We start from the raw sequence: 72,089 nt of genomic DNA, 5'->3' as shown, positions 1-72,089 counted from the left end.
GGGGGGGGCAGTGTGTGTATGGGCCTGCTTACCTGTACAATGTGATGTTTTTCTCCCTCCTTCTTCATCAAGCAGGATCCTCTTCTCACCCTCCCCCATCCATGCTGTCAGTGTGCTCCGTGTGAGAGGGAAGCAGGGGGTGTGATGTCACTTCCTGCCCCACCTCCCATCCTCACACTGAGCACTGAGCAGGGAGAGAGAGACCTGGCAGTGAGAGCTGGTATAATGCTGCCAGGTCTCTCACGGAGTGGAGTGGGGGGGATTGATGGGTAGCAGCAGGGGCGTATTAGCCGCGAGGCAAACAAGGCATTTGCCTTGGGCGGCATTTTCCAGGGGGCGGCAAAAAAAGCCGCCCCCCAAATGCCCAAGGCAAATGTCTTGTTAGCCTTGCGGCTAACAGACATGCCGGCGGGCTGCTGGGCGATCGGGCGGCACTGCCTGGCGGGCGGGCGGGCGGCCGGCGAGGGAGCACTTCCCCTGAGCTGTCTGCTCAGCTCCCTCGCCGGCCGCAGAGTGAGGCTGGGAGGCGGAGCCGGAATATGACGTCATATTCCGGCTCCCAGCCTCACTCTGAGGCGCGCGAGGGAGCTGAGCAAACAGCTCAGGGGAAGTGCTCCCTCGCCGGCCGCCCGCCAGCCAGGCAGTGCCGCCCGATCGCCCAGCAGCCACTGGACCACCAGGGAGGAAGAGACACCCCCCCCCTCCCCAGCATTCCCAAAGGTAAGGAGGCTGGGGGGGGGGGGGTGTGTTAAATAAAAAAAAAAAAAGTGTTACAAATACATTTTAAAAAAAAATGTGTTAAAAATAAATTTAAAAAAATGTGTCAACATTTTTTTTTAAAATTAAAAAAAAAAAATGTGTTAAAAATACATTTTAAAAAAATGTGTTAAAAAATGTAAAAAAAAAAATGTGTTAATGTGTCTGTTAGTGTGTGTGTCTGTGTCTGTTAGTGTGTGTGTCTGTTAGTGTGTGTGTGTGTGTGTGTGTGTGTTAGTGTTTGTGTCTGTTAGTGTTTGTGTCTGTTAGTGTGTGTGTGTGTCTGTTAGTGTGTGTGTGTCTGTTAGTGTGTGTGTGTATGTTAGTGAGTGTGTGTGTCTGCTAGTTTGTGTCTGCTAGTGAATGAGTGTGTGTATGTTAGTGTGTGTGTCTGTGTCTGTTAGTGTGTGTGTGTCAGTGTGTGTGTCTGTTAGTGTGTGTGTGTGTCTGTTAGTGTCTGTGTCTGTTAGTGTGTGTGTGTGTCTGTTAGTGTGTGTTTGCCTTTGAGTGTGTGTATGTTAGTGAGTGTGTGTCTGCTAGTGAGTGAGTGTGTGTCTGTTAGTGTGTGTCTGTTAGTGAGTGTGTTTGTCTGTTACTGAGTGTGAGTGTGTCTGTTAGTGTGTGTGTGTTTCTGTTAGCGAGTGTGTGTTTCTGTTAGCTAGTGTATGTGTATCTGTCAGTGAATGTGTGTGTGTGTATTTAGAATGCGGGGCGGGGGAAAGGTTGGGTGGGGGTGGCGCGGGGGGAGGGGGGGCGCCTGAGTTTTGTCCTGCCTAGGGCAGCACAAAACCAGGATACACCACTGGGTAGCAGGGGCCCTTGGAGTCATTATGGGCCCCTGCAACCTTCTTACAGCACATTTTGCATAACTTACTTCTGCTGTGGAGATCTTTGATCTCCACAGCAGAAGCATGACTGTGCTGCCGGGCCCCCTGACTGACTCGGGCCCTCGGTCCATGACCGATCTGCCCGACCTGTCAGTCCGCCCCTGCCCTCCACCCCAACACAGTGGCAGAACTAATGTAGACAGGGCCCTGGTGCAAGACATTGTTTTGAGCCTCCCCTCTAGCGCAAGAGCAGAGAAAAGATAGATCCTCATCTGTTGTACAATTCCCACAATGCTATGCCAGCTGACCATGACCATTCTTGCAGGGCTGTATTTGTGAGAAGTGTTTGTGCATTTGAATGTGAGCATGTTGTTGTATACAGTATGTGTGTGCATGTAGGGTGTAGTATTGGTGTTTAAGTGTAGGGATGTGTTTCTATATACTTTTTGAGTTTGAATTCAGGGGTGTTTTGGATGTAATGTTTGCAGGGGTGTGGTTGCATGCAGATATACATACACATTAGCACACTGATACATGCAAACATCTGGACACATGCACACACTGACAAAGACTGGCGTATACACACACAGCCACATACATAAATACACATGCACACACAGAGATAAAGACACTGGCACATCCACACACAGAGATACACACTTACACACACTGACACAGATATATACACAAATACATATGTATTTGTATGCAGTGTTGGCGTAGGAATGCTGAGATGTATGCATTGTCACACAGATGCACTCTCACACAAAAAGTGATACACACAGGAACACAGATACACATGCAGTGGTGTATTTGTGTGCATTGTTAATGTTGGAATGCAGGGTTGTATTTGTGTGCAATGTTAGATGGGATGTATGCATTGCCACACGCAGAGATACACACTTACACATACTGACACTCTTACACACACAGGTACATATACACTCTGACACAAAGGTACATGTTCACTGACACAAACACAGCCAGATAAACACACACTGACACACAGCCCGATACACACTTACACACAATGTGTCAGATACACACACACAATCAGATACAAACACTGACACAAACACAGCAGATACACACACACAGTGAGATACACACACACACACACAGTGAGATATACACACACAGTCAGACACATACACACAGTCAGATACACACACACACACTCAGATACACACACACTCAGATACACATACACACATACAGTCAGATACACATAAACACACACAGTCAGATACACACACACACAGTGAGATATACACACAGCCAGATACACATACACACATACAGTCAGATACACATACATACACACACACACACAGTGAGATACACACACAAACACACATAGTCAGATATACACACAGTGAGATACACACACACACACACAGTCAGATGTACACACACACACAGTCAGATGTACACACAGTGAGATATACACACTCAGATACACACACACACACAGACTCAGATATACACACACACACACAGAGTCAGATACACACATACAGTCAGATAAACATACATACACACAGTCAGATATACACACAGTGAGATACACACAGTCAGATACGCGCACACACACACAGTCAGATGTACACACAGTGAGATATACACACAGACAGTGAGATACACACACACACACTCAGATACACACACAGACTCAGATATACACACACACACACAGTCAGATACACACATACAGTCAGATAAACATACATACATACATAGAGTCAGATACACACACAATGAGATATACACACAGTGAGATATACACACACAGTGAGATATACACACAGTGAGATATACACACACAGTCAGATACACACATACACAGTCAGATATACACACACCGTGAGATACACAGTCAGATACACACAGTCAGATACACACACACACACTCAGATACACACACACACAGAGTCAGATACACACATACAGTCAGATAAACATACATACACAGAGTCAGATACACACACAGTCAGATATACACACAGTGAGATATACACACACAGTGAGATACACACACACACAGTCAGATATACACACACAGTGAGATACACACAGTCAGATACACACACACACACAGTCAGATACACACACACACACACACACATACACACACACACATACACAGTCAGATACACACATACAGTCAGATAAACATACATACACAGAGTCAGATACACACACAGTCAGATATACACACAGTGAGATACACACACAGTCAGATACACACACACACAGTCAGATACACACACACACACACACACACACAGTCAGTCATATGAATTCACATAGTTTAGCCTCCCTCCTTACCTTTACAGAAGTGTAGCTTCCCTGTAGTCCAGTGGGAGCTGGATGGCTGAGACTGATGGAAGTCTTCTTCTTGGTCTGTACCTCCTCCTTCTCTCCATGTATGTCTCCTCCTCCCCAGCGGCACTCTGTTAAATGGGAGGAAGTGACCTCACAACACTTCCTCCCAGCAGGCTGGAAGACAGGGGCTCGGTCAGGAGCTCTCTTAAAGGGCAGGGGGCCCCTGATTACATCACCTGCTGCAGCCCACTGGGATATTTCTCAGTATCCTGGTGGGCTGTTCAGACCTGGCTGCGGGCAGGGGGCCCACAAGCAGCTGCTTTGGGCCCCCCAGGAGCAACTGGGCCCGGGGCAGCTGCCCTGTTTGCCCCTTGTTAAAGACGGCCCTGCTGCCTTTCAAACTCCTTTTTTATATTTCTCTGAGATAACTTTTTACAGTGTGTAGGGTTGGGGGGTGGGGGGGGATTTGGGAAGGAAAGATCTTCTGAAGAAGCCTATCAGGCGAAACGCGTTAAGTGGGACTATATTTTATATTTATATTTTATTATCTATCAATTTGTTTGTTTATATTAAAGTATACTTTTAAAGTTACTTTTTATATTTACAATTTTTATTTCCTGGTATCCTGTATATCCTTGGTGGGGATTATACCACCTAAGCTGTTTACACTAGAGCAGGTCACATGCTCTAGAAAGTGTAAGTACAATACTATTTATTATCTATTATATTATTGGTACTTACTTCACCATATTGCTGCTATCTTTCTTTTATACCTACTACGCACATTGCACCTTGAGAACATCTGCGGCAACTACTACAAATCCAAAGACGGGGATTGTACTGTCCAAGCGCTTCACAGCAGAGCTCTGTTATAGCTCATCTCCATGTGAGTGGACTGTACATAGTTACCAACTACTTATCTTTAAGATAAAATTTACTGTATTGCACTATTATTTTTTTATCTTAATTTCTTTTTGAGGTTTCGATTAATTGGAATATCCAAGGACACATGTATGTATTTTTTGCATATCTAAATTAATTGGCGCGGTATACGCCCTCTTTCGTTCGGATGATTTAGCCTTCCATCAGGAATGCCAACTTTGGAGACAGTGATTTAAACACTGGGTTACCCCAACAAAGTACTAAAAAGAGCGTACCATTCAGAGATATAGACCCTCTAGTCTCAGATCTACCAGCAATTCATCCATAATGAGATGCATAGGAACCTTTGACAGGGCTTGGCCCACTATACCTAATATCTTGACAAAGAAATGGCCCATACTGTTGCACAATCCCATACTTAAACAGAATTTAACAGATTTTAACTTAATGCCCGTAGACCTCGACATTTACAAAATGTACTTGTACATAGCCACCTATAGACTGTATGCTCGTTTGAGCAGGGCCCTCTTCAACCTATCGTTCCTGTAAGTTTTCTTGTAATTGTCCTATTTACAGTCTGCGGTTGTCTAAGATTGAGATTAAATGTGTACCTAAGGATAAATCTATTGTATAATTTAAACTCGCTATCTCATGTTCGGCACCAATAGTTAAATGTCTATAGTTATAGAATTTAAAATAGACTGAGCCGATAGGCGGAGAAACACAAACTTATCTAGCGATCACTAGTTGAGAAACATGATATTACATAAAGATATAATATTAACCTGAGTAGTATCTTATATATACGGTTCTAGTAATTGTAAATCATTGAGTTACAAATGTTTAACCGTCATCGGCAAATAAGCAAGTTCTTTGCTAAAATAGATATGTATATATGTGGTAGTCTGGTAGACAATGTTGGTAATAAGGATATGTTGATACCATCGGGGATTATTATATACCGCATGCTGGATACGTAAATATCGATAATAGTGGAGTATCAGAGTAAGGTATACATTCCTGAAGGAAGATATTAATAGGTGATAAATATTTATAAATTGAGTTTGTAATTAGATTATGAATATTTAAATAAGATATACTTAGAGCAAACATTTTTACAAACTTTTAATGGATTACAATTTTATATAATATTGATCAGAATTGAATTAATAGAAAATCAAAATATATAAAATAAAAAGTGATGTGTCTGGCTACTGGAGTAGGAATGATGACATTTGTGATAGAACCAACATGTTGGAGTATCCTGCGTCGAAACTGCTGAAGGGTTTTACCAATATATTGAGCTCCACAACTGCATGTTATAAGATATATGATGCGAGTGGTTCTACAATGTATTAGTGCATTTGTATGTATCTTAGATTGCGTGGATGTTACTGTAGTTGAGGGAGTAATGTACTGGTATGCCTTACAATGCCCACATCTAAATGTACCTTTGGTCGTGGTGAGCCAGTTGGATTTTGAAAGGATGCTTGCCAAATTATTATTACTATTGTTATTATTATCATCACCATTTATATAGCGCCAAAACAGATTCCGTATCGCTTTATAATATTATTAGAGGGGGGATTTAAGTATATATAGGACAATGTTTTCAGCAGTTTCTCTATTAGAAAGCATAACCTTGTGACTGGATTTTTAACCCAAGAGTGCTATTATTTCAATGGACTTAATTTAAATTTTCTCTATTTTATCTATACCGTTAAGATCACTATGGGTCTGTATATTTTAGATACAAGCTATTACTCTTTAACAGCTAGGATTTGTGTTTCGATTTTTAGATACCAAGTTACTGTATGCATTTATTACATGGTATGAGATTCTAACATCGGTGAGGTCATGCTTTCCTCCATGGAGTATCTTTATATATTATATATCCTAAAATAAGTAGGGATGATTTTGTGACATAATATTATTACATTTTGTCTTACAGAAAAGATATATTGTCTCTCTAGAGATTTTGATATGTTTGCAAATATTTATATTATGTTATTAGTATTGGCATTATTACCACGTGGGTCAGTTATTGCTTTAGGAGTATGTATTTTCTATTTGGATTTCAGGGATTTAGCTATTTCACACCTGGCGTGTATTAGGATGGTGTTGGCCCTAATCACTTTTGATAGATTTCCTTTGAAGTTAGAAGATTAGAAGGCAGGGTAACTGAGGAATAGCTGAGGCTAACTATGGTCTTGACATTTATGGTCTTGAGAAACTGGCAGGTTGAGCACAAAACACGTAGACTTGGAGAATAGCACATTGGAGTTTTCTATGCTGCAGTTTGTTTATATTTTATTACTTTAAAAGAATAAAGGAATGGATTTTAAAAGGAAAGCAGAGGTTGAATGTGTCTGGTGATGCTGTACCTTCTATCTCATTCTTAAGTGTATTTCTGTGATTTGGCTAATCACTCGGCTATCAAAGTAAGAGGACACTGTTATATCTGCAAGCAGTGGTTTTATTTTATGGAACAGGAATATTAACACACCACAAGGAGTGATATTGTCTATTTAAAGTTTTGTGTTACAAGTAAATCATAAACCTACTGAAACCTCTGTCTTAAAGGGGAAGTTTTTAATGTTTTATTCAACAGTGTTAGTTTCATAGAAGTTACAGCTCCATTTACATTACACTTGTATCATTACTCTCAGTCAAAATCTAATTGTAGAACTGAGAATAGATTCTGGTATAATGATTGGATTTGCTAGGATGCATTGTTTTTATCGTTAGATTGTAAAGACATGTATGTTTTCACCTCTTTCATTCATTTGCTGAGATAGAAGATAAGGGTGAATGAGGCGCGTAAAGAAGCGAAAAAAATAAATAAACACAAGACACTGCAGAACATTTCTCCTTTACCATGTACATCGTAACATTTTTTGCATATGATGTTAAGGAATGCTTATTACAACTTTACTAATTATTCTATGTCCATGGGATTTCCACCATTGCCTTATTGTTATACCGGATTGATTGTTATGAAACTCCTTTAGTAGAAATTATAAAGTGTCAGGTCACTTGTATTTATGTAAACGCACACACCAACAATCTGAAATGTTTACCTATTTGTAAAGAATGTGTTAATAAACAACACGTTATTGCATTAATAAGACCAGTGAGTGTTCTTCTTGGATGATATTATTGTGGCCGTATCTGTGTGCACCATGGCAAGGACCTTGGGAGACATCTGGGGTTTACACATATCCAAATTTAAAAAACAAACAAAAAAACACTCATTGAATCAAGCCTCTTTAAATGCAATGAACAAACTTTATTAGTAATGTCACATTTACATTGTCAGTTTATCTGTACTTGGAAACCAGAACAGCAGAAACTGCAGCGAGGAACTTGTCCCAGGCGGATTGGGCAGTGGGAGTGAATTCAGCTCCAAAGTGAGCAGACAGAGTGACTTGGATGGAGTGAGACAGCAGCTACAAGAGAAACAAAATGAGTGTTATACTTTGCTAAGTATGATCAAGTTACAAAACATCAGTAATATCTATTTCAAATCTGGGCTTGTAGAAGGTAATATTAGTTATACATTACTGGAGGTTTTAGGACATTAACACCAAACTGCTTTATTAAATATATTTAATTTATTTACCCTTGTAGTAGGCCAAGGCACAGAACACTTAAAAAATACTATTGAGCATAGACATGTATAGAACATTTCTGTGTACACAGTGTTACCAATATTATTTAAAAATGTTGGTTTAAAATAATTATATTAAAAACAAATATATATATATATATATACTATATAGATATACACACACATGTATACAGAGAGAATCTTGACTTTTGACTTTAAAAGCATAAGCTAACCCAAGTGCACTTTTAAGTGCCCATAGATACTTAAACATGGGCAAGAGATCCCAATTTGGCCGTGCATCTGTGTGTAGCTGGGCATATTTGGCAAACTCCTTGCACACACTATGCTAACAGGGGGAATAATCTCTGCAAGCGTTGCTACATTATTGAACATTACCAATGCAAATAGGATTGTTGAAAAATGCCCAAAAAGGCCAAAATGTTTTAACTAATATTTGCCAAGAAATATAATAAATGTAATGACCATCTAACCAGAGAAGAAAAAGAGGCAGAATCAGGATCCTGTTCTTTGTACTATATGTTTCATGGTATGTCAGCTTGTAAATAACCCAATGTCATTATACAGTGGAGTGAAAAATAACAATAAGTTCTTACCCTGAAGTTGCCAGGGTCAACTCTCAGTTGGTAAGCGTGGAGGTCACTGAGGGTAGACAGAGCACCGCTAAGATCATCCAAGTGTCCGGCAGCACTTCCAATGGCGTTCAAAACCTTTCCACCATGACTGCGGAGATCCTGGGAACCATGGCTCAGGTTAAAATGGCTGAAGTAGGTCTTGGTCTGAGGGTAGCTCAGAAACAGCCTGTTCAAAACAGAAACATGTATATGAATCACATATATTCATGAGTAAACTTGTTACGGCTCTTTTTTCTATCAGAGCTACAATTGCAATTCCAACTCAGATGTTGTGCATACATTGTGTAGTTCCTTGTAAATTCATCACAATTTCTTAGTCTTTAAAACATTTAATTGACATTAAAAAATGGATTAAAACAACAATGTCAGATAAAAGATATCCAACACATCAGTTAATTTTAGCATTATTCTAAAAAAAAAAATCATTAATTGTTGAACATTTTTCTGGGAACGGCACATTTATGGTAAAAAAAAATCTCACCTGGAACTATAATTAACCTGGGAACAAAAAAAAAAAAATCCAATTTGACTATTTTGGCCTAGAATTCTTAATTCCCTGTCCCAGCAATTTATGTAGTAATGTTACCACATGTTAAAGGTTGTACAAGCATGTTGCTTTACTGAGCACATTTTCTACAAAAGCAAAGAATGGCTAAATGTTTTTTTAGGGTTACTTACTAAAGTACAAATTCAAGTTAAATTAAAGTGTAATTTCATATTTAAGGCCACAGGAGCAAAACCAAAAGCATAACTGGCTTAGATAATGTATCCAGTTCAGCTAGTTTGACCTTAAATTTGAAATTCACTTAGATGTTTTACTTCACTAAATAATTCTTTATGTTTATTATAACTTGGCATTACTGATTGGATATTTTGCATATATATATATATATATATTCCTTACAAATTAACATCTAACATCATTGTTTTAAGGCCACAGGTATACTCTCCAGAAACCAGAAATTGTGAAGAAATAACAAGAATTTGTGTTAGTATATCAGTACTATCGGTATCAACAATATTAATAACATTGCATAAATGTTGCTATCTTACAATAAATCATTATAAAATAGACTGTCGTCAGCCTTACCTTTCCAAAGCCTCTGCTCCAATCTCATTAGCATGACCTCTTTATGTAAATAATAACAAGCACTTGTACGATAGGCAAATATCATTACTTTACAAATTGAAAATTTATATAAATCACGTTATTATTCAGAAAAGTTTATAAATGCATTTTTTTTCACAATAAATCCATATAACAAAGACTCAGACGTCTCAGCCTTACCTTTCCAAAGCCTCTGCTCCAAGCTCATCAGTGTTGCCAGCTACCTTTCCCCAGATGGAGACAATTGCAGCCTTTTCAGCATCTGAGAAAGTCATGTTGGATTGGAGGATTAGACACTCTGCAAGTGAGTTTAAAAGTCCCTACTGAACGGTCACTTTCTTGGCATTTTTAAAGAGAATGGGAGTCAGGAAAACAAGTGATAGCAGGTTCTCATTGGCTGATTTTTCAGTTGCGCCCAAATTCTTGTTTGTGACAACAAAAGCTATATGTCATGGATTCTATACTGCTGATAGGAAGATTTTCTCATTATCTCACAATACAGTATGTAGTGTATGATCCCTATCTTGCCCATGACTGTGCAAAGTCTTCTATACTGATAATTTGCCTGATCAGTGCTGTGAGTATTTGTTAAAGGTTAATTTCATTCAGAAAAAACTTACTTTCAGTAAAACTGAAACGTGTCATAATTTGTTACTAGAATGCAGTTTCACCTAAAATACATAATTTGTGTAAAATGAAATTCATTTTGGAACTACGTATTTGAAATAAATTAAAATGTCATGCATTTTGTATTATATAATTTCATATTTTTAATTTTAAACCAGGTATTTAAATGGAGTATAAAAATTCAACTCTGTTCAATACCACAGAGCAAAGTCTGGACACATAACATTTGCCTGAAAAGGTAAGAATGTACAGGACTGAATACAATATTGAGAAAACAAAATAAAAAATGTCATGTGTATATCTGTATGTGTTAGTATGTGTCTGTGTATCTGCATGTATGTTAGTGTGTCTGTGTATCCGTATCAGTGTGTTTGTGTATCTGTAAGTGTGTGCGTGTGTGTATCTTTACGCATGTTACTGTGTGTCTGTGTATCTGTATATCTGTATGTGTGTTAGTGTGTCTGTAAATTTGTATGTCAATGTGTGTATCTGTGTATCTGTATATGCGTTGGTGAGTGTGTATGTATCTGCGAGTCTGCACCTGTGTATCTGTACAAGTAAATATACCCCTGCATTCAAATATAAACACTACATACAGACACACCCCTACATTCAAAGGCAAACAGTACACACAAATACACCCCTACATTCACACACACATACTTAAAACATGCTTACAGTCAAACATACAAACACTGCTCGGGGCTAAGTTCAACCCTGCAAGGATGGGAAAATGGTAGATACCCATCTGGCAAAGTATTATAGTAGTTGTATGAAAGATGGGGATCTACCTTTTTTTCCATCCTTATGATAGGTGGACTGAAAAAAAATATTGCACCAGCACCCACTCTAATTTAGGTCATAAACGTGAATAAAATAACTTTTTAATGGTAGGAAAGGGAAGCTGGGGACCTAAAAACTACCCCACTACAGCCCCTGTCCCCCACAACCACCCAACATTACAGTCTCTATTTGCAATTAGAACCCCTATACCCCCTCTACAGGGCCTTTCCACCCATTAGAGCCCTTGTTGCTCATTAGAGCCCTTATATTCCCACTACAGCCCCAGTCCCACACACTACAACTCCTGCCCCCTAGTAGTGATGTCGCGAACATAAAATTTTCGGTTCGCGAACGGCGAACGCGAACTTCCGCAAATGTTCGCGAACCGGGCGAACCGCCATAGACTTCAATGGGCAGGCGAATTTTAAAACCCACAGGGAATCTTTCTGGCCACAATAGTGATGAAAAAGTTGTTTCAAGGGGACTAACACCTGGACTGTGGCATGCCGGAGGGGGATCCATGGCAAAACTCCCATGGAAAATTACACAGTTGATGCAGAGTCTGGTTTTAATCCATAAAGGGCATAAATCACCTAACTTTCCTAAATCACAATGGATATGGATTGACACCTGACATATTGACACCTTGACATATGGATTGACACCTGTCCTCAGAGACCCTGATACACACTGACACAGAGCAGAATAGGGACTGTTCCCCCTACATAGGGTCACTTGGCAGATATCGATTGACACCTGTCCTCAGGGACCCTGATACACACTGACACAGAGCAGAATAGGGACTGTTCCCCCTACATAGGGTCACTTGGCAGATATGTATTGACACCTGTCCTCAGAGACCATGATACACACTGACACAGAGCAGAATAGGGACTGTTCCCCCTACATAGGGTCACTTGGCAGATATGGATTGACACCTGTCCTCAGGGACCCTGATACACACTGACACAGAGCAGAATAGGGACTGTTCCTCCTACATAGGGTCACTTGGCAGATATGGATTGACACCTGTCCTCAGGGACCCTGATACACACTGACACAGACCAGAATAGGGACTGTTCCTCCTACATAGGGTCACTTGGCATATATGGATTGACACCTGTCCTCAGGGACCCTGATACACACTGACACAGAGCAGAATAGGACTGTTCCTCCTACATAGGGTCACTTGGCAGATATGGATTGACACCTGTCCTCAGAGACCCTGATACACACTGACACAGAGCAGAATAGGGAATATTCACTAAATGCCAAACATTGTTATATTGTTTTGGGTTTTTAATTGCACACGATTGTGACACCAGAAATGAGTGGCACTGTGCACTGGCAGAGGTTGGCAGAGTACACGCTGTAGGCCTGACACCCGCTTGCAGACAACTAACTGCTATTCAATCTATAACAGTGAAAAAAGTTTTGGGTTTTTTAAATGCACGCTATTGTGACACCAGATATGAGTGGCACTGTGCACTGGCAGAGGTTGGCAGAGTACACGCTGTAGGCCTGACACCCGCTTGCAGACAACTAACTGCTATTCAATCTATAACAGTGAAAAATGTTTTTGGGTTTTTAAATGCAATCTATTGCGACACCAGATAAGAGTGGCACTGTGCACTGGCAGAGGTTGGCAGAGTACACGCTGTAGGCCTTACACACACTTATGAAGGACACTGACTGCTATTATATTACAGTCAAAAAAGTTTTTGGGTTTTTAAATGCATGCTATTGTGACACCAGATAAGAGTGGCAATGTCCACTGGCAGAGGTTGGCAGAGTAGACGCTGTAGGCCTGACTCACACGCTTGAAGACAACTAACTGCTATTCAATCTATAACAGTGAAAAAAGGTTTTTTGTTTTTAAATGCATGCTATTGTGACACCAGATATGAGTGGCACTGTGCACTGGCAGAGGTTGGCAGAGTACACGCTGTAGGCCTGACACAGGCTTGCAGACAACTAACTGCTATTCAATCTATAACAGTGAAAAATGTTTTTGGGTTTTTAAATGCAATCTATTGCGACACCAGATAAGAGTGGCACTGTGCACTGGCAGAGGTTGGCAGAGTACACGCTGTAGGCCTTACACACACTTATGAAGGACACTGACTGCTATTATATTACAGTCAAAAAAGTTTTTTGGTTTTTAAATGCATGCTATTGTGACACCAGATAAGAGTGGCAATGTCCACTGGCAGAGGTTGGCAGAGTAGACGCTGTAGGCCTGACTCACCCGCTTGAAGACAACTAACTGCTATTCAATCTATAACAGTGTCAATTTTTTTTTTCGTTTTAAATGCACGCTATTGTGACACCAGATATGAGTGGCACTGTGCACTGGCAGAGGTTGGCAGAGTACACGCTGTAGGCCTGACACACCCGCTTGAAGACAACTAACTGCTATTCAATCTATAACAGTGAAAAAAGTTTTGGGGTTTTTTAATGCACGCTATTGTGACACCAGATATGAGTGGCACTGTGCACTGGCAGAGGTTGGCAGAGTACACGCTGTAGGCCTGACACACCCGCTTGCAGACAACTAACTGCTATTCAATCTATAACAGTGAAAAAGGGTTTGGGGTTTTTAAATGCACGCAATTGTGACTGCAAAAATTGTGTATGCGCAAACCAAAAACATACACTAGTACGTCAAGCTTTATTAGAGATTGGCCATAATAAAAAAAGAGGGTAAGGGTTGCACTCAGCCCAAAAAAAAAATGGGTGCTCACTGAGCTAGGGTCAGCACTTCCCACACGCATGTAGTTTAAAGAAAAAATGCTTAGGCACTCATGGTTTTTACATTTGAAGCAGAGTTTAATGGAATATTCAAGTGCACAGCAATGTTCCGACCTGTACCCAGGTTCAACTTACCTCACTCTCCCTGCAGTCTGTGGAGTCGGCCGGCCTTTCCTGATGATGTCAGGAGGAGGGGGCGTGACTTACACTGCTCTTCTCCCAGGACCGCTGGGGAGTCTAGGAAAAGAGCAATGTAAGTCACGTCTCCTCCTCCTGACATCAGAAGAGGCTGGCCGGCTTCCCAGGCCTCCAGCTCCTGTTCCACCCCTTCATGACCAAAGGTAAGGAACACACTTTTTTTGTTTTGTTTTTTGTACTTTTTTAAAGCAGCCCCTTTCTCCATATTCTGCCCCCCCTATAACCCCTGTGCACCCCTCTACAGCACTTATGCCTTGCACCCCAGCCCCTGTGACCCCCACAACCACAGCTCCTGTGCCACCCACAACCATAGCCCCTGTGCCCCCCTTTACAGCACCTATGCCTTGCACCACAGCCCCTGTGCCACCCTATAGCCTGCGTGCACCCTTCTACAGTACCTGTGCTCCTACCACGGCCCCTGCCCCCCTCTCAGCCCCTGTGCCCCCATCACAACCTCTAACTTCTCTACTACACACTCCTCCAACTACATCCTTTATTCCCCACGTCCAGCCCTAACCCCACTTTTACACCCCATACCTCCACTACAGCCCCTATTTCCTTACTACAGTCCTTATCTCCCACTACGATCCTTACCTCCCACTACAGTCCCATATCATCCCCACTACAGCCCCTCTTTCCCAATTGCAGCCATCAACCTACTTCAGCCCCTATCCCCCCACTACATTTCCCAACCCCCCAATTACAGCCCACACCATCTACTACAGCCCCTGTTACCCTCCTACACCCCCTAACTTTTCAACTACCTGCAGCCACGACAACCCACTATCAGTGCCCTTCCAGAGATTAGGTTCTGGATCCGCCCCTGTTCTGTATGCCTGTATCTGTATGACTGGCAATGTACGTCTTTGTATGCCTGTGTCTGTATGTATATATGACAGTGTGTAGTGTGTGAAGGTCTCTGTATTACCGTGTCTGAATGTCTGTGTGTCTTTGTATGACATTGTATCTGTATGTGTAGATTGTATGACTGTGTGTGCCTGTATGACTGTTTGTTTGGTTGTGTGCCTACATATCTCTGTGACTGTGTGCCTGAATAATTATGTGTGCCTGTATGGTTGTGTGTTGCTATATATCTGCCTATGTGGCATGAGAGGAAAAAGAAACACAATGGGCCCTGGGGGGGAGGGGCGAGGGACAAAAAAAACTGGCCGAGGGGCTGGGATGGAAAGAAAGAAACACACAAAGGGGCTGGGGGAAAGAAAGAGACACACATAGGTGCTGGGGAAAGAAAGAGACACACATAGGTGCTGAGGAAAGTAAGAGATACACAAGGGGGGTTGTAAGAGACACAGGTGAAGACGCATTGAAGACATAATAAAGGGGGGATACAGTACACTAAAGAGGGTAGGAAATTCAAAAAGGGGGGCTACGAGACACAGGTGAAGACTTTTTTTTTTTTAAGGGTGGGGGGGGCGACAATACATCGTCTGTGTAGCCAAAAATCCTTGCACCGGCCCTGCCCAGGTCTTTTTTCAAGCCATACCCTGCCTGAGCCTGTCAAATGTAACTGAATTAATTTAGCCCCTGCTAGACTGCACAGAGGTGTGATTTAAATAACAAAAAACAAGGTTCTTTCTGGCACATATTGCCCACCATCACTGCAGCTCCATTGATAATGCAATGCTAAACTGAGACTTCTGGTGCAGGTTATCCTGGCTCTTTCAAACCATCAGTTTTGTCCTGTTTGTACGTAATCGCAGTAGTGTATACTATTGCTGTCCAGTTTGGACAGGATTACATCTAATCACTCTGAAGTGCAGTTTCTACATTATTAGCGCAAACGAGGGTCCCTGGGAGAGCCTCAGTCTTGTCAAACAATTCCAAAACACGATGATAGAATACCAAGGTACAACATCCATAGAACTATAACTACTACAAAGATTTGTAATTTATAGTGCTTAGAGAGCCTTTTCAATAAGGCCAATGTACCTAGTACACCGCTAATTATGAAGCACTTAAACATGATTTAATGGTTTCCTCTTATCCTCTTAGTTTCCTAAAATCAGCTTTTTATTTTCATTGCACAATGTGAAATGTTGCTTGAATGGCTTGATTCTTAATGCTCTCATACAATTATATCCTTAAAAAACAGGTTATTAATTGCATCACCAGTTCTCCACATGTGGAACAATATGTTGCCTTCCCCTTGTTGAATAAAATCATGCAGTGTTGATAAACATATGACTCACTCCCTCACTGGTTAACCCCTTCAGGACGGGTGACGGACGAGGTCCGTCACCCTGGGGATACCCTTAACGACGCGTGATGGACCTCGTCCGTCACGCGGTAAAATTAACCCCAGATCACCGCTATTGTGGCGATCGCGGGGTTAATAGTGCTCCGGTCTGCCTCTGTATTAGAGGCAGACCGGGAGCACCGGATCGGGCTGTCCCAGCACATGTGCCAGCATGTTAGAGCGAGCACATGTGCTCTGTATACTCACCTTCCGCCTCCCTGCACTTCCGGGTTCACTGTGAAGTGCAGGGAGACGTATCAGTGCTGATCCTGCCCCCTGTTAAAAAAAAATAAAGTTAATTAAAATTCCACCCCCTTTACCCCTTTTAATAAAAAATTAACCCCTTCCCTACCAATTGATCACTGACTACAGTGATCAATTGGCAGGGATTACATTTTACTGTCATCTGATTATTTTTTTTAACCCCTGAGGGTTATTTATTATTTTTTTTAACCCTCAGGGGTTAAATTAATTTTATTAATTAATTTAAATATTTTAAAATTATATATTTAGCTAACTGGGGTGGGTGGGCTTTAAAAAGTTAAAAATTACTTTTTAAAAAAAAAGTTTTAATAACGTTTAAGTAAAAAATAAAAAAGACACCCCCCTTTACCCAGGCCAAATAAAAATTAACCCCTTCCCTGCCAGTCGATCACTGCCTACAGTGATCAAAATACAGATCACAGTATTATACTGTGATCTAATTTGTTTTAACCCCTGAGGATTAACTTTTATTTATTTATTAACTCTCAGGGGTTCGATTTATTTAATTAATTAATTACAATATTTTATAATTATATATTTTGCTAGCTGGGGTGGGTGGGAGTTATGGGAAAATGGGGAATTTACGGTTAGTGCTGCTTACTGCTAGTTAGGGGTTAACGGTAAAAAAAAAGCTTAGAAAAATGTTAAATCTGTAAAAAAAAGTTTTAAGAAAGTTTAGGAAAGTTTAAAAAAAAATAAGCAAAACAAAAGTTTAAAAACTAGTTGAATAAGTTCAAAAAAGTATAAAAAGTAAAAAAATACATTAAAAAAATACTCGTTACCACTATACCTGGAACAAACTAGAGAAAAAATGATCCCATGCTAAAGTTCAAAATATGCCTTTTGAATTACCCCAGGGTGTATTCTTTAATAAATAGTATGTGTTTGGGGGGAAGTTTCAATAACCAACCATCTAAACTACTCCAAAACGGAACATGGACACAGCGTACAACTTCAGAGTTAGAAAAAAACTGAATGGCTGCGTCCCAAATGTGCCCCTTCAACATCCACATATACCTGGCAAAGGTACATACGGGGGTATTGCTGTATATAGACCTAATAGCTGAGCAATATATGAAGTATTATACAGTGGTAGCACACATAAGGTTTGCAAAAGATACTGCGCAAACTCACTTTGTGTGTCAAAAAGGCAGAAAAATGCTTATTACCACTACACTTGGTACAAGCTAGCGGAAAAATGATCCCATGCTAAGGTTCAAAATATACCTTTTTAAATACCCTGGGATGTCATCTTTAAGAAATGGTATAGCTTTATGGGGTATTTAGTTTATATAGCCTGGTAAAATACTCTAAAATGGGACATGGGCACAGCGCAAAAATGTAAAGTTTGAAAAAAACTGGAATGGCTATGTCCCAAATGTGTCCCTCCAATGTCCACATATACCTGGCAAAGGTACATACGGGGGTATTGCTGTACTCACCCGACATAGCTGAGCAACATACAAAGTATTGTACAGTCGTAGCACACATAAGATTTGCAAATTATACTGTGCAAACTCACTTTGTGTGTCAAAAAGGCAGAAAAAATGCTTATTACCACTACACCTGGTACAACAAGCTAGCGGAAAAATTATCCCACGCTAAGGTTCAAAATATGCCTTTTGAAATACCCTGGGATGTCTTCTTTAAGAAATGGTATGGCTTTATGGTGTATTTGGATTATATAGGCTGGTAAAACACTCTAAAATGGGACATGGGCACAGCGCAAAAATTTTAAGTTTGAAAACAAAATGGAATGGCTATGTCACAAATGTGCCCCTCCAATGTCCACATATACCCGGCAAAGGTACATACGGGGGTATTGCCGTACTCAGCCGACATAGCTGAGCAACATATGAAGTTTATACAGTCGTAGTACACATAAGGTTTGCAAAATATTCTGTGCAAACTCACTTTGTGTGTCAAAAAGGCAGAATTAATGCTTATTACCACTACACTTGGTACAAGCTAGCGGAAAAATGATCCCACGCTAAGGTTCAAAATATGCCTTTTGAAATACCCTGGGATGTGTTCTTTAAGAAATGGTATGCCTTTATGGTGTAGTTGTAATATGTAGCCTGCTCAAGTGCTCCAAAGTGGGACACGGACGCATCAAAACCCTCCATGAAAATTCACACTTAAAAACCTTAACTTGTTACATCTCTTTTACAGCAGTGTAACTTCACAAAATATTGCCAAAGACATACAATGGGGGTGTCATTTTACTCAGAAGACTTAGCTGAGCATAATTTGGAGGGTTTGAACTTAGTGGCACATATTATATATACAAAATGCCCAGCAAAAATGTAATCCGTATGTAAAAAATGCCCAAAATAATTTTTTACCACATACTTTGGCATATATTGGTGAAAAAATGGGGGCATGTTAAGGCACAATATGCACCATATGAGATACCCTGGAGTGTCTACTTTTACAAATGGTAGGCCTTTTTGGGGTTTTTTTGAACAGTCAAACTGTTATAATACCCCAAATGGAAGCATTGGCTCATTAAATCCGTCTCTCAAAATTCTACTGAGTACTGAAAAGGACAGGTCTCCTATATGGCACTGTAGCTTCACGAAATAGTGCCAAAGACATACAAAGGGGGTGTCATTTTACTCAGCAGGTGTAACTGAACACAAAATAAAACTTTGTACAGGAATAGCACACACTAACTTTACAAAATACACATGAGAAGTTCTTTGTTATAATTTGTGTGCCAAAAACAAAAAAAACTAAACATTTTCTCCAATATTTAGCAGAGGTTGGCGGTGAAATGGCTACGTAGAAAGTGTCAAAACAACCTTAGGTAAATAGCCTGTGATGTCTACTTTATATAAATATATACTTTTGTGTGGCAATTTTGTTTTCTTTTATGGCTATTAAGCTTACAAGACAAACATACCAAATTCTAAAATTGCTCCACATTAAAAGTTTATTTTACTCCTTGTGCTTTGTGACCTGTAACTACCAAAAAAAAAACTTAAAATCCCAGACACATTATATATTCTGTAAATAAGAACAACTAAATGAATTTATTTTTAATTACTTTCTTTAACCTGTACTAATTATGCACATATTATTATTGCAAAAACTGTAAAAAAAAAAACATTTTTTAAATTTCTTTTTGCATTTTTCTGTATTTTTTGATAATAAATAAGCATTTATATATATATATATATATATATATATATATATATATATATATATATATATATATGTTACATCAAATTAAAGCCCTTTATGTCCTTTAAAAAACAGTATATAATATGTGTCGGTGCAATAAACGAGAGAGATGCAAATTGCAGTTGAACGCAAACAGCATGAAAATGCAAAAATTGCTCGTGTCATTAAGTGTAAGACAAGCTTCTGAAGCTGTGTCCTTAAGGGGTTAATGCTATGATGTCAATGGCTGTGGTGAGGTTAGTGTGATATCTCCATATTGTTTTGATTGTACCCTGGTGGAAATGCCAACAAGCCATGAAGACACTTCCCCATCAGAGTCATCTGGTCAGGGGAATAAGATGGGAAATAAACCTATTTCCTTGTCTCGTTACATCAGAGGAAGTTATATCAAACCCCACCCCTAACCAATACGGAGGTTTTCATTTTCAGTTTTCTTTCAGGCAGGGAGTGGATTGAGGGATGAGGAAATATCTGACTTTTCTGAATGGTTAACCTGTCAGCAGCACCCAGGGAGGGGAAGTGAATGAAACAAGGAATATCTAGTAATTACTTTTGGAGATTCATAGAGGCAACTAGAAAACTTCTAGTTGCAATTTCAGATATTCCCAAGATTTCCATGCAATTCTCTAAGAAAATCCAAAGTATCTGGTAAATGGCACAAACTATAATGTTTGTAAGAACTCATAAAAAACAAACAAACGTTAGGTTCATCTAAATGATTTGTTCTTAGTTGTTCTTCCTGTTTCAATTCAATGAAGTGCATATTAAGATCTCATAATTTTGTTAAAAAAAAAATAAAAAAATGTTTTGTTTTGTTAATGGATGACTTGCAGATTAGCCACTCACTGGTAAAGCAACAAAACACATGCTGTCTAATTTTGCACACCTCCAAGATGACGCAACCCAAGGAGCTAATAAATTTGAGAGTTACAGCCAGACAATAGGTATAAATTGTGGATCTCTGGAGACAAGATTTCACAATATCACAAGTCTGAGAATATTGTTTAACCCATTCCCGACCTCGGACGTACCTGGTATGTCCGATCCCAAGTCTGCACTTACTTGATCGCGAGAGATCCCCCGCCGGCGATCATGATGTGGGGACTTGCCTGGCGGCTGATAAAGCCCCCCGAGCCATATGATCGCGGGGTCCGTCCGTGCGATTACATGGCCAGAATAGCCGGCTTGTGCAGTGCCTGCAGGGGGAGTGCCTGAGCTCTCAGACTGTCCCCCTCATGCCTGCATAAAAGTTTAGAAAGTTAATAAAAGTACTTTGAATATATACAGTATATATATATATATATATATATATATATATATATATATATATATATATAAAATTAAAATACACTTAGAAATAGGAGGACCTGAAAAACATACGGGCAAGCAAGTGGGAATGTGTGGGCATGGCACTCCATGGCGGTGTTCCGTCACAGCCTCCCTACACATATCTTGAAAAAGCATCTACATTTTTTTACTTACCTTATTGTAGAGTGTGTTTAATTTAGAATGTATTATTTCCTGCTCTGTTAATTGCCTGCTAGAACCTGCACTCGCCCCTGTATGTGATTAAAATTTAACAGAGCATGAGATAAGAACTTAACCTTTAAAGGACCACTATAGTGCCAGGAAAACATGCTCGTTTTCCTGGCACTATAGTGCCCTGAGGGTGCCCCCACCGTCAGGGTCCCCCCCCCACGTGGCTCTGGGGAGAGGAAAGGGGTTAAAATTTACCTTTCTCCAGCGCCGGGCAGGGAGCTCTTCTCCTCCGATCCTCCTCCTCTCCTCCTATTCGGCTGAATGCACACGCGCGGCAAGAGCTGCGCGCGCATTCAGCCGGTCTCATAGGAAAGCATTATCAATGCCTTCCTATGGACGCTTGCATGCTCTCACTGTGATTTTCACAGTGAGAATCACGCAAGCGCCTCTAGCGGCTGTCAATGAGACAGCCACTAGAGGCTTTGAGGGCTGGATTAACCCATTTATAAACATAGCAGTTTCTCTGAAACTGCTATGTTTATAAAAAAAAATGGGTTAACCCTAGCTGGACCTGGCACCCAGACCACTTCATTAAGCTGAAGTGGTCTGGGTGCCTAGAGTGGTCCTTTAACATATTTGCTTATACTCTATCTGCATATAGTTGAGGGGTGTTCGGCTAATCTTTCGGCAGGTGCACTCTATCGTTGACTTTATTCCCCCCCCCCCCCCCATTGAGCCCAAGGGATATGGATAGAACTGAATAGGCAGTGGACAGGGGTGAAGAGAGTAGGACAATTTTCAGACTGCCCAGGGGATGGTGTGGGTAAGCTGGAAGAAGTTTACCATCACACCTCTTGGTGTAGAATTATATATGTATATATATATATATATATATATATATATATATATATATATATATATATATATATATATAAATATATATATATATATATACATACGCAATTATAATTATACATAAAATAAAAATATTACACACACACACACATTTATATCATATTTTTACATTGCATAGTTACATAGTTACATAGCTGAAAAGAGACTTGCGTCCATCAAGTTCAGCCTTCCTCACATTTGTGTTTTGCTGTTGATCCAAAAGAAGGCAAAAAAACGGTTTGAAGCACAATTTTGCAACAACCTAGGAAAAAAATTCCTTCTTGACCCCAGAATGGCAGTCAGATTTATCCTTGGATCAAGCAGTTATTACCCTACATTGAAATATTATATCCTTATCCTTATATTCTGTTTTTGCAAGTATGCAACTACCTACTTGAATGTTGGTCAAAATATCTACGTTGTTTGTTAAAACCAGGTCAAGACAAGCGTCCATTCTAGTTGGTGCTTGTACAAGTTGTGACATAAAGGTGTCATTTAACAAGTTTAAAAACCTAATTCCCTTTGCTGAGCTACTAATCCCTCTGTCCCAATTTATGTCCGGGTAATTAAAATCTCCAATAATTAAAGTGTTACCCAAATTTGCAGCTGTTGTTCCTCGTCAATATTAACATTAGGTGGTTTATAACATATCCCAACCAATAGTTGGTTTCCCTTCTTTTCCCCCAAGCAGATATTTACCCATAAAACTTCCACATTGTCCTCATCGCATTCCATTTGCTTAAGATTTGGCTTTAAATCAAGGTTGACATACAAACATACCCCACCACCCTTCTTGTTTTTCCTATCCTTCCTAAATAGCATGTACCCATTTAAGTTAACTGCCCAGTCATGTGTCTCATCCCACCATGTTTCAGTTATGCCTATTATATCATATTGTTTAGTGTATGCTAATGCCTTTAGTTCCCCCATTTTGATATTTAGGCTCCTTGCATTAGTAAGCATACATTTAATATCACGCGTCACTTGTATATTTTGTGAATTATCAACATTACATAGCTTCTCTGTTCTGAGCTTGCCCCTCCCCCCGTCTCCACCCCCCTTATACTGTGCTAAAGCCCATCTCCTTTCTGTCCTATCTCCATTTTGTAGATTGCTATGACCCTCCCCCCCTACTACTAGTTTAAAATCCCCTCCAACCTTCTAGCCATCCTATCCCCCAGCACTGCAGACCCTCTCCCGTTTAGGTGCAATCCATCACTACTATAAAGGTTGTACCCAGTCGGCCCAGTGCTCTAAAAACCCCAAACCCTCCTTCCTGCACCAAGACTTCAGCCAAGCATTAACCTCGCTAATCTCCCGCTGCCTTTCCAGTGTAGCGCGTGGCACAGGTAATATCTCAGAGAATACCACCTTGGAGGTCCTTTTCTTAAGTTTGCTACCTAATTCCCTGAAATCATTCTTTAGGACGTTCCATCTTCCTCTTACTTTGTCATTGGTACCAACATGGACCATGACCGCTGGGTCATCCCCAGCCCCTCCCAATAATCTATCCACTCTGTCAGCAACATGCCGGAACCGAGCACCCGGGAGACAGCAAACTATCCGGTTGAGCCCATCAGAGCTCCCTCAAAGTTGCGATTTGCTTCTCGAGATCTCCAATCTGAGCTTCCAGAGAAGCCACTCGCACACAACCATCAAAGAGGTATGGACCCTGGACGGGTACATCCAGGCATCCATACATGCAACAAGATGTGCATTGAGTTAAACCAGCAATCTTGCTAACACTCATTTCCCCAGATACAGAACAATAAAAATAAAATTAAAAAAAATTAAGTAATTTTATTTATTACAATTTGAGGGACCTGCCTGACAACCCAGGCAGAAAGTCCAGAGAATTTGGACACCATAAAACCTGTACATGGGGGGGGGGGTACTGTTTTACTTGGGAGACTTCGCTGAACACAAATATTAGTATTTCAAAACAGTAAGACATATCACAATGATAAAATCATCAGTGAAAGTGCATTTTTTTGCATTTTTCACACACAAACGGCACTTACACTGACGATATAATTGTTGTGATACGTTTTACGGTTACAGAGTCAAACATAAGGCTTGCATTTCCTCTTGTTCCCATTGAAATTTGCCAGATTGGTAATGTTGCCTTTAAAAAAAACGTATGGTAGCCCAGGAATGAGAATTACCCCCATGATGGCATACCATTTGCAAAAGTAGACAACCCAAGGTATTGCAAATGGGGTATGTCCAGTATTTTTTAGTAGCCACTTAGTCACAAACAATGACCAAAATTAACCTTCAAATTTGTTTTTTGCATTTTTCACACAAACAAATATGAACGCTTACTTTGGCCAGTGTTTGTGACTAAGTGGCTACTAAAAAAGACTGGACGTAGCCCATATTGAATAGCCTGGGTATAAACACAGATAAAACACAGCCCAAGGTGACCACGTAAAAGCCGCCTGGGCTCTGAATCTGTGCACGGAGGCTGGGCAGAAAAAGTGCTCCAATTTACAGTGCAGGCAAGGGTTCAAGCAAAAGGATAATCAAGGTGAAGCCGAAGTCAGAGGATGCCAGAGGTCAGAATAAACAAGGAGAGAAGCCGGGGTCAGTCTGGAGAATACATGAACAGGAGACAAAATAACAGGAACCAAACACATCAACCAGAATTATTATTATTATTATTTATAAAATATTTTACCAGGAAAGATACATTTAGATTTCTCTTGTTTTCAATTAAAGAACTGACCCTGTCTGTAGGGAGAGGCAGTGTTAAATACCTGGCTAACCATGTTTGGAAACCATGTTACCTGATCACAAAATTGAAAGGATATGCAAAACTCACCAGCCTCCCTTTACGTAACTACTTGTACTTTTATGCTGTTAACTGTTATGCAAGGTCTTGCGAGACCAAACGTTTTCTACTACATTAGAGACCTGCGAGACTTAGGTTGCTTTGACGATCTTTTTCTTTCTGTTCTACTAATAATAAAATAAAAACTTGAAAAAAAAACAATTATTATTACATAGAAGTAAATAATAATGTATTAAATAAAACACTGGAGAGATCATAATAGTAAGATCTTGTTAGATAATAATAGAAAATGAAGGTAAATAGAAAGCAAGTGAAATTAAAAGATGAAAAGCTAAAATTAAGGCAGTCAGAGTTAACGTCTAATCTAATATAGTCATCTCCACTTCTCCAGTAACATATATGACATACAATGTATGGCAAAATGTGCCAAAACACAATGGGGTTTTTCATTATGCAGCAAACTGGATAGCTGAGAAAACTGCAAACGTTAGGCTAAAATATTCACATTGGAGGTTGGAACATTTTCCCAGCTATATCTTGGCTTAATATTTGCAATTACTTTTGGCAATTCTCCGCTGCTCATAATTACCACATTCTTTCTGTGTTTTTGTGAGTATCTATATATATATGTACAAAATCTCACTGTGTGGTCCACATATGCTACAGGGCATAGTATAGGAATCCATATGTTTATTCATTTTTAAGCATCAGAGTTCCAAGGCCAGGGTTTCGTTATAGATTATATTGGGTTTAGTAGTTAACATTATTATTTGATTTTTTTAAATTTTAAAGTCTTAACCCCTTAAGGACACATGACATGTGTGACATGTCATGATTCCCTTTTATTCCAGAAGTTTGGTCCTTAAGAGGTTAAAATAAAATTAAGTGGGTAATACAATAATCAGAACAAATTTAGAACACAATAAAAGGTCACTGAGGCAGCCTCAAGTACCAAACAGATAAAGCACTGTTATACATTATTAATGATACAGTAAACTGTAGGTGTAATGATGCACACAGGTAGACCCTTATTTAATATACCCCAATCAACACAGCAGCTGAGAAGAATGGTTTACTATCATTATGTTTTTGTTCTTCTTTATATATAAGTTCGATAATGTTATCCAAAAAAAAGACAGTCTTTCATGGCAGTTCCTGCAAGAGGATACACCAATTCAAAGGCACTATTGTATTATGATTAAGTGATATTTTGTTTGTTTTTCATCCGATTCATTGTGCTATCTTTGGCTATCAATTTTTCATTTTCTAGTTGAGCCCATCTAATTACCCTTTGTGCGAGCATTCTTGGTATCCTTATGCTGTTATTTGAAATTTCATGCCTCTGACCCATCTAACTTAAAAACATTTTTCTTATTTTTATATTTATTTCTTGAGTGACTTTCCTACTAAACCATTTTGGTTTTAATTTGTTTGTTTTTTATTTAATTGTATATAACATAATATTATTGGCTTAGAAGTTTACATTTTAATATTAAATTAAAGATATTCAATGAATCATCTGTGTTTGTTCTCGGATATATGTTTCTGTCAATTAGCAGGTTGTAAAAAACCTTATGCTATTGAAAAAAAAACCTATGGTATTGAAAATGGTCTTTTTAAAAGTATATGTTTTAGTGAATACCATACAAATTAGTTTTTTTTTTTATTTGATTACAAATTTCAACATATTATGGTCAGCTGTTTCCAAGTGATTCCTGAGCTGAACGTTTGACAAAGTGTTCCACGATGGTTTATTATGACATCACTGGATGCTTACATATTGTTTATTTTTCATAATGACATCACTGGCTGTTTACACATATTTACTCCATCTGTATGCATTTGCTTCATAGAATAAATTGACTGTGTCATTATTTTTTGTTTTTTTTCCATCCTGAGGACTGATATGTTAACTACGGTATGTAAATATAGCAGTTTTTTTGATAAAGGATAAAGGAGACCAGTAAGTACTTTCCATTGATAAATTGTTTAGACAGCTAAATAGACAGATGAACAAATTGGGAGAATAATCCCAAGCAATCTCAATCAGATCGGAACTTGCATGTCCTGATGCTGGGCTAAGGTTAAAGTAATCCCACTTGAAAGGAAATCATGTAATATTAAAGACGAAACAAGTATTAGGGGAAGTTCTAAAGTTTGAAGTTTCTAGAGACATCAACAAGCCAATCAAGCTGAAGTCTTGCAGTTTATTATGATGTCTCTGGAAGCCCACAATGGCATAATTGTTTATAAAAAAGAATTTAATTTGTGGCTACTGTCATTAATTGAACCCCTATACCAGGGGTAGGCAACCTTTTAGCAGCACTGTGCCAATATAAGATTGTGATGTCCCGTAGCGTGCCGGTCCTATTTTTTTTAATTGAGGTGTGTATGCTGCCGTATTCTGCTTGTGTTATTTTTACTGTAATTGCTTTGTATCGTTGTATTTGTGTGTAATATGCAGGGCCGTCTTTAATATTGACTGGACCTTGGGCAAAGCATTTTCTTGGGCCCCCTGGACCCTGTCCCCCCTCCCCAGGCGTGCAATCACGTCCTCCACCTCAACGCAGTGGCAGACCTAAAGTAGAGAGGTGCAAGAATTTTATTGGGCCTCCCTGTTGCACGGTGCAACTCCAGAAATGCATTGACAGCTGGGGCTCTACCATTAACCCATGTTTAAAGGTCTGTATTAAGCACTAAGCAGTTTTTGTGTGTTTGAATGTAAACAGGTTTTTGTATGGAATATGTTTGTGTGTGATGTTGGCATGATTGCAAGCATGTATTTGTGTAGTGTTGGTTTTTGAATGCAGGGGTGTATTTACATATGATTTTGGTGTGTAACACAGACGTGTTTGTACGTAGTGTTAATATTTGAATGCAGGGGTGTATTTGTGTGTAGTGTTAGTGTGTGAATGCTGAGAAGTATGCGCATATACACGCACACAGAGATATATACACACTGAAACACACACACACAGATACACAGACATACTGACACACACAGACATACTGATACACACAAACAGATTTACTGACACAGATTTACTGACATAAACACACACACACAGACATACTGACACACATACACACACAGATATACTGACACACACACACACACACACACAGACATACTAACACACACTGACAGACATACACACACACACACACACAGATATACTGACACACACAAAATGTACACTTTAAAAACCTGCTGGTGGCAGAAGGTGTTGGGAGTTGGGGTCTGGCTCTCTCGGCCAGCCCCCCTCCACTCTGCCTACTCTTCTTTCCCGCGTGCTCCTCTCTTTGTGGGTGGAAGTGATGCGTGTCCGTCACTTCCTCCCAGCCTGCTGCCAAAAAGCAAGGGGCCCGCTCGCGCTGTTAAGCGCCTCAGCGCGACCGGGCCCCTGCTGACAGAAGCCCACCGGGTGGCCCTTTGTGCACGGGCCACCAAGTGGGCCTCCTTAGTGTGCGGATTACCAGCCAGGTGTTAGAAATAGTTGAGGCCAGCGGGGCTCACTGTGCAGCTGCCCAGTTTGCCCCGCGTTAAAGACGGCCCTGCGTATATTAGCTATTATATTGTATATGTTCATGAGTAGTTTGTGGATTGTGTATGATACATATGAATGTGAGTTGTGTATGTGGGCTGCTTGTGGAATTGTGTGTGTGAATGGATATGTCACAATGTGTGTTTGGTAGTGTGTGTGGGGGCTGTTTGAGGTATTGCATGTGAGAGGCTGCATGTGGGGTTGTGTGCATATATGTGGATTGTTAGTGGTGTTGCATTTGTGCGGATTATGTGTATGTTTGTGTGTGCGCTGTCCGTATTATTTGTATGAGGGGAGGGTTATTCTGCATTTCTGTGTATATCTACCAGTGTGGGTGTCTTCCCTGGGGTTCAGTGGGGACCAGGCCGGCAAGGTACATGTCAAGGACAGGAGCTGCAACTGCGAGCTGTTCTACTATTGTGTGGATTCCCATTCACAAGTGCTGGGATCACTTCCTCTACGTGCTGCAATGCATAAATTGAGGATTGTCCTTCACCACCTTTTCGGATTAGCAGATACCTGAAGTTTTACTGGGACTCCTGATAGGCCAGAGCCTGTTTGTCTCTAGCAGCCTTGGGTGCCGTGCAAAGACACCTCGAGTGCCGTGCATGGCACTAGTGCCGTAGGTTGCCTACCCCTGCCCTATACCAATAGTGAAATTATGGCATAGCAGCAGAGGAGACAGAATGGTTCGGTTTTACCTCCTACATTAAACTTCAAAATTACAGCCAAGAATCCATAAGTATTTATTGGCCATATCCTGAACCTTAGGTACAGTTTACCCTAGCTGGAATATGAAAAGCGTTGTGAAAAATAATGCTTTCTTAAGGTTTTAATGTATACCATCTTTTTCATTCTCCTCCCTGCTCTAAATATCTTAAAGAGAACAGAAGTATGCTGATAGTTGTATAGGTATAAAATTACTTTAGGGTTTTGTTGCGTTGTAGCTGATAATATATACAATGAATGATGAAAAACATAAAATGTGTCTATTCTGTGGAATTCTTTAAACTTAATATGTGTTTGATAAATGTTTCATTTTATTAGTTATTTGTTATGACTTTTTGATTTCATATATTGTTTCTGCAATTTAGGTTTGGTATAAATCTCTCAATCTCTTCTGAATATGATAATGATAAGGTAAGCAGATTTTATTCCATGTAAAATAAATGTTTGAAGGATATAAGATATTGTGTTATGCAATATTAATGTAATGTCTAAAACAACACCGTCCTAAAATCCAGAAAACAGGACTCTCCCTTGGCCATTACAGGATTTTGAGATTACCCCAAAAAATAGAAATGCTGAAAGCCGTTATGCTATCCTTGTTATTTATGAAATCTGTGTGGATCCAAAAATATAAGAGACTGCCTCCCACCAAAAAACAAGCAAACAAACAATACTTAAATGTAAAGACATGTTACAGACATGTTTAATAAAAAGGTGTAATTGAGAATGAATAAAATACCACTGATATGCTTAAAAAGTTTAGTAAACAGAACACAATGTTTCTACCATATTCTACAGGGAGGGCTTAAAGGGACATATTTTTAAAATGCCTTATGTGTGAAGAGTGTGTCCACTTTCTTTCATTTTATAAAAAGTGCAGATATTAATAAAAATTGGCACTTTTCTAAATTAACCTTCTTACACCTCTCTGGCTTTTAAGCAGACAACAGGTCCTTTTACTTGATGGTTGCCTAGCTCAGTGGAGCTAACCACAAGTGGCAATTCCCCAGAGCACCCGGTTTGCAAATAATTCTTATTGAGCTGCATTGGGAGGGCTGTGATTGGACAGTCACAGAAAGTCTGGGCGGGGTTAGAAGGGAATGTACATGCATGGCTGCAGACAAGAAAATTAAAGCTTCTGCAAGCTGTTGTTAGATATGCCCTCAGTGGAAAATGCATGTTTTCTTTTGGCGTATATCAAGTAGTTATTTTTTAATGTATTGTTTGGACAGTGGAGTGTCCCTTTAACCCATTAAGGACACATGACATGTGTGACATGTCATGATTCCCTTTTATTCCAGAAGTTTGGTCCTTAAGGGGTTAAAGGGACACTCCAGGCACCCAGACCACTTCTGCCCATTGGAGTGGCCTGGGTGCCAACTCCCACTACTCTTAACCCTGCAAGTGTAATTATTGCAGTTTTTATAAACTGCAATAATTACCTTGCAGGGTTAACTCCACCTCTAGTGGCTGTCTATTAGACAGCCACTAGAGGGAACTTCCTGCTCTATAGCACAGATTATCTGTGCTATAGCGTCGCTGGACGTCCTCACGCTGTGTGAGGACCTCCAGCGACGCTCAAATCCCCATAGGAAAGCATTGAAATTCGTTTTCAATGCTTTCCTATGGGGAGACATTGCCGCGCATGCGCATTAGGTCTCCTTGGCCGGTGGGCGGGATCAGTCTTGCCAACCGGCCGACGGAGTAAGAAGGAGGAGTGGCGCGGAGGAGGAGACAGCGACGAGGGATATCGTCGCTGCCTCAGGTAAGTGACTGAAGGGGTTTTCACCCCTTCAGTAACTGGGGATTGGGGGGTGGGAGGGAGAGGGAACCTCCAGTGCCAGGAAAACGGATTGTTTTCCTGGCACTGGAGATTCCCTTTAAAGAGACACTGCAGGCACTGTGAATGCTTAATCTCCTTAAAGTGGTTATAGTGTCTGGAGTCCCCTGGTGCTGTTCTTCCATTCAATCTCATTTTAATGATTTAATGCTAAACAAGAGTCTCCAGCAGCCCATCGCCTCTGTGCTGCTTGGGCTAACAAGGAAGCATTTAAATTGTGTTAGTGCTATTCCCTTTAATTCAAATGTCTAGAACCCCCTCCCACCAACCAATCTTATTATCGTCAAGTATATATTAATATGTATAACAATTCTATAACACCTTTGTGGAAATTTCTTTATTTGCCTGTGCTCACATGTATCATTTTATTTAGAACCAATGGAATTGATACATTGAAAAAAATGGACATTAAAAGGCCCCACAGTGAAAGTAAAATCTCAACAACAACTTTGTTTGATGTGCTACTTCCTTGATTACTAAACACAAATGTGATGACTAACAATCTAACGGTGCCCTGAGGACTGCTTAATTTATAAATATGCAAATACCCATTTGAGAGATAACTGAGAATTTTCTCACTTTAAAAATAACTTTCATCCTGGCCAGACCAAACACCTGCTATAGTAGGAAAAGCTCAGTGCACAGGCAGCTGGCCTCAGAACTAGCTGCATTCTTATTCTGTATCTTGTATCTAGCCTGATTATATACACCTAAAATTAGTGCTGGCCCACAACTGTGGCATTACATTACAAACCTATATTGTGGCCAAATACCAAGTATGTGCTGCACACAGGGTAGAGAACTCATAGAGAAAACAGAGATTAGGCAAGAAATGTAAGGGATCTGCAGTCCCTAGTAAATCTTCAGGAAAAATGTGCATAGGCTTAAAGGAACACTATAGTCACCTAAATTACTTTAGCTAAATAAAGCAGTTTTAGTGTATAGATCATCCCCCTGCAATTTCACTGCTCAATTCACTGTCATTTAGGAGTTAAATCACTTTGTTTCTGTTTATGCAGCCCTTGCCACACCTCCCCTGGCCATGATTGACAGAGCCTTTCACTTTCAAACAGATGTAATTTACCTTAAATAATTGTATCTCAATCTCTAAATTGAACTTTAATCACATACAGGAGGCTCTTGCAGGGTCTAGCAAGCTATTAACATAGCAGGGAATAAGAAAATCTTAATTAAAACAGAACTTGCAATAAAGAACGCCTAGATAGGGCTCTCTTTACAGGAAGTGTTTATGGAAGGCTGTGCAAGTCACACGCAGGGAGGTGTGACTAGGGTTCATAAACAAAGGGATTTAACTCCTAAATGGCAGAGGATTGAGCAGTGAGGCTGCAGGGGCATGTTCTATACACCAAAACTGCTTCATTAAGCTAAAGTTGTTCAGGTGACTGCAGTGTCCCTTTAACAGTGTAACAATGTACTGTATGCAGTGGGGTAGCTAGAGCTTTTGCCACCCAGGTCTGTCCCTGAGTTTGCTGACCCTATCTCGAACCAAATACAAAATCTTTTCCATCACAAATTGAACCATTGAATAAGTTGCAATACAATTGTCAGTTTCACCAATAAAGTGGCTATGTATAATTATTGTTGAAACTGACAATTGTATTGGCACTTAATGAATGAAAAAAATATTTTGTTTGGGATAAGATTTTCTATTTGCACTTTGGTGCAAGGAGAGAAGGGATCTGTGAGTGCAGGGAGAGAGCGGGTCTATGCAGGAAGGGGACTGTGAGAGAGAATGAGTCTGTGCAGGGAGGGAGGTGGTCTGTGCAAGGTGCAGGGGGTCTGTGAGAGTGCAAGGAGGGAGTGAGTGGGGCGTGCAGGGGAGGGAGGTGAGGGTGTTTGTGCAGGGGAGGAAGGCGAGGGTGTCTGTAATAGGGAGATGAGGGTGTCTGTGCAGGGGAGGGAGGTAAGGGTGTCTGTGCAGGGAGGGAGAGAGGGGTCTGAGCAGGGAGGGAGGGGGTCTGTGAAGGGGGAGAGAGGGGACCTAAGCAGGGAGTGAGGGGACCTAAGCAGGGAGGAAGGGGGACTGTGAAGGGGTTGAGAGGGGACCTGAGCAGGGAGGGAGGGGGTCTTTGAAGGAAGACAGGGGAAATGTGAAGGTGGAGAGAGGGGATCTGAGCAGGGAGTGAGGGGACCTGAGCAGGGAGGAAGCGGGACTGTGAAGGGTGAGAGAGAGGACATGAGCAGGGAGGGAAGGGGTCTTTAGACAGAGGAATTAAGACAGAGGAAATGTGAAAGTGGAGAGAGGGGATCTGAGCAGGAAGAAAGGGGGTCTGTGAAGGTGGAGAGAGGGGATCTAATCAGGGAGGGGGTCTGTGAAGGGGGCAGAGGGAACCTGAGCAGGGAGGGAGGTGTTCTGTGAAGGGGAAAGAGGGGATCTGAGCAGGGAATGATGGGGGAGTGCGGGGACCTGAGCCGGGAGGGAGGGGGTCTGTGAAGGGGAAGGGAGAGGACCTGAGTGGGGAGGGAGGGGGTCTTTGAAGGATGCGAGAGGGGAGGGAGGGGGTCTGTGAAGGGGGAGAGAGGGAACCTGAGCGGGGAGGGATGGGGTCTTTGAAGGATGAGAGAGGGGAGGAAGGGGGTCTGTGAATGGGGAGAGAGAGGACCTGAGCAGGGAGTGAGGGGGTCTGTGAGGGTGCAGGCAGGGGGCTGTGAGGGTGAAGGGAGGGGGTTGTTATGGTGCAGAGAGGGGGCTGTGGAGGTGCAGACAGGGGGCTGTGAGGGTGCAGAGAGGGGACTGTGGGAAGATAGACAGATCTATAAGATTAGGCAGAAAGAGGCTAAGCAAGTTATAAGAGCTTCCAGATCACACACAGAAGAGAAAATGGCACAGTCAGTAAAATAAGGGGACAAAAAGGTAGGCAGGGAGACGGACATCCCGAAGTCTGGACTTAGGGCGGAATGTGGTGGGGTGTGCCGCCACTGGTTGTCTTCACCAGCATGTTATGTGTGCAGACTACAGATGCAAACAATGCACATGGTTAAGATTAGCCAGCCAGCTAACACATTCACCAGCAAGTTGCATTTTCACATTTTTGCTTACAATAATTTTTACATATCAGGCACCATTTTCATTTCAAATCACTTAACTGGTGTAGTGTTTTGAAACTCTATTAGTGTCCCATGTAATTTGTTACCTGTACCAAGCAAAGTAATCTGTATTAGTCGATAAATCGAGCCACATATGCGAATCTAATTTAAAACACTTTCTTTAACGACACAACACTATACATAAACCAGTGTAAAAAGACATTGACTTGCAATATTTGATGTTTACTGTTCGAATACATCAAACCATTTAAACTTTATTTGAAACGATAATGCACTCCTTGTAATTTGTCACAAATAACCTCGCAAAACACATTGAATCCTTTGGCCAAAAAAAGTCACTTCCATACAAACATATTAAAAAAATAAATAAAACTGTGAAAAAGTTTCTTAGTTCGGTGGAGAAAAGTCGTTTTGATCTACAATGGGTTAATAAATATGTGTCACAGCATTACTATTATAACAACAACAATAATAATAATAATGTATCCTAATCATAAAAAGTAGTGTGGTAACATACACACACCAGCACACATTACAGTTATTGCTAGCCTAGGTTGTAGCCTTGTGGTTTTTATTCTCACAGCTGCCTCCTGGTTCGTGACGTCATTCGGTGGGTTGGCGGAAGTGAACGTGGTGAGAGGACCAAGATGGCGACTCCCTATGTGACCGATGAATCCGGTGAGTGCAGCATCGAGAGAGCGAGAAAGTGCCGCTTTACGGGTTTTTGAACTCTCTTTATATATCGCACCCGGTTGTGCTGCTGTGTATAGCACAGTGTGCCTCTCAGTATAGTGTTTGGTTGTGAAGTGTGGGGCACTACCTATTATCAGCATCATGTTCTTTGTAATGTGTACCTCCCATCCTCATTATCTCCAAATTGCGGTTCCAGCGTCATCCCTGTCATTGTGCACAATGCCATAAGCATGGTAACATATTCATTCTTATTTGTACAGCGTTCTAGAACCTTTTCACCATGGTGGAATGTGGCAAGAGTCTAATATGTAAGCCCTGCAACAATACCCACGTTTCATTCTTCATGCCTGGCATCCCATGTGCACTGACCTATAAACGTGGTTTTACTCCAGTGCTTTTTTTTTTTTTGTTCTTGTGTGAACTTGTTCATGCTGTAGCATAGTGTATAACTATTAAAATGTTGTTCTCTCTCTGTCTCTCATTGAAATGATAGATTTTGTGTTTCAATAAAACCACATTAGTATGGTAATTTAGACACCATGGCAAAATCAGTTTGGTATCTCTTGCCAAAGCTTTTGTGCAGAATAAACTTTTAAATCCGTGTTTTGTTTTTGCATTTGCATTCTCCAGCAAGGACTCGGATTCCTTTATTTCTTTGAATATACGTTAAACAGAGTGACCATTTCTAGTTGTAATTTATACAAAAATAAATAAATTCATTGGACTCCTGCAAAAGATGTAGGAGATTATTTTGAGAATGCAGTGCCCCACTTCTAAACAATTAAAGGACCACTCTAGTGCCAGGAAAGCATACTCGTTTTCCTGGCACTAGAGTGCCCTGAGGGTGCCCCCACCCTCAGGGACCCCCTCCCGCCCGGCTCTGGAAAGGGGAAAGGGGTAAAAACTTACCTTTTTCCAGCGCTGGGCGGGGAGCTCTCCTCCTCCTCTCCGTGTTCGTTCCTCCCCGTCGGCTGAATGCGCACGCGCGGCAAGAGCTGCGCGCGCATTCAGCCGGTCACATAGGAAAGCATTCATAATGCTTTCCTATGGACGCTTGCGTGCTCTCACTGTGATTTTCACAGTGAGAATCACGCAAGCGCCTCTAGCGGCTGTCAGTGAGACAGCCACTAGAGGATTAGGGGGAAGGCTTAACTAATTGATAAACATAGCAGTTTCTCTGAAACTGCTATGTTTATAAAACAATTAGTTAACCCTAGCTGGACCTGGCACCCAGACCACTTCATTAAGCTGAAGTGGTCTGGGTGCCTAGAGTGGTCCTTTAATGTGTGAATTTGCTTGTTACCTAATTGATACACCATGTAAAATGGTGGATCTTAAAGGGACACTGTAGGCACCCAGACCACTTCAGCTAACTGAAGTGGTCTGGGTGCAATGTCTCTATTGCCCTTGGTGCTGCAATGTAAAACATTGCAGCTCTAAGTCTGCCCACATTGGCTGTCTCTTACACGGCCACTAGAGAGCTTCCTGGTTTGAAACAGACCCATTTCTTATGGGGAAATCCTAATGCGAGCACAGCCATTTTCATGCATGTGCGTTAGGTCTCTCCCACTGGATGCCATCGGCAGGGGAGGAGCGTGGGTGGAGCCTGACCCAGCACCGAGTGACATCGGTGCTGAATTCAGGTAAGTGACTGAATGGGCTTTAACCCCTTCAGCGCCGCAGGAGGGCAGCACCTTAGAAACCTATGGTGCCAGGAAAACGGCTTTGTTTTCCTGGCACTATAGAATCCCTTTAACGTTTGTTTTATAGGCACTTAACGTGGCTCTGTCATCGCCTGGGGACTTTGCAGAATTCGCAGATACCCATGACCGTGATATCGCTTCTGGGGTTCCGGTGCGCAAGGTGGTGGAGGTAAAAGTGAGTTCTACTTACCTGAATTTCTCACGTGGGCACAGCCTTCTTCCTGTAGTGGGTCCTCTTCAGCTCCTGGCATTTCAGCGCCAGGAGACAATATCACTGCTGTACTGTTGCGCATGTGTGAGAGTACAGCATTGAGGTCTGTGGAGAATCCCGCATGATCCTTTATAGATAAAGCCAAAAACCTGCAGCCCTCACTGTGGGGATTAACACTTCTAGTTGGCAGTAGCTCTGCCCAGTGTCTATAAGTGTCAGGCGTAGGAAATTTATAGAGACAAAGTAGCCCCTACTTTATCTCAGCATCTTTCTTAACTGGGTTGGAATTTTAGTGACAGGAGGCAGGTGACAGTGCCCCTTTAAATTATTTACATATCAGCTCACCAACCAATGTTTGTTTTATAGTGATATCTATCAATGTAATTAAATATATCTGCCTACCTCAAATCTTTATAGATTTTAAGATTGAACAGGACCTTTTTACCCTTCATATAATTTGTGCAATGTGTTTGTTCCACCATCATTTAATGATTTCTGTTTAAATGCACCCATGCATGTTGTATTTTTTTAAAGGATATATATGCTTTATTTGAATATCCTATATGAATACCTAACACAACATTAAAGAGTTACTCCAACAACCATGAATACTTCAGTAATTTGAAGTGGTCATGATGGTAGGAGTATGTATGTGCAGTGTTTCTGGATGAAGCACTGCACATACAAAGTTATTGCTAATTGTGTGCTGGGGGAAACTCTGTTCTGGACTGTTCCGGGCTGCCGATATCAATTCTGTGCACATTTTGCACCTGTCATCAGCACGCATTTTTTCACATTTTTTGCATATAATAATTATTACATATCAAGTGCAACAAAAGAAAAAGAACTCAAAATAGATTCACACATCAGCCCTGTCTGTTAAATGCCCCACATGTCTTGGATCTACATTAATTTCTGGTAAAGGAACACTATATGCACCCAGACCACACCATTTCAATGAAGTCATATGTTCCCACTGTTTTAACCCTGCTGTTAAAAACATTGCCGTTCTGCCATGTTTTCAGTGCTGGCTTTAAGTGCTGCTAGTAGTTGTTTTACTCAGACAGCCATTAGAGTTGCTTTCTACCAGATGGCCTCAGAGAGAGCTTCCGATTGGCACCTAGTGACATTTTGCAGTGCATGCGCACTAGCCTTCCAATGCTTACCTATATTAGATTGGACGAGATCATCGATCTTCATGATCTCAGCCAAGGAGGCGGGACTAGCTGTATGCAGCATTTACTATGTGCGCTGCATACAGCTCATCGTCTGTCTGGGGGGATCTAAATATGTCCCCAGCTGACAGAGGGAATCCCCAATTATCAATTTATGGCTCATCGTGTGAGCAGGAATTTTATCCTGCTCACCCCATAACGTTAAGACGTACCATTACAGCCCAGGCTTTGTAGGGGGGGCTTCCATTATTGTGTGGAAGGCAGTACTGCTATATTTATTTAAGAGAATTATCGCATATTTCATGAACATGATATTTTTACCCTTTGGGAACCAATTTTGTGCCTAGTCATTGGGACTGCATGCCTATCACTGACAGCCAATCAGGATTTTACAAATTAGTCCAGGAAACAAGCTGTAATTGCAGCTTATATTGTGCTGTTGCTAGAGGCCTCAGTTTGAGTCCATAGCCCATCAGGGCTGTCACCGTCAAATGAACTTGCTAAATGAAAACTAAACGGACACTATAAGCACCCAGACTAGTTCATCTTATTGAAGTGGTGTGGGTGCAGTGTCCCCGTCCCCTTAACTTTGCAAGTGAAAACATTGCTGTTTTAGAGAAACTTGTTTACATTGCAGTGTTAGAGAAAATAGTGTGTCCCAAAAAGGCACTATTGGTGTGTGCAAGTGACCCTTAAATTAAACAATTAGAGGAAATACAAAAATGTCCATAGGATAAAAATCCAATGGGCACAAAGGGTTTCTTGAAATATAAAGCTAATATAATGTTAAAATGATGAACTTTATTTAATTGAAAGGAGAAACGACATACGACATAAACCCATCAAGAAGAGCCATCATCAAATAACGGCTCTATATTGAAATCTAAAGGGGGAGTCTCAATGTGGGACTGGATGGGAAGCTGGCTGAGGATGATAGGAATGGGAGTTGAAAAACCTAAAAAGGTTTAAATGTCCATTGCAGTGAACCACTTGTGGCTATAAAAGAAGGCAATATAAAGCCCTATGATTCAACACCACTATTACAGGAAAAACTGCATTGAACTAATGTGTAACCAATATAACAGTGTGGCAACACCAAATGTCAACTGGAAGTTTGTCACCAAAAGAGAGGTGTGTGTGTGTGTGTATATATATATATATATATATATATATATATATTTGAAGTCGGGGCAATATGGCCGTACACAGAAATCTAGCATATTATAACCATAACATCAATGAGTTGGAACCAGTCGGTTGTGGTGTGCCGGAACCAACAAAGCAGCGGGTATGTGATTAGTGGATGCTGAAGAGGCTGCCCCTATAACGAAAGAGTGACAACTGAAAAATGATTGGAGTTTAGGCCGAGACTGGTCAACAGTAGTCGTACATAAAGCATGAATTTAGCTGTGGTCAGAGTGTGTCCATGCAGTTCGAGCAAAGGTTGTTGTGGTTGTTTTTGGACTGAAAGGGAATAAGTGTCCAAAACTTGTACTGGGCACCACTTATTGTGAGTAGGATACAGAGGGATTTGAATAGTACATCCTTCGGTGCTGGTTTTTGTTTGTCTTAAGGATAGAATGTAATGGTCAGTATGTTTTTGTAAATCAACTGTTCTTAGGTAGTGTATCGGGGGCTGTAATGGTCCTGGTTGTAAATTCGTTGGGACGGAGGAACCCATAAAAGGCGAGATATAGGGCTGTCTTTATTATGGTATTGGTCATAGGTTCAAAAGGAGAAGAATCTAATAAGTTGGATAGAGTATGGAATATGTTGTTGTCTATGGGTAATCTTTGTGAGGGAACGTGTGTCTCTAACTTTTTAATTCCTTTAAGTACTTTTTTAATTTAATTTGATATGATGTCAAGAAACCTGTAGCGTTAGGTTGTCGGATAAGCATGTGGCGCTGGATGCCGGTAAGGTACAGTTTAATAGTATTGAAGGGTAGTTTAAGGTTGATGTGGCAATAAGAAGTAAAACCTAATATCGCTTCTAAAGCAAACATGTCGTGGATGTGAAATTCTGTGATAAATTTTGTGAACACGTGAAAGGCCCTATCATAAGTGTTCCTAGTGTTTACTGAGAGTGCCAGATGAGAAATGTGACGTGCGTGATCTAACAAAGTCTTAAATCCATTATCATGTCTTGGAATAGTGGTGCAGGTGTCGCTCGTCTGGAAGCGGTGGGTAGTGTCAAGAATAAAGCCTGGAAACGAAACCGAGACAAGTGATCAGTAGAGGTGTTTGTGTACCCCGGAACGTGGATACATGTGATAAAGAATTGACAGGTGGCGCTACCCATGTGAGTCGCCTTAGTAGTCTCATAATTACAAGTGATGCCGATCGGCCTTTATTGACAATATGGCATGTGGCCATATTATCTGAGTAGCATCTAACCGTGTGACTGGACCAATGTGGTCCCCAGGCAATGGCCGCCGCCACGATAGGGTACAACTCAAATAAAGCCAAGGTATCAGAGAAGTTGGGTAGTGATCCAACTTCGGTCGGCCAAGGTCCCCAAAGCCATTGATCACCCCAGATGGCCGCAAAGCCTGTGTTTGCTGCGGCATCTGTCCACAGTGTAGGTGTAGTGTCGGAGGGGAGTGGTATAAACATGGCTCGACCGTTCCAAGAGGTGAGAAAAAACCCTCACATGCGTAAATCAGAGGTTGCGTGTGTTTATCTAACGTGATGTGTGAATTGTCCGAGGTGAATAGTGGAAATAAAGATAGCAGGTGGGAAATAAAGGATCTACCTTGTGGTATGATCCTCATGGTGAAATTGAGTGACCCTAGCAGTGATTGTAGTTCTTTCCGATTGCAACAACCTTGTAGCAGGTAATGTTCAATACTTGCCAGGGTACGCTCAATCTTGAGGGAGTCTAGCCTGCATGTGTATCGTGTTTTAAAAGAAGAAAAACTACCACAACAAGAGGACATAGTCTTAAATTAGAGGGACAAAGGTTTAAAAATAATATCAGGAAGTATTACTTTACTGAGAGGGTAGTGGATGCATGGAATAGCCTTCCAGCTGAAGTGGTAGAGGTTAACAGAGTAAAGGAGTTTAAGCATGCGTGGGATAGGCATAAGGCTATCCTAACTATAAGATAAGGCTGGGGACTATTGAAAGTATTTAGAAAATTGGGCAGACTAGATGGGCCGAATGGTTCTTATCTGCCGTCACATTCTATGTTTCTATGTCTAGTTGGATCCCCAAAAATTGCATGTTGGTATCCGGACCCAAAGTTTTGTGAGGGGAGACAGGGATAGTGAGGGATTCAAACAAAGCCAACATGTGTTTCAAACTACTGGGGGGGGGGGGGAGTGTGTTATTTTCAATCGTGAGGAAATCGTCCAAATAGTGAATAACCGAAGGGCACTTACACACATTCAGTAATACCCAATACAAAGCTTCTGCAAACGTATCAAAAATACGTGGGCTGCTTTTGGAGCCAAAGTGAGACTGGTGAAGAAATAATGCTACCCCTGACATTTAATGCTGTGTAGATGCCATGGGGAAGGGTGCATGGGTAGTAATTTGAAAGCGTTTACCACGTCGGTTTTGCTTAGCCATGCCCCTGTGCCAGCTTGAAGAATGGCCCATATGACATGGTCGATAGTGACGTATTGTAGTGAAAATTCTTCGGAAAATATGAGTGAGTTAAGGCTGTGGACAGTGGAGGAATGTGGTGCAGATAAATCAATTATCAGTCTGGGTTTGAGTGAAGTCTTCCCTGTGACTACCCCTATGGGATTGGTTCTCCAAGATGTGAAGGGTCCAATTTGCTCCAATTAATGCTTAAATTGAACTGAGTCAGAGCCGCAGCCACCTTTGCAGAAAAGGAACGGTGGTAATCGTAAAAAGCGGTACCACCGTATTTGTGCCCCAGGTCCACCATCTTGTGCATGTATGCATCCAACTCTGCTCTTTTCTCCGGGTATACCGAGCAGTAGACGTCCCTATAGATCCCAAAACCTAGTACGAATTCAGGGATGGTCAATTTTTTGTTCAGCCTGGGGTCTCTTGCCCTTAGCACTACTGAAATATCCCCGTATGCAAAGGTCCTGTTCTCTAGGACATCCTGGGAGGCTATGAGCAATGAAACCAGGTTTACACCCTTGCCTTCCAGAATATCCTTTTTAAGGTGAGATGGGACCATGTGCGAAGGATTAATAGATTCAATAATCGAAATAGATTCCAATGAATTACCGGGCATAATATCAGCAAGAGGGTGACTGGCAACAATTGGATTTGTAGCAGTCTGGTTGGCACCACTTGCTTCCAATTTAGCCAGCCTATTGCTAATTGTGCCGATGGATGACATAAGAGAAGTCATCATGGCGTGAAAAGCTGGCAACTGGGTCCCACTAGGGTCTTCCCCTGCATCGGAGTTGTCAGTGGTAGTGTTTAAAAGTCTAAACAACTCCGCCTTCCTAGCAGTAGCTGGGAAAGGGATGCAGCGAGACGTGGGATGGTCCATGATCTGAGGGACGAAGGACTATTAACATCTGTTCCAGGAACAGGGGTACCAGGCCTAGTGGGTGTGCAGGGTAGCAAAAGTTCCTCAGGGATATCAGGAGTATTTGACATAACTGAAAAATATAAGGTAGCTTTAATCAATCACTCTGTAATGAATTGGGTGGATACTGGTGAGGCTAGCTAGATACCAAGCGGCGAAACAATTATACTACGTGATAGTGACAGATGAGTCCCTGCTAATTGCCAAGCGGCTTGAGAGGTACTACCTATACGTGGGCCCGAGGGGAAAGTATGAGGCCACCGAACGTTGTGGTGGGGTGATGGCCTCTCGGTGGCAATTAAAGCATAAGATAGAATGGGAGTGACAGGTGAGGCCCTCTCTATGCAACTATGCGAGGCGGCTAGCTATGATTTGGCCCGAGGGACGTATACCTCCGAGTATGAGGATGAGGGTGTTGGCCTCACGGGACCACTAACCTGTGGATTAAGACCAGAAAATATATTCCTAATTGGGCCACGTAACCTAGGACCAGTACCCCTATAAAAATAGAAAAGTACTGGGATCTGGCGTAGTACCTGATATGTGAGACAGGACGAGTTGTCAATGTAGAAATAAGCAGCGGTTGTAATAGTATCGTGGTGCGACCTATGGACATGAAAATCAATATATAAGCATCTGTGCGTATGGTATAAGCTGGCAAGATTGTGGGCCCGAAATCAAATTAACCTACCAGACACTATGCAGAGAGTAGTAAATAAACAGAGGATGATGACGGCTTTCTAGTGTTTGTAAATTACCGTCTGAAGTTCAAGAACCTAAAAGAGTAAATTCACATGTGTAAACTAAATTAACATGTGACATTTGGCCCAAAGCATAAAATCTAAATCAAATATCAACCAACCTAGACAGCAACCACAATTTACACAGATGTCAGTAATCACAATTCCTAAAGTACAATTCCTTGGAATGGACCTGTGGAAAAGGTCAAGAATATAAGTTTATAACATCCAGACTTCATACCAGTTTTTTTTTTAAATCCAACAGTGGAATTATTTAAATGACCGTAATATCTTTGTAACCAGTAGGGGCAGAATCATACAGAGTACTGATTTGTTTATATGCTAGGATGTGAAACGAATGGTTGCGTTCGTGTAACTGAGTTAAGTGAAACATGCGTACATAACCAGATAGGCATAGTGAAAATTAGCCGAACGGCGTGAGTTCCCGAATGCATAACAGTAATAACCGAACGCTGGTACAAACGAATGGGGCTCCGCCTTGTAAGCTAGGGATGTTTATGGCTGTTGCTTTACGGCGGAGCCAGACTTACGGTTAAACCCGGTTTTAAAGCAGAGAAACAGGCTGCGCGGACGCCAGTGACGGGAGACCGAGGCAGGGAAACACAGGACCAGGAGACCACGAGGAGTACAGGTAAGGAATCCAAGATGGCGGTCTGAACCGGAAGTAAACATTTCAGACTCGCCAGACCAGCAACGGTAAGGAGTGGGAGTGGATTGGCAGCCCTTTTAAAGGGGATCCAAGCCCCTCCCACAACTACAGGCCAAGCCTTCAAATATATCACCTCCAATACACCATTTGTGGCTATAATACAAGGGCAATAAGAAGCCCTGTAGAACCATGCCACTATTATAGGTAAACTGTGTGCATCGAATGTAACCAGTATGACAGTGTATCCACACACACTTATTTAAAGGAATGTTACAAAGCCTGGGTTGTAAATGGCAGAAAAAGTTTAAAAGCAGAAGCCTTCTATAGACTAGATAAGTAGAGGATCGACTTCATGGTCGTAAGCTAGAGAAATAGATGCAAATTTAAAGGCTAAATGCTGTCTTACACCCAGATGCAGTAGATATAAGATACCTCCTAGATCCCCCAGCCAGGTTCCCTCCAATAATTACTAGTCTAGAGTCAAAGATATCCCCCATCAATAATTCTAACTAAATAACCATAGTGCATTCAATGGAGCCGCTCACCAGGTCTCCTTATATTGGACCGAGGCCGCTGGTCACATGATAGCCGCAACCAATTGCTGCTCAAAGGGCGTGTAGGAGGCATGCCGATGCATCATAATCATGTCCTAGATCCCGCCTTTTTGTCAATCATTACAAGCATCCCAGTGCTGTGTCAATGCACGGAGGAGGGTGGAAGGAGATCTCTTCGGCGGTTTTGTACACACAGGGGGAGGAGAGGCAAATAAATGTATTAACCCCTTGTAGTACATAAGGGGAGATTGAAAGAGAGGTACAATGCTTATAAGCATCTCTCTAAGTCAACTAAAGTGTTTTTTTTTTTTATTTGAGCAGTGGAGTGTCCCTTTAAGCTGGAACATGCCAAAAAGGCCTAAGTCCCGAAAAAGAGGGGCAAGGAAAACAAAAGGGGTAAAGAATAATAACATATATTAATAAGAAAGACAGGGAAAAATTTTTTTTTACAAATAAATTTGTGTTTTCTCCTTATGACCTTCTTTCTAATTTCTAGGTTAACCAGTCATACCAGGCCACAATGTCTGCCATCTATCGTATGCTGCTGTCGTTGTCTGCCATTTAATATTGTTGTGTATGTTCTAAATATTGGAAATGTGTGTTTTCATATGTGATTATTAATATGACGATTTGTACGGAAAACTTTTGATAAATAAAAAAAGTCTCAGTCCCAAACGAGTGGAATCTTGAAAAAGCCTTGATCACTAGGTTGTTAGTCTTTCTCAGTACTGTAAAAACGTGTTATCGTTACAAAGAGTATGGTGCAGTATGTACTCTGTCTATGCTGAGAGATCAGTGATATCTGCAGCAATTAATTGCTGCAATTACAAGTCTCCCCCCTTGATTTCACATGTCAAATGAGGAATTCTTACACTGTATGTACAAATAGGACAAATATATCTTTCCTACCTGGAGAGGGAAGCTTCAGCAACACTCATATCAGCTGCACACAAACCAGTTCATAGATCTGTGAACCAGCTATGTATACACTGATAAAAGCTGCGATATGGCTGTCATCAGCTTGTTGAGTGTTCTACAGTCCCTGTATAATTAAATGTGTAATGTGAAATGGCAGTGCTATCCCAAAGGCACCCAACAGAAATTTGTGGGAAGTTGATGCACTTGTTGAAAAAGAAGGCAATTACAGTTAAACAGATACCCAGCAACAATACCGAAGTATCCATCTTCCGATAGGGAAAAATATTCTTGGTGTCTAATGGGTTAACACGTGTGATTCTCTTTCTATTGTTTGTGTAGACTGATTATTCACATCTGGTCCCCAGTGGTTGGAGGTCTATCAAATACTATTATTATATATATTATTTATAGAGCTCAAAACACAAATTTGAACTCTAAAGGAAAAATAAGCATTCTGTGGGAGAGAGCAGGAGGGGGGAGAGTTGGCTTTATGTCCGCTGGTATTGTTTTACAATTTCTATCAAGTTAGTGAAGAACAGCATGAGCACATGTAATGGCCTTAAATAATTTGTTACACATTTTAACGTTTTCATATGTAAGGTTAAATTGTTTTTGTACTGTTCAGTCTATTAGGCAACTTTATTTTGGCTGCTATTGGACTTTTAAAGTACAGATGCTATTTGAAGGTGCACTCTAACCACCACAAGTGCTGAGAGAACATGACACACAATGCCATAGTTCTTATCCATTATCTTATTGCAAGAACCTTCGCACAGAATTTTCTTATTTTAAGTGGATAAGAATCAGTTGCACGTGCAGTAGAAATGCTGATTAGTGTGAACACAAAATGTATGAGATCCTCTGTCATATGGTGCGAGTGAGCAATTGAGCTGTAGTTCATCTCAGTCTTTCCCTATTGCAATAGGGATCCCTGGTTTGCTTGTTTTCTTGTGCATTAAGTCATCTTCTCCTGGACTATATAAAAGAGGGGGGAGGAGGGGGTTATTTCAAGCACCTGTGTTTGTTTCACTCTGTGTCTAGTCAGACATATCTTTATGCACAGTGGTTAATGAAGTAAAAGTGAGTAAATACAGAATTTGCTTATATTCTGTTTAATAGCTTTTATCTCTTTGGTGTGTTAAGGGTGGTATCATCAGTGAGCATTTTTGTTAAAGGAACACACTAAGCATCATAACCATTACATCCCGCTAGTTGATCCAGGACGCTCAGCCAATGAGCTCATTCCTGCATGGCCTTGTTTAGTTCTGTAGAGCCAACTGGATTCTGTTAAAAGAGAATTCCAGGGGCTGCAGGCGCATGGTGTGGTCCAAGTGAGTTGTTTAACTGTACTTTTGACGGTTTGACAAATAATAGTTGGATTTTGGCAAAGCACTCCTGGCACCATAACCATTGCTGTAATGATTGTGGTGCTCTGAGTGCTCCTTTAATCATACACATTTTGCAATTTAGAAGTACAAAATTGGGCTTACATTGCTGGTCATGCCATTTGGTGAGTGAATATGCAGTTTTGATATGTTCATGCTTAATGGGATACTATAGGCACCTAGACCATTTCATCTCATTGAAGTGATCTGGGTGCAGTGTCTCTGTCCCACTTAGTTTAGAGGAACTGCAATGATTACATTGCAGGACTAAGACAGCCTCTAGCAACTGTCAATCAGACAGCCACTAGAGGTACTTCCTGGTGGCTAGTTGACTTTTGGGTGCCTGACTGATGCTGGGCGTCCTCACGCTCTACATGAGGACATCCAGCGTCAGTAAAATTCGCTTAGGAAAGCATGAGGCCCTATGTACTCATGCGCACATAGGGCCTCACACCCCAAGATGGTGTCGGAGGAGGCAGAGCACAAACCCAACGCTGAAGGAGATTGGAGCTGGAATCGAGTGAGTACACAATGGGTTTTTATTAACCCTTTCAATGCCGGGGAGGGAACGAAAGAACTAGGGATCGACCGATATTGATTTTTTTAGAGCCGATACCGATATTCTGTGAACTTTCAGGCCGATAGCCAATATAATTTGCCGATATTCTGTACATTTACCATTTTGGAAAATAAAAACTATTTCTAAAGGTAAATGCACAAAATATACATGCCATGTGTAGTGGATGCAGTGTGTTTAGACAGGGGAGCTGTTTGTGTTTGTGTAGTGTGTGTGTAGTGGATGCAGTGTGTGTTTGTGTAGTGTGTGTGTGTAGTGGATGCAGTGTGTGTTTGTGTAGTGTGTGTGAGTGTTGTGGATGCAGTGTGTGTTTGTGTAGTGTGAGTGTAGTGTGTGTGTTGTGGATGCAGTGTGTGTTTGTGTAGTGTGAGTGTAGTGTGTGTGTTGTGGATGCAGTGTGTGTTTGTGTAGTGTGTGTGTTGTGGGTGCAGTGTGTATTTGTGTAGTGGATGCAGTGTGTATTTGTCTAGTGTGTGTAGTGGATGCTGTGTGTATTTGTCTAGTGTGTATATAATGAAAGCAGAGTGTGTGGGTAGTGTGCGTAAAGTTAATGCAGTGTGTGTGTAAAGTGAATTCTGTATATACTAAATGCAAAGTGTGTGTGTGTGTGTTTGTGTAGTGTGTGTATATAAGGAATGCAGAGTGTGTGTATTTGTGTAGTGTGTGTATATAATGCAGTGTGTTTGTGTAGTGTGCATTATATAAACACACTACACAAACACACACTGAATTATATAAACACACTACACAAACACACTGTGTATTTAATGCAGTGTTTATATCATGCAGTGTGTTTGTGTAGTGTGTTTATATCATGCAGTTTGTATAGTGTGTGTATATAATGCAGTGTTTGTATAGTGTGTGTGTATATAATGCAGTTTGTGTTATACACACAAACTGCATTATATACACACACTATACAAACACACTGCATTATATACACACACACTATACAAACACACACTTTACAAACACACACTGCAATATATACACACGCACTATACAAACACACTGCATTATATAAACACTGCATTATATACACAGTGTGTTTGTGTAGTGTGTGTATAATAATGGAGTGTGTGTGTGTGAGGGGTCATTTTTTATTAATTTTTTTAAATATTAATATTTTTTTTTTTTAATATTTAATCATTATTATTTATTTTTTGTTGTCCCTCCTCCCTGCTTGTTGCCTGGCCAGGGAGGGGGGATATAGCAATCTCTGGTGGTCCAGTGGCATTGGCTGAGCTGTGGGGGGAGGGGGGCGCGGGCAACAAGCGTTTACTCACCTCCCTGCAGATCCTCCAGCTCCCCATTGTAAGTCTCGCGGCCAGCGTGCCGCGGGTCTCGCGAGATTTACACTGGGGAGCTGGAGGAGCTACAGGGAGGTGAGTAAACGCTTGCTACCCGCCCCCCCCCCCCAGGACCGCCGGGCTTGTAATGAGCCTGGCGGTCCTGGGCGGTATTATCGACAATATCGGTATCTCTATTGGCCAATACCGATATTGCCGAAAATACCGAATATCGGCCGATTATATCGGTAAAACCGATAATCGGTCGATCCCTAGAAAGAACTATAGTGTGAGGAATACATATTTAGGATCCCTTTAACTGCAATGCTTGATTTTTCATGCTTCCAGGTTGTAGCGTATCTCAGTTGCCATCATTCTAGATGTGTGGTTTTCTTATGTTGTGTGGTTCGCTTGTCAACCATTTGGGGCCCCGTATTGGTGCGTGTCGTAATAGAGGTGTGCGTTTTGGTGCTATCCATGTCTCACACCTGTGCATTGCTGCCCTCCATTCTCAGTGTGGCCTTGCATGTTAGATGGAGCTGGCGATTATTAGTAATTCTGCAGGGTGGTGTACTTCTCACCATCCCCCCCACACCACCCACCTCTGGGGGGGCCTAGATTCAGGCCGATAGGGCTCCCCTGGAGGCCCAGGTCGGGTCACGCGGGCGCTAAGATGCATGGTTAGGAGAGTGCTGTTGTGGGGGTCCTATGGGGGAACTGGGGCGCGCGTGTGTCCCCCATTACCTCCTGTGTCGTGTTCCTCACCCCCACCTGTCCGTGTGTGTGTTCGGTAGATATACCATGGTCTCCATAGTTCGGTATGTTTGGTGCTTCGTCGAAGCAAGTCTGCGTATTTTGCTTCTGCTGTATGGATCTAACTCTCTGTAGCCATTGTGTTGTGGTGGGTTTGTTTCCACATGGTGGGGATCAGTGATTTAGCTACGTTGAGCAGGCATCTCAGGATTGACTTTTTATATTGAGCGCTCGATCGGTCTGTGAAGTGGAGTAGCGCGGTTTCCATGGTGAGTTCGGGAGGCTCGTCCAGTACATTGGTCAGTTCCTGCTCGATCCCTTCCCAGTATGGTCTTATCTTATCGCAGTCCCATCAGATATGTCAGATAGTGCCTGTCTGTGTTTCGCATCTCCAGCAAGTGTCTGGGACCTCTGGGAATATTCGATGCAGTAACCAGGGCGTGCGATATAGTTCGAGATTTTTCACCAGAACAAATGTTATTATTAGAATCGTTTTGTTTTTTACATTTATTGAATAAGATTGACTTACCAAAGTTTAGCATTTCATCTCAGTGGGAAAAAAATAAAGAATTGGAATGTTTACAATAATTTGCCCAAAGTTGTAATGATTTGATAGTCATGCAGTTGTTAGGTGATCAATTATTCTCTGACAGAGTATGTTATGTACCATTGTTTCCTAATGTACTTCACTTTTAAATCAAGCCTTTGTATTTTAGCTTTATAGTAAACACTTCTCATTGGTCCTCATTGACTCCCTGACATACTGTAGAAATGGTCATCCTTTTAAATCTGCAGTGTTGCATTATTTTTCATACAGTGTATCTTGAAATGTAACCTTTAGTCGTTAGTTTGGGGCTATAGTTTCCTTAGAGCAAAAGTAATCGCTGTCTACCCTCCCTTTGCTGCGTAAAATTAAATAAAGTATGCTCACCTCCTTTCCAGCATCGGAACTCCTTCACTGCAGCCTTCAATTAGTACTCAAAACAGTAAAGTAATATTGTAATACACGTAGGCAATAATGTAATACACGGTATGACTGAGAGCATACTAGCTGACCCAGCTTTGCTAAATATTTTGTTTTATCAATATATAATAGTCTGTTCTATTAGGATTTAAATTGGGTTTCTGGGTATCAGGTTTTTATTAGTCCCTTACATAAGAACTGGATTCTCCACAAATAATTGGCAGTTTATATCTCTGCCCTTCCTTACTCTTCGCATATTCCTACCACCTCCATCTAAAACAATTGCTGAAATACGTGAATTTTTCACTCAAACTACCACAAAATTCTTACATCTCTCATAACTTCTGTTTGACAGCTGCAGCTCTGTATACCTTATCTTCCTTTCTAGCAACATTTTGCTCTAACTCAAAAGTATACAAAACGCTGATGTCCTTCTTATCTTCAAAACACATTACTCCTCATCTGCAGATTCTTTCGTCATAACCCACCACTTGGTCCCCTTTAAGAGGAAAATGTAAACGCCTTACCCAGACTTTCAAGACAATCTACTATACTGTTCTTTCTTACGCCTTTGTCCTTATCACTAAGTACAAACCTGCTCATCCTCTCCATTCTTCTCGCGACCAAGTCTCCCCACCTTTCTTATCTCACCCTCCCTGTGCGGACATTTCTAAACAGGCTCCTATTCCTGGAACTTACTACCATGTAATTCTGTACTTTTACCCTTCCCTGCTTCACTAGAATCTACTCCAAAAGAAATCTCATTAAAGGGGTTTCCTAATCGCTAGTCTAACCTATAACTCCTACCACATAATATTTATAATCTGTCAAAACGGTTCTTTTTTTTATTCTGATTCCCTTCGCGCCTGGAGTCACACTTGGCACTTTTACCTTCAGAATGTAAACTTGCATGGGGAATTTACTGTTGGGTTTGTTTGTTTGTCTGTCTGATATCATTTTGTTATTTTTTTCACTTTGAATTGCTGATACCTCTCATTTTAGTAAATAACCCTGCTTCATGTCTTGTTCTGCTTCTTCTGTTTCATTATGTGCAAGTGAATGTAGCAGCCATATGTTATTTTATATCCAGCACCTTATTCGCATGTGGAAAAACGCAAGGAAGTAGAGGGCAGAAATACTGCACAGACCATGCCATTACAATTGTTTGCTTGTTTTAAAAAAAAAAAATATTTTTAGTTTATAGATGTATTTATTCTGAAATGCATTGTTGAAAAGGCATTACATTTTAGAATTATTTTTACTTCATTTATGTTGATGTGTTTGGCTGGTGTTTTTAAGTATAACATTGGCAATAAACCCACCAATTATACATTTTACATATTATGTTAATTGCCACAATTGTTTGCTTGCCTGTTTTTCTGATTTGTATTTTCAAACAAATGGTGATACCTGCAGGAGTGTGGAAAAAAAAAAATCTAATTGTCCCAGAGACAATACCAGTACCCCAGTCTGATTTCATGACAATCTTATCCAAAGTACAAAAGATCCAGGTACTCAGGGATAAGGTGGTGTTAATGAAAATAAGTGCATATTACAAGCAGCAACTTTTTGATCTTGCATCAAGCAAATAACTCAGTGAACATGTGCAGTATTTTAAAGACACCACAAACATATTAACTACGCATAATAAAAAATAAATAAAGGTTTGTACCATACTGTGGTTTCCCAAGTAGCCGCAACCGGAGCCAGGGCAGTCAAAAACAAACCGTGCCACAATGCTTGGTGACATAATATGCAATGCGTCAAATTATGTGAGGCAAGGACGCCATTCGATGACATCAAACATAATATGTGGGCACCAACAGATGACATCTATCGTGAGAACACATGCGTTGTGGTGACACAGCATCATCTTAATAAAAAGAAATCAAGCATGACCACCCATCATCACGTCATAACATAAAACATCAAAAATAAATATCTCAGTAGTCATGGCAGCAGGTTGCAGACCAAATAATCATTACATAATTATTTAAAATAAAATACCAATTGTACACATAAAAAATATCCAAATGCCTTCTTTTAACACATTTTGACCTTTATGCATAAAATTCTATATAGAAATACATTGTATGACAAATTTTTACTCTATTTTAATTGCATAAAATGCAGACCATAAAAGGTAAGTAGGCACTATGGTCTGCATTTTATGTGTTGGTCTCTCTCATGGTCTGGCAGCTCCCTGACCCCCTGTCCCTCCAAGGCTCTTTTGTAGCCCCCCTGTCAAATCCCCGTAGAAGGGGGTCAGGAAAGCTCTTAAACAAAATCTGCCTGCCCAGCAATTGGAACTAGTGTCCCTGGCGCTGGGCGATAGGAATTCCACACCACTGTATCCGACAATAGGCTGTTTTATGATTTGCTCTGTATGAATAGCAAGGGAATTAGAGATGAGGTACGCTGCACCCATTGTTAGATATGATATTGAGGAGTAATATACACATTATTTTTAGTTTACGTCAAAGCTTGACATGATTCCCTAAAACGTAAGAACCAGGGGCCAAATTTTAAAAACTAAAATCATTTTAATTAGTGCAGGCACACAAAGTGTGTGCATCCTCTCATATAGTTCAGTAGTCATCAGTAACACTTTTACTTTTGTCCTCACTCACTCACTTTTTTTTTTTTTAAAACGTGGTGTGCAGCCATGTACTGTGGTTTAGTGTAGGTCAGGAGTTCTCCAGTATATAGTCAGACATTCCAAGAAAGAAAAATAAAATCCAGTACATCATTTTATTGTTCTGGGTACTTACTTAAGGTAGATTTGTAATTTGTTTATTTTTGACTGACTAATTATTTTTCAGTTCACTAAGTGTGAAAAAGGGAATTTAAGGAAAGTCTACTCAATTCAGAATGTGGGCCATAAACCACAGGCAGAAGAACAGACATGTATGTGTGTTAACATTGCCATGATTCACAGATTAAGAGAGATACACAAAACATCACTACATGTCTTTGTAAATCTAATTTAATGTAAGTCTAATTTTTGTCATTATAAGAATAAAAAATATTCAAACTGGCAGTCATTTTACTTGTTAGTCTCATTAAGGGGACACTAGAGTCACCAGAAGCACTACAGCTTAATGTAATGGTTCTGGTGTCTATAACATGTTCCTGCAGGCTGTTAACTGTAAATGCTTCCTTTTCAGAGAAAAGGCAGTGTTTACATTACTGCCTAGTAACACCTCTAGTGGCCGTCACTGAAACAGCCACTAGAGATGCTTCCTAGTTCAGCTCTGTAAGGAGATGCTGAACGCTCCCCATAGAGATGCATTGATTCAGTGCATCTCTATGAGGAGATGCTGATTGGCACAGCGTATTTCTGCACATGTGGAATAGCCACCCAATGTTTTCCTTTGGGAAAGCATTGGATTGGCTGAGATAATCAAGATTGATCTCCGCCATGGAGGCGGGACCAGCTTCAGTAAGACCTACTTTTTTGCTCCACAGAGAGGGGAGCTGGTCACATAAATATTTATTCCAGCACTATAGTGTGCATATTACATGTTTGTATTCCTAACACTATAGTATTCCTTTAAGGGATATTTGTTTTGCAATAAAATTATTTGCTTATTTAAATTTTATTTTACATAGATCTTGGTTATTAACTAGCACCTTGTCAAAAGAATAAACACTGTTTATGATGGACATAAGAAAGAAAATGCAAGATGGTGATTCTAGAAAGTGAACATGATGTATGTGTGTTAGTCTATTGTTGGTCACTGTCAATTTATAATGCCTAATTATATGTACAGTGCTCAATATTTACACTTGCCACTGGCAAGTGAAAATTCGGCCCTTGCAAGTAAAAATTCACCCCTAATGAGTGGACTCTCAAGGCTTGCTGTGTCAGGTAACTTTTAAGGCCTGGCTAGTAGTGTAGAACTTTTAAATTTCAAGCCCTTAATAAAGAGAGACATTTTAATTAAATTATTTTTTTTTTTATAGGAAAGTACATAGCAGCCACTCAGCGCCCTGATGGTACCTGGAGGAAGCAAAGAAAGGTGAAAGAGGGTTATGTGCCCCAAGAAGAGGTTCCGGTGTATGTATTTTTGCTATTTCTGTTATTGCAATCTATCCTGTTATTGGATCTGAAAAGGAAGTATTCTATGTACAGTGTTCTATATGTGGAAAATGGAACAAAAGCATTTATTTTATTAAGTTGCCAAAATCTACATGAAAACATTTATGTTAACAGAAATGTCAGACGATTTACCGTATTTATCGGCGTATAACACGCACCGGCGTATAACACGCACCTCATTTTTAGAAAGAAATTCCAGGAAATTTCCCCCCCCCCCATAGTATCCCCCCCCCTATAGTATTCTCCCCTCATCCCATAGTGTTCCCCCCTCATCCCATAGTGTCCCCCCCTTTCCATAGTATTCCCCCCCTCCCCTCCCATAGTATTCTCCCCCTCCCATAGTATTCTCCCCCCCTCCCCTCCCATAGTATTCTCCCCCCTCCCCTCCCATAGTATTCTCCCCCTCCCCTGCCATAGTATTCTCCCCCCTCCCCTCCCATAGTATTCTCCCCCCCTCCCCTCCCATAGTATTCTCCCCCCCTCCTCTCCCATAGTATTCTCCCCTCCCCTCCCATAGTATTCTCCCCCCCTCCCATAGTATTCTCCCCCCGCTCCCATAGTATTCTCCCCCCTCCCCTCCCATAGTATTCCCCCCCTCCCCTCCCATAGTATTCTCCCCCTCCCCTCCCATAGTATTCTCCCCCCCTCCCCTCCCATAGTATTCTCCCCCCCTCCCCTCGTATTTTCCCCCTTCCCCTCCCATAGTATTCTCCCCCTCCCCTCCCATAGTATTCTCCCCCCCTCCCATAGTGTACTTCCCCCCTCCCCTCCCCACCCATAGTGTACTTCCCCCCCCTCCCCTCCCATAGTGTACTTCCCCCCCCCCTCCCCTCCCATAGTGTACTTCCCCCCCTCCCCTCCCATAGTGTACTTCCCCCCCCCTCCCCTCCCATAGTGTACTTCCCCTCCCATAATTACTTACCTGTCCTGAAGCGTGGGCCGGCTTCACAGCTTGCACCGCGGTACAGGAACTTTAATTTCATGTTCCGGTTTCCGGCGGGACTGAAAGGAAGTGTGCACACTATTGTGCACACTTCCTTTCAGTCCCGCCGGAAACCGGAACATGAAATTAACGTTCCTGTACCGCGGTGCAAGCTGTGAAGCCGGCGTGGGCCGGCTTCACAGCTTGCACCGCGGGCCGGCTTCACAGCTTGCACCGCGGTACAGGAACTTTAATTTCATGTTCCGGTTTCCGGCGGGACTGAAAGGAAGTGTGCACACTATTGTGCACACTTCCTTTCAGTCCCGCCGGAAACCGGAACATGAAATTAACGTTCCTGTACCGCGGTGCAAGCTGTGAAGCCGGCCCACGCTTCAGGACAGGTAAGTAATTATGGGATATCGGCGTATAACACGCACCCACGATTTCCCCCCTATTTTCAGGGGGAAAAAGTGCGTGTTATACGCCGATAAATACGGTAATTTTTTAGTTTTTTTTTATTATTATTGTGTAAACTTAACACAGTAATGGTCTCCAAGACATGGGCGCCAAATAGATCTAAGATCTAAGCACTCAATGGCTAATCCAGTGCAGGTTTTTTTTAGGCAACGTTTCAACTCCAATGAGTCTTTATCAAGCCATAATCTAACCTTAATTTATTATTATGGCCTGATAAAGACTAGTTGGAGTCGAAACGTTGCCAGTTCATATCCAATAGCCTGCACTGGGTAGAGTACCTGGATCTTTGTTTTTACTATACTTAGTATTTGAGGTTTTACCACCTTCATCTGTGAGCCATCTAGGGAGGATTCCAAAAAAATACACCTGTGAATTCTGTTCAATCAATTGTGAGTGTAACTGACTGTTTTCTCCCGTATTCTAGTGACTCACAATGCTTAGATAAAAAAAACAATGAGACCCATTTCTTTTCTGAAACCATCTTGAAACAAGGAAAACGAAATAAAGTTTTTTTACTACAAATAAAAAATGACATATCCAATGCTTGATACAGTCAACCGTGTAATGTTACAGAAAATCATTCACACACATATACAGGAAACTCTGGAACACAATCTTGCTAATATTCTCTGTTACCTTGGAGGGGACTGAAATACAAGGGGATTAAAATTAAACTGCTGAATACATGTATTGTTTAGCTTGTTCTCATTTCTTGCACAGAACAGATTGCAAAACGTCACCTGATCTGTTTCGCTTTCTTACAGTTACGAAAATAAGTATGTAAAGTTCTTCAAAAGTAAACCTTCGCTGCCCCCTGGAATGAACCCCTCTGAAGCTCCTGCAAGCAAAACCCAACAGTCCACCAAACCAGATAATGACACCACCTTATCAAAGACCGCCAAACGAAATATGAAGCGCAAAGAGAAAAGAAAGCAGGACAAAGGCGAGCGTGATCCAGTAGAAGAGGCCCAGCAGGAGTTAGAAAGGGTCAACATTTCGGAAACACCAGTGCAGAAGGACAAAGAAGCAAGCAATGAGAATCAGGCAGCTGAGAAGACCAAGAAAATAAAAAACCTGCGTAAGAAGCTTCGTCAAGTAGAGGATCTACAGCAGAAAATAGACTCTGGGGAGATCAAGCAGCCATCCAAAGAGCAACTAGAAAAACTAGGACGGAGGAAAGCACTAGAGGAGGAGTTGGAGGACCTGGAACTGGACTTGTAGGGTGTTGCAGCTTGGCCTTTGTGCTCTAACAAGGAACATATTAAGTATTTTTCTGTTTTCTTTTTATTTCATTCACTTATCGTCCGGTGCAGTTTTACAATTCTAACATTTTTTGTCATATGGGTTCACCTAGCAAGCCATCAATCCTGCCTTCCCAATGGTTTCACTGAAGTAGACTGATGAACTACAGCTGCTGTAAAGTATAATTTAAGACAGATTTTAGAATTGTGGCCCATGTTTGACGAGTGCAGTACCAGAAGACTTCTCTACCATGTACTTTTAAATGAGATCAAGAACATAATTTATTGGCACCAAAAAGGAGTCTTCTAGAAGACTGGTTTACCTGTGCAATCATGCCTTGTCCCTATTCACGGTTCTTTAAGCAATGTTAATTGGTTGTAAGAGTCCTTCTATGTTAGCAAGCTGGAGATCATGAGATTGTTGACACTTTTTTTGTACACAAGTATAAGGTATAAATGCAATAATGAATTCAGTTTAAATCTATACAGATATATTAACCATGCCAAAAATAGGATTGATCTCAATTTTTCAGTGATGTGATCCAATGCTGTTAGTTGCTAGGTATATTCAGTGATGTGTTGCACTCTGTATAACACAGATCTGCAATGCTTGAATAGTAGGAATACTAATGCATTTATTTTAATTCTTACCATCTCAGGGGACTAGGCTAAATCATCTAACACCTAAAGTGTTTAAGGCAGGCATCTCATACTTATGCCCCATATGTCGCTGGCCTACAACTCCCAGAATTCTTTAAATGCAAGATTGCCTGAGAATCGTGGGCATTGTAGTTCAGCAACATCCTTTGGGCTGGAGTTTGAGATGTCTGATTAAAGACGTATATTATCATGATCAAGGGTAGGTGTTTTGTGATGCCAGTGCAAATTAATATCGGATATATTTGTGTGAAAATTATGTTTGCACACTACCTGCCCTTCTCCTGCCTAAGGAAGTATATGTGTTTGAGTGAGCAGGGCTCCATTTATCTGTTGTATGGGTGGCTGTCCTCTTTCTCTGTGTCAGGTAGGAGATAAGTTGATGTTTTTCATATCACTACGTAGAAGACACGAGCTTGCTTGTGCTTATTCACAATTGAATGAACAATGTGTGTATCTTCTACACATTATTACTTAACAAATTGATGATAGTACTCATTTGTGGGATGATGTTTGTTCTAAGCATAGCAATCAAAAAGAATGGTATCTGGGATTTGTTTGATAGTCATCTTAGTAGAAGTAAACATAAGAAAATTTTAGTGTTTGTGTATGCTAAATGTTTAAGCATTAGCTTTCATCTCTAGTGTCGGTGGAACATAACAGCTAAAATGCAGGGTTTTAAAACATGACTAACATTTCCAGTTCGCTATATATAAGTAATATCTAAACCTGGATTAAACCTCACTCTCTTTTTATTTTTTGTAGCAGGCTAGTGTCAGACATAATGGTTACAAAAGAGTAAAGAAAGTGAGATTTCTGAAAATGATTTTTAATTTTATTTTGAATATACTGGCAAGCTTTAGTATCAGTGTCACGGGGGTTACTCATTAAACAGTGAATTAAAAAGTGGATAGCAAAATTAAAACCAAAATAGCCAAAATGACAAATAATAAATCCACTCCAGCTATTTAAGCCTAAAATTTGCTATTCGTTTTTTTTAATTTTTTTTATTCAATGTTTGGTGAATAAACCCTTTGTGTGCATGCGATTGGCTGTAGCCCCGAGTTAATAATGTTGGGGAATATTTGAAACAGTTGATGCCAGCTACAACCCCAATCAAATAATTAAGAAGAATAGGACAGGTTTTTGTTTAATCTGTCTGCACAGAACCTCATTCATGACATCCATGTGGACTACTGTAATGAACTAGTGGCACTTGGTGATTTCAGAAATTAGGATGACACTGCATGGCTGCCTGCTGTCATTTGGTAATAAAATTAATGTTATGTAAAAATGTATCTGACCTGAATAAATCTGAAAACCGAAGAACCAAATTATCTTTAAGGCCAGGTTTGTACAGCATTTGGGAGAAATATAGAAATCGAGACAGTTGCCTTGTGTCCTCCTAATGTTTGTTACGACCTATAACTTTTCTGTTGAAAAAATTGAAGGGAACTTTAATTTGACTCTTCCTAAGTGGCTAGAGCATTATTAAATTGAATTATTAATGTTGGAAAAAAACACATTTGTTTGAGTAAAGTTTTGCCAACTTCATCAGATTCTATGGACTTTTAAATAAACCTTCCCTTACCCTGTAAGATTTATGAATTATCAATTGCAAGGTGTTATCACTGGTGTAACAACTAATTTTGTTACCCCCTCCATCATTTTTTTCGTGTCTCAGTTTGTATTGCTTGCTTGAATTATAAAAATTGGGTGTAGTAAGTAAAAAAAATTGTTACATATTTTCACTGCTACATGGGGCGGCCATCTTATATAATTTTTCTTTGTTGGAAGTCGTGAACTTCAGATGGTGCTTCCAATTAAAGACTACTTAAAGATGGCCGCCCCCGTGTAGTGAGGGTTAGCCCGGAGATTTACTGAATAGAGGTCTTAACGTATATTTATGCAAGATACAAAATTGTATACAACATTTTAATTTTGTATTTCCTAAAATGAAATAAGATTACAGTTTTCATTTAAATGGAGTAAAAGAGAACGGTGGCAATGTTTAAGGATTTAAGGGCAGGATAGCTGCAGTTTGTCTAGCAAAGGATCATGGGAGTTATAGATTATGGGCATCAAACCATGAGTTCGTCTACCCTGTGTGAAATGAGTGACTGTTCTTTCTATACTGAGCACACAAATCAACAATACTAACATGCAGAAATTAATTTAGGAGGTAAGTTTTGGGTAAAAACAAGTCCTTTTACAAATGCCATTTAAATATAATTGTACATGCATTTTTGAACAAACTCTACAGTAAGGAATGTAACACGGTTTGAGAAAGCTGTAAAAGTAGTGTATATGTGTATACATTTATGTACATGTATAAGTGGCTTAGGATGACTAAAATATTTGTCTAGTATCTTAGGTTTGTGCAGCGCTTACTTTTACAACAGCATCATCCCTATCCTTCGCTCGTCCTGTACTGTGGGGGAGGCAAATACATACATTTCTGTCATTATTTAAACTCGTACACTGTTCTATATATACTTTTTTTTTAAATAAAAATTTAGATTTAATAAAATGCCTTGTTGCATCGTGCAGTTGTTTGAATGCTCTCCAAACCATAGTACTACATTAAGAGAATCATTACATACATTGTTTATGCATTAACTAGGTTACCAGAACAAACATGTTTTTTTGTTTTTTTTAAATGTTCATACTGATTTGTTGTTAGCAAACACAATATGCTGTTGTATGTAGAATTTATATGCCGCAGAAGGTAATATTAAGGCATTTTGATTGAAAGTCCTTCTTATTTGATTTACTACTTGGCATACCTGTGTTAAGAAACAAAACTCACAACATAACTGTGATCTCTGTCTGGAATGGCACTTTAAAAGTATATTTGTCATGTTCTGTGTCCAGTCTGACTTGTTTTTTCCTGGCACATCAGATATTTTATTCAAATAAAGGATCTTTTAAATAAAATATGCCTGATGTGCTCGGGCCATGTGACAGGTCTACTTTAAACAGACCATTCCTGCCAATTGCTGTCAGAGGTAATTTAACATGTGTGGGTCAACCAGCTTAATCATGGTGACACAGTCGATGTTCTCAAGCCAGAATGTCTTCACCAAGTTGCTTCAATACAAAAAATGTAATTGTTAGGCTTACTGCATCTGATTGCTTGCCTGGAATGCTGTAGCTGATTCACATGACAATGTTGAGTGATTGTTTGGCAAGCCCTCTGCACATATATTGTTTTGATCATGAGTGTTTTTAAGTGCATGGCCAATCAGAGATCCGTTACAGGACAGAAGAGACCTAGGGCTGTCCTCCAGGTCTGTACTTCATAAGGTAGTAAAAACAGATATTTAACTGATTTACATCTCGCCCATATGCATATCAGTTCAAATCTGTTTTTTTTTTTTTTTTCTTAGTGTCAGGTGAAGTGCATTGGCACATGAAAATAGTACTCTCGAAGGCTTCTTTATTTAAAAGATGAGTTTACCATTTTTGTTTTCAAATATGGACTTTTGTGTTTTTTTTTGTTTTTGTTTTGTTACCAAAATATGATTCCATGCGCCCACTGTCCCACATTTGGTGGGACCATCCCGATTTCCATTCCATGGTGTCCCACATCCCGAGCCCACTCAAGCTAGCAGAAAAAAAACATATATAATTTGTCTATTTAGCCTAAATTTTGCAATGCACTTTACAATTCATTAGAATCCTGCGTTTAGTGAATAAACCTCAATGTTTTGTCACAGATCTTTATTTAGCATGATACACGTAATCACTGTGAATTATTAAGTAGAGCCATATAAAGTGACCGTAAGATGTTTCAGGTTGTTAGTCATAATGAGACAGTGTTAGGTTTATATACTAAACAATGAACTGTGTTGAAATGAAAACTAATTGGCAACATTTAGTTAAAAAACGTCACAATGTTGTTATAGTGGAGTTGGAAAAAATTTCAAGAGGAGTTAATGTAGCCTGCATTTAAAAAAATAAAAAATAATTAAGTACTGAGTTTAGTTACGAAGACCCATCGATTTTGACCTGAAGTTTGCAATTTAGTTTATAATTCATTGTTTACTAAGGAAACCATTTTTTATATATCTAATGTCAGGGTTACTATTTTCCAGAAAAATATACTTTCCAAGACTACGCGAAATCCTTAAACAGTTTCTTTATGTAAGGAACATAAAAGGAGACAAAAACAAAATCTCATAGGAAAATACGCAGTATAACAATGGCAAGGTATGTCAGGCACGGTCTCACCCTCCTGACTGAACCTTACAGGGCTTCATATCCACCGTGTATACCAAAACAACTGATGTGTCGTATGAAGTCTGAATGAATAAAATAACACAATACTGTTATAAAATACACTAAAAGTGTGGCCTGCACAGATTTCCTCAAGGATATACTGTATATTTTTAGTATTGTGTGCTATTCTATCCAATCAGATTTCTTAGACGGATCAGCCATTTTGGTATACCATGTGGATGCAGAGAACCGTCCTGTGCAGCCGGGAGGGGTGAGACCATGCCTATCAGACACCATGTGATATGCTTTTTATCTTTTACGTTTCTCCACTATTGAAGCATATTACCTGAAACGTTGTGCGTAGTTTGCCATGGAGAGATGGTGATATAATCTATGTTAATTCTGTTTTGTATTGTCAGTGCATTTTTAACATGAGATTTTCTTGAAATAGACCTGTGAATTTGCATTTCTGGTACGTAAAAGTTGTGACCATTCGGTAAACCACTTGTACAGCGCTACGGAATTTGATGGCACTATATAAAGAGTAAATTAATAATCAGAATGATTTCTGTAAACACGTTGGAAACATAATCTTAGAGCAATTTTGTAATTATTTTTGATAAATATTCATACACTCTGGGTGTACAATTTCATACCATCCAACCCGTAGCACAAAATACAAGGTAATGCCAACATAAAACAATAAGAGCGAGAAACATTGGGATAGTGCAAATAAGAGATTATATTGTATTAAGAGTAACACACCCAAGAAAATACAACATTTAGATTCAAAGCCTTAGTCGTGTATGGTAATACAATGTTATATACATGTATTTAAACACCAAATAAATCACATGATCAACACATCACTCCATGGTGATCACAAACTATAACATGGAGTTTGATCCAGCAACATCAGTAGAGCAAGACGAGCAAAAGTGCTATTCGTAAATAAAGCAAATGAGCACATACAGATATGAAAAATTTCCATATATTACCACGGTGTGGCCACCACAGAGTAGTAGGACACAATGGGAAAATAATAGTTCTAAGATGCACAGTCCAAGTTAGTGAATATAAGACTATATTCAAAAATAAGAACTCCATGTAAATTCTCTATTGAGACCGCTTGGTACCATTTGTTTCCAATGTATGGATCTGATAAGCCTTTCTTGTTTGTAATCTTTTATGATTACCTCCTCTTCTCAGGAGTGGTACATGATCAAAGACTTGAAAAGTCAATTGGGATGTGTTAGGATTACATGAAAAAAAATAAACAGTTGCGGTGCACTCGGACTGCATGAAATTCAACACAAAGAAGGCTTCTAAATTGCCTATCTAAGAATAAATATGGGGATATAGTTCCACCATATGGCCATGTGATGTTAAGCCCACCACTGCTTTCAAAGTACCCCAATGTTGGTGGGTCCTACGCTAAAATGTGGGGGACAAATTAAATAGTACTAGTGTTAAAAATAAAGTGTATTCAATTAAATCCTTGTAAGAGCAAAATGAGTATACAAAGATAAAGTGATAAAAGCAATTAAAAACAGTGTTAAAACTAAACAATTAAAGTGTTAGTGCTAGAATGAATCAACTCACTATTGCAGGTGATATCTGTGTTAGGATGTTAGGATTACATGTCAGAAAAAGTGATGCTAGCAGGGGATCTTTAATGTTTTATGTTTATCTACTTCTGAAGGAAATTACATGAAGAGTTGTGCCCAGGGCCGGCGCTACCATTAAGGCGGACTAGGCAGCCGCCTAGGGCGCCCCTTGGGAAGGGGCGCTGCCAGGAGCACCGGCCCCCCTAATGCTGCAGCCGCCCGAGCGCTGTGTAGAGCGCCTCAGGCGGCTGCAGCTTCGCCCGGGCTGGTGCGTCCATGAGGGCGCACCGCCCGGGCGCAGCATGAAGAGAGGAGCTGACAGGAGGGAAGCGCTCAGCGCTCCCTCCTGTCACTCCTTCACTGTAGCGTGGCCGAGCTCTGTACTGTCCGCCGGTACATGGAGCATTTGTCTCCTGTACCCGGACGGACTAACAGGAAGTGACCACTGAGTGTTCACTTCCTGTTAGTACGGCCGGGTACAGGAAACAAAAGCTCCCTGTACCCGCGGACAGTACAGAGCTCGGCCACGCTACAACATAGGTAGGGGAGGGTGGGGGGAATGAAGGGAGGGGGGGGAGAAATAATTGGAGAGGGAGGGGGGGGGAGAAATAAATGGAGAGGGAGGGAGGGGGAGAAATAAATGTAGATGGAGGGAGGGGGGAGAAATAAATGGAGAGGAAGGGAGGGGAGGGCAGGAGAAATAAATGGAGAGGGGGGGGAAATAAATGGAGAGGGAGGAGAAATAAATGGAGAGGGGGGAGAAATAAATGGACAGGGAGGGGGGGAATAAATGGACAGGGAGAATAAATGGACGGGGGGGAATAAATGGACAGGGAGGGGGGAATAAATGGACAGGGGGGGATAAATTGAAAGGGGGGGGGATAAATTGACATGGTGGGGGGGAAGTAATTGACAGGGAGTGGAATTGACGGGGTTAGGAGGGGGAATGAGAGTGGGGAGGGGAGAAGAGAGTGACAAGGGAGGGGGAGAAGAGAGGGACACGCAGGGGAGAAGAGAGTGACAAGGGAGGGGGGAGAAGAGAGAGACAAGAGGGGGGAGAAGAGAGGGACAAGGGGGGAGAAGAGAGGGACGAGGGGGGGGAGAGAAGAGAGTGACGAGGGGGGGAGAGGGGGAGAAGAGAGTGACAAGGGAGGAGGGAGAGATTGACATCCATCACACACACACACTGCACCCCTTGCACACAGAAAAACACACAATGCATTACACACACAGACACACACACACACAAGCAATTCAACCCTTACATACAATGCATCCCTTACACACACAGAAACACACAATGCATTCCTTACACACACTCAATGCACCCCTTACAGACGCACACACTGCATCCCGTACATACACAGAAACACACATTGCAGCCCTTACACATACAAACACAGATTCACACAATGCAGGACATCCCCTACTCCTGTGAACAAACTAATTGGTGGAACATGAAGGTGGACCCTGGGGCCCAGACCATGAGCTGTGTAAAGGGCCTTTAAAAAAATGGAGCTGCTTTCCGTTCTCCCAGAACACAAACAGCCTCCAGAGAGCCTGTTCTACACCAGACGAGTGGAGCCAGACTGCAGCTAGAGCCCATCACCATCCTCATCTGATTGTAAGTAGGCAATCTAGTATATTATTCGTGGCACTTATCTCTAATTTACCTCACATTAAAGGGACACTTTAGTCCCCAGAAGCACTGCAGCTTAATGTAGTGGTTCTGGTGTCTATAGCCTGTCCCTGCAGGCCACCTGATTGACCCCCTCCTCCCCCCCGGTGGGCGGCTCTCTGCCTGTCACACGCGGTGAGGGAGCTGTGTCCTCTCTGCTCCCTCTCGCCGCGTGGGTTGTCTGCTGATGCAGGGAGCCAGAAAACGGCACGCGGTGAGAGGGAGCAGAGAGGACACAGCTCCCTCACCGCGTGTGACAGGCAGAGAGCCGCCCGCCGGGGGGAGGAGGGGGGCAATCAGGTGGCCCCCCCATGACAGGGGGAACACAGGGCATTTGGGGGCGGCATTTTTTGCCGCCCCCTGAGTGCCTGCAGGGGGAACGGCGTTCCTGCTGTGAAAAAAGTGCAGGAACGCTGTTCCCACGCGTTCCTGCAGGACTCGAGCCCTGCTCCACTTCCTGTGAGAGAACTCATGGGTGGGCCATGTAGGTATTTATGGGTGGGCATTGTAGGCATACTGACGGTCAAGCCCTGGGGGCCCAGACCTTGAGCTGTGTAAGGGGCCCTAAAAATGGAGCTGCTTCCTGTTTGTTAATTGTTGTGAGCACTGTTAAAAACAGTCTCCAGAAAGCCTCTTCTGCACCAGACCTGTGGAGCCAGACTGAGCCCATCATCAGCCTCTTGTCCTCATCTGGTGGTAAGTAGGCAATCCAAAATATTACTAGTGGCAATAATCTCTAATTTACCTCACATTAGATGGATACTATAGTCACCAGAAGCACTACAGCATAATGTAGTGGTTCTGGTGTCTATAGCCTGTGCCTGTAGGCTTTTTAATGTAAACACACTGTCTTTTCAGATAAAAGACACTTTGTGAAGACTGGCGTTGGCCCATATGGCAGAGCATATGGGTGGGGCATTGTGATGTCACATGGTGGGCAGGACATATGAGGGGGGCAAAAAATTTTTTGCCTAGGGAGGCAAAAATCCTTGCACCGGCCCTGGTTGTGCCTTGGTTACCATAGAGAGATGCTGGTTTGCTCTATTTTGTACGTCCTTTTTAACATTTTCCTTGTCATTGTAATACTATATATAAAATTATTTTATTTTTTTTTTAGTTAAAGACATGTTTGTATATGTAAACCACTTTAAATAAGCAGAACTGATTCTGTGAAGTCGGGGACACAATTACAGAGCAATTTCATAATTATTTTTCATTTAATATTATATATACAAATATTTATATACTCTGGGTATTCAGTTTCATCCCAAACCCATAGCACTAGAAACGAGATAATACAGGACATTTTATGTCTAATATTACGTGACTTTTTTTTTAATTCTAGCCTCCCTTATAATACTGTTGCTATGGTACCAGTGGTTGGTTAATTTGAAAGCTGCATTTTTAAAGGGACTTTCTAGGTACCATATCCACTACAGAACATTGAAGCAGTTACGGTGCAATGTCACCATGTCAGTTTTGCATACCAGCTCATTGTTATAGGTATGTGAGCCATGGTGAGTAATTATTGTCTGTTTGACGCATAGAGTGTCAGTTGAACCTTTTGATCATTAACACAAGTTTAATGTATGAGTCCTAGAGTGAGAATACATTGCTCACTAGTTATGACTTATTTAGCTCCATTGATATAAAGTACTGTAGAGTGAGTGATTGCCACTAGGTGGCACACAACTACTGCACTCAGTAAACTGGTTTCATTATTAAGCATTATAATTCAATGAACAGATAGATCATTAAATAGACTTTTTTTTAAGTTTTACTTATTACAAAAGTACGCATAGTTTTTTTCCCTTTTATAACATTCACATTTTAAACATGACCGCTATGAATTTTTAATTCATGTCAGCTTCTATAAGGGAATAACAAAGAGTGATGAGCTTTCTTAGACGTGGATCCAAATGTAAATGCATTGACCTTTTTTTTTTTTTTTTTTTTTACTTCAATTGTTAAATGGTTGTAGTAATCTGTGATTCTACTCTAAAATAATATACTCCTCTAACATAAGCTAAGCCAATCTGTGTCGTTATGATCTAATACTGTAAGGAAAATGAAGTGGAAATCAATCAATAAATTGATTATTTTGTGGATCTGCCTCTGGCCAAATTAAAGAAACAGTGCGCGCACGCTCCCTGAAGTAATTCACACCAGAAACAAGTTTCAGGTTAATGAAGAACTTGAGGAATGTTTATTAGAGGGGGTGGCATGCCCCTTATAAAGCAAAATTACATCATAAGCATTGTCAGAGATAACATTGATTTATACATCAATAATTGGTTAGGGGTTAAGTGGTTGATACATTGCTCGTCCTACCGGGTGTGATGTCACTGGCACTTTGCGGGTCTCCCCCAGATTCCAGCGCCATCTTGTTAGTAAGGGCGTTATTCGATGACTAAGGGAAACTCCCTGGCCCTAGCGGCCATTTTAGGTAAATCATGTGAAACGGTAAATGCTGATCAAAGCTATATAAAGTAAATAGACATTTTACTAACTAAAAGAAATCAGGATAATATTTCATGTCCACAACAGAAACCTACCTTATTTTGACACTCCTGTGTCAGTTTAGCCACAGTTCCAGGTCTCTGAGGAGGTGCCTATCAAGTAAACGTCCCAAGCTTATCTATACCTGAGTTTAGCAGCTGTTCGGTGCCCTTTTGTGGTCTGAGAACCCTTAATAGCGTTACTATGTTGTTGTTCCTGATTTTCTCTTTATTAAACAGGCTTGTTATTGATGTTGATTTTCCAAGTATTCCCTGTGTACTAGACTTTGGCTGTGTTGGACCACGATTATCTTGTTCCTGTTTTGTGTACCAGACCCCGGCAATGTTTGACATAGATTTTTTTCCTATTTTTGCATGTCTTACTTATTCATGACTTTGAGTCCCAGTTATTCCATACCAGCATTTATTATTGTTATTGTTTTCATTGTTCTCCTTCTGGTATGAATATACTTAATATTAGTTCTCTTTTTATTCTTTCTTTCTTTATCATTATTTAGTATCTTATTATTTATTTTTTAATATTTATAAAGCGCGAACAAATTCCATAGCACTGTACAGTAGGTGGACTAATGGACATGTAACTGCAACAAGGCGAGCTGGATGCACAAGAACCGACAGTATTGAGGGCCCTGCTCAAATGAGCTTACATTCTTACTTCCTAGTTCATGCTTTGCTTCAAGCCCGGCCACTCTAAAGTCCGGTAATACGCCTAACTATTTCATCTCACTTTGCCTTTGGTAGGATTGTTACCTTATATCTTGCTGAGGTAGCAGAGCTTCTCTGTATATTTTACTGTAGGTAGTCGCCTGCAGACTTGACAAATAATATGCGCATATTCCAACCAATGGGGAGATCCGCTAAAAATATGAAGATCCATCTAACGTGTCCCATTAACCCCTCAGTGACCAGACCGTTTTTCAATTTTCTTATCGTTTGGGGCCAGGGCTGCTTTTACATTTCTGCTGTGTTTGTGTTTAGCTGTCATTTTTCTCTTACTCATTTACTTTACCCACATATATTCAGCTTTTCTCGCCATTAAATGGTCTTTCTAAAGATACCATTATTTTTATCTTATCGTATAATTTATTAATACATTTTTTTAAAAATATGATGAAAATATTTTTTAAAAACACACTTTTTCTAACTCCAGAACCCCAAAATATGTTAAGCATCTACAACCACCAAAAAACACCTGTGCTAAATAGTTTCTAAATTATGTCCCGAGTTTAGAAATACCTCATGTTAACATGTTCTTAGATTTTTGTTTTTGCAAGTTATAGGGCTATGATTACAAGTCATACAGGGCCTTGCTGTTTCAAAATATATATTTTTAACATTTATCAATAGTGACATTGTAACACTGTTATCTGTCATAAATCTCTGAATCACACCTCACATGTACATATTTTTTTTTAAAGTAGACAACCCAGGGTATTCAATATGGGGTATGTCCGGTCTTTTTTAGTAGCCACATACACTGGCCAAAGTTAGCATTTTTATTTGTTTGTGTGTTAAAAATGCTGAAAACACTATGAACACTAACTTTGGGCAATGTTTGTGACTAAGTGGCTACTAACAAAGACTGGACATACCCCATATTGAATATCCTGGGTTGTCTTCTTTTGCAAATGGTATGCCATCATGGGGTACCGTTCCCTCTCAAAGGAAACATATTCTGGCAAATTTCAGTTTGTGTGTGAAAAATGCAAACAAAACATCACTATCACTGACCATATCATCGCTGTGATATGTTTTACTGATTTGAACACTAATATTTGTGTTCAGAGAAGTCCCGTGAGTAAAACAGTACCCCCCCATGTACAGGTTTTAGGGTGTCATGGAAAGTTACAGGGTAAAATACAGTGCTAGCAAATTCATTTCTCTGGGCTTTTGGCCTGGGTTGTCAGGGAGGTCCCTCAAATTGCAATCAATAAAATTACTTGATTATGTCAAAATATTACATAAATATGCCTGCAGAATTTAAATATATATACATATTTATACGTGTGATTATTGATGAAGTTATTTATGTAATCATGTATATGGGCATATTTATATTTTTTTATTTTTATGTATTTATGTATTTATTTATTTAATTCTTTATTTTTGTTGTGCAGATGAGTACAAAGCATAGTCATACGCCACAACAGCGTACATTTATATTTAAACATAGATAGGTTAAACAGTGGCATGGAAAATTTGCACATTTTTGTTTTAAAAACAATAACGTTGGCAGAGATGTCTAAGCGATAACAATCTGTTTGAGAATGACCATGTTTGCAGCATCCTGACAGTATTGGCACTCAGAGTTGAACATAAGAAAAAATATCGTGACATGGCATAAGCATTTGAGCCATTCTGTGGTGCTGTGTCATGAAGATTAATGTGCCTGGTGGCAACCTGTTAACCCTTAGTTTTCCTTAAGGTTTATTATGCAACAATGTGCAATGTCAATCAGCAGTGGCCAAGGCCAGTAAGGTATTGTCATGCATGAAAAAGGGCATTCATTCTCGGGACGAGAATATCATTTTGCCTCTCTATAATTCACTGGTAAGACCACATATTGAATATGCTGTGCAATTTTGGGCACCTGTTCTAAAGAAGGATATCATGGCACTAGAAAAAGTGCAGAGGCGGGCTACAAAATTAATAAAAGGAATGGAACATATCAGCTATGAAGAAAGGTTAACAAATTTAAACCTATTTAGTTTAGAAAAACGTCGCCTGAGAGGGGATATGATAACATTATACAAATATATTCGGGGCCAATACAAACCATTGTGTGGAAATCTATTCACAAACCGGACTTTACATAGGACACGAGGCCATGCGTTTAGACTGGAAGAAAGAAGATTTCGTCTAAGGCAAAGGAAACGTTTTTTTACTGTAAGAACAATCAGGATGTGGAATTCTCTGCCTGAAGAAGTGGTTTTATCAGAGTCCATACAGATGTTCAAACAGCTACTAGATGCATACTTGCAAAGACAGAATATTCAAGGATATAATCTTTCAATGTAGGGTAATAACTGCTTGATTCAAGGATAAATCTGACTGCCATTCTGGGGTCAAGAAGGAATTTTTTTGTCCTAGCTTGTTGCAAAATTGTGCTTCAAACTGGGTTTTTTTTTTTTTTTTTCTTTTGGATCAACAGCAAAAAACAGGTGTGAGGAAGGCTGAACTTGATGGACGCAAGTCTCTTTTCAGCTATCTAACTATGTAACTATGTAACTATGTAAGGTTTCAAAAGGCTGTCTAGTGTTAACAGTATAAGCTAGCATGCAACTGAAACCTCTCTAACAGGAATTTTAAGTCATGGGTTGTATTAAAATATTTGTAAATGTGCCACGCTAGGTGAGTAAAATATTCTAAAAATTAATAACAAGTGGGAGCAAGCTAATTACACATGTCTAGGCTGTATGATAAGTTATCTTGAATCAAAAAAAGGCTAGCTAGGCATGTGGGTTTAGGCACAGTAAGATGTCGCCAGACGTAGCAGTGTTGCATAAGTGAGGAGCCACTGATCTGGTTTGCTTTTCATATTTCTACATTACGAAGGAGGTTAACTGAATGCCAAACACTCAAATGAAAGTTAAATAAAATCATTGCTTATATTGTGGAGAAGATGCTTAACGTGAACAGAGTCACCTCTCCGCTCAGTCCCAGCTTCCCGTTCAGCCTATTCCCTCAAAGGGTAATGCACAGTTCTGTAGCCCAGCAGCTAGCTGAATGCTATGTAGCCAGGGTGTTTGGCGCCGGGCCCGTGCTCCTGTCCAGCTTGGGGTTCCCTGCTGGATCATCTACTTGCGCGGTCTGCCTCTGCTCCGCTTGGGTATGTGAGTCTGTGCTGTCTTGTGCTTGAGGGGCACGTGTTGTTTGATTCTCCGCCAGGGTGAGGTAATAGCCGCTAGTACAGCCGAGGACCGTGGTGTGTATTTGCT

General features: G+C 40.7%; 2 protein-coding genes across 2 annotated transcripts; one reads left to right on the top strand and one right to left on the bottom strand.

Annotated features, from left to right (window-relative positions):
* Positions 1-8,058: 8,058 nt before the first annotated feature.
* On the bottom strand, positions 8,059-10,514 carry LOC134568350 (hemoglobin subunit alpha-5-like). The gene is made up of 3 exons (XM_063426905.1): positions 10,342-10,514; positions 9,015-9,219; positions 8,059-8,239 (listed from the first exon to the last, which is right to left on the bottom strand). Exons 1-3 carry the CDS (start codon positions 10,434-10,436, stop codon positions 8,111-8,113), a joined length of 429 nt encoding a protein of 142 aa, XP_063282975.1. The 5' UTR covers positions 10,437-10,514; the 3' UTR covers positions 8,059-8,110.
* Positions 10,515-35,196: 24,682 nt separating this feature from the next.
* On the top strand, positions 35,197-60,669 carry PYM1 (PYM homolog 1, exon junction complex associated factor). Its single transcript, XM_063426619.1, has 3 exons — positions 35,197-35,255; positions 54,694-54,787; positions 56,993-60,669. Exons 1-3 carry the CDS (start codon positions 35,225-35,227, stop codon positions 57,447-57,449), a joined length of 582 nt encoding a protein of 193 aa, XP_063282689.1. The 5' UTR covers positions 35,197-35,224; the 3' UTR covers positions 57,450-60,669.
* Positions 60,670-72,089: the final 11,420 nt, after the last annotated feature.

The sequence above is a fragment of the Pelobates fuscus genome, chromosome 1, assembly GCF_036172605.1.
Source record: "Pelobates fuscus isolate aPelFus1 chromosome 1, aPelFus1.pri, whole genome shotgun sequence".
Lineage (NCBI taxonomy): Eukaryota > Metazoa > Chordata > Amphibia > Anura > Pelobatidae > Pelobates > Pelobates fuscus.
This window is presented reverse-complemented; position numbering and strand designations above follow the sequence as displayed.

Coding starts and splice junctions, on each gene's coding strand:
- LOC134568350 (XM_063426905.1), bottom strand. CDS start 10,436: ATGACTTTCTCAGATGCTGAAAAGGCTGCAATTGTCTCCATCTGGGGA. Junction 9,220..10,341: donor GGAGCAGAGGCTTTGGAAAG/GTAAGGCTGAGA, acceptor TGTTTTGAACAG/GCTGTTTCTGAGCTACCCTC. Junction 8,240..9,014: donor TTGACCCTGGCAACTTCAGG/GTAAGAACTTAT, acceptor TTTCTCTTGTAG/CTGCTGTCTCACTCCATCCA.
- PYM1 (XM_063426619.1), top strand. CDS start 35,225: ATGGCGACTCCCTATGTGACCGATGAATCCG. Junction 35,256..54,693: donor CTATGTGACCGATGAATCCG/GTGAGTGCAGCA, acceptor TTTTTTTTATAG/GAAAGTACATAGCAGCCACT. Junction 54,788..56,992: donor CCCCAAGAAGAGGTTCCGGT/GTATGTATTTTT, acceptor GCTTTCTTACAG/TTACGAAAATAAGTATGTAA.